The sequence below is a fragment of the Chenopodium album genome, chromosome 13 (assembly GCF_948465745.1).
Source record: "Chenopodium album chromosome 13, dcCheAlbu1.1, whole genome shotgun sequence".
NCBI lineage: Eukaryota > Viridiplantae > Streptophyta > Magnoliopsida > Caryophyllales > Amaranthaceae > Chenopodium > Chenopodium album.
This window is the reverse complement of record NC_137846.1, coordinates 20,698,681-20,770,769: the sequence shown is the minus strand read 5'-3', so window position 1 is coordinate 20,770,769 and position 72,089 is coordinate 20,698,681. Positions and strand designations below refer to the sequence as shown.

The following is a 72,089-nucleotide window of genomic DNA, read 5'->3' as shown; positions in this document are numbered from 1 at the left end:
CAATCATAGTGAAAGCTATTGAAGGTCGCTTCATCTCAAACCGTCCTTCTTAAATCCAAGTAATAGACTCTTTTCAATCTTAAAGTCCCCTGTTGAAGGCTCCGTCATCTCGAATCTTCAAATCTTCTTCCATCCTAGGAATCGAAATCGTTGTGAATCGTTATTTTGGTGCTTGCGGTGAGCCAATACTTAGGCGCTTTAAGTTAAGTGAGACGATCTTTTGTCAGGTCGATCACTTATTGTTGTCGCAATCAAGCTGACTAAATCATGTCAATTTTGCTTAAAGGGGCTAACCGGCGTACCAAGGAACCCAAACTTCTGCACCAGGTCTATATGTCCACATCATGAAGCCACGTGACCTGTCGCCGCACCAACGCAAGGCAAAAGTGCCTGTCGCCGCGATATCGCTCCGAACTTTCAATTTGGTCGTTTCCTTACAACCAAATCTGCTCAAATCTTTTGCAAGTTAAGGCTCTTCACCTATGATTTACTGATCCATATAATTTTTGCTCAAACTCTTCTCATCTTGGAAGAATCTCATATATCTATATTCGCGGTTTTTTCGAAAAAATCCGGGAATATTCTTGCTCCCTGGAATGTACCTGCATCTATATTTCAGACTATAGGACTTTGCTCATCTTTTATTATCTTAGGGTTGACCTAAGGCTTAGTGTTGCTTGACTCATTGATTTGACATGACTTAACTCAAGTCGTTTGACACATGTGTTAGACTCAACTCGATGTGATATGACACAATATGACTCAATGTACATGACTCGAAAATGCAAAAAAGCAAAAATTTTCCATCACTTTTGTGGAGGGTACCGACTTTCTTGCAAAAAAGAATCGAAGTGTTTGATGGTGCATGTTGAATGAGCTTAATCAAGTATATGATTTAATACTATCCCTCAAGGTATAAGGATTAAATCCTCCTAAACTATCTTAGTTGACTCGATTATGAAAATATTTAGGTAACTTAGGCACGGAGGCTAAGCACTTCATACTTTGATACAATGATGATTATAAGTGATGAGTGATGTGTGATATGACAAGGCATGCTTCAACGTTATGTTAAGAATTCATGACAAAAGGTTCCTAATTGGAAGTCTATTTAGTCATGTATCTGTGATGTGTGTGAAAGTGACACTAAAGTTAAGCAGCAAAGGCTAAGTGTGGAAAAGTATTATTTGATAAGAGTCAAATAATGATGACTCTTAGGCTAGGTAGGCTAATGATGTAAGGATCAAGCTCCCAAGTCTAGCTCTAAGTAAATAGGGATGAGCATCGGAAATCCCTTGATATGATCATGGTGTAAGTGTGTGAATGTGAAAATGAATGCATTTTTATTATGGCCGCACCTCAATATGAGGTTGCCTACGTATCCGTTAGGAATCAGGCCGAACGTAGCTCTAGCCGAACCTCGCACAAGTGTGTGTATACCTCAAAAAGGTCTTTTTAAGGGTTGTAACGTGGTTAGGCTAAAGGTTAGAGAAGAAGGGGATAAAGGCTCAAGACCCTAAATAAGCCCCCAAGGTGTGCAACCTTGCTTTTAATTTGAATCTTTGTATTTTTATGCTTGAGGTTTTTTCTCATTTTTGAGCTCTTTTTATTTTTATTTTTATTTTTTTTATTTGCTCTTTTTTTTTTCTTTTGCATTTTTATTTATTTTTATAAGTGTGGGCAATCTCGATCATGCGGTCTATCACTCACTTGGCATTCATGTTTCTCAGGCACGGTACCGAGCACTCGATAAGAAACGCAATCTGAGACGTGTTCTTATCAAAGATATTTTTATATCAAAGACATTGGAACACTTGCCCTTTTGTACACTTTTATTTATTTATTTTTGTATCATTTTTTATTCCTTTGAGATCACTCAAGCTTTTCATATTTGAAAATTGCATAAGTTACACACAATCCCATCCCAAGGTTAGTAGATGTGGGTTGAAGAATGAAAGGTCTATCGTTAGACGAGGCTCAAAGTGGTTTATCAAGAAAAGGATTATATATTTGAAGTGTGAGAGATATGATATGGATACAAGAGGTGCCTCTAATCATTGGTATACCTTGTGCTTAATTCAACCTTGATTCTTTATTTTTTTTATTTTTTTTTTTTTGAATAATGCAATGATCATATGCAAGAAATTAAAATGCTCATTTTATTAAAGGGGAAAAAGAAAAAACCTATGTAAAAAATCTAAGGTAGACAAAGGGTGCCTATGCTAGACTTATTGGGGAAAGGTTTGAAAAAAGAAGAAGAAAGCATGAAATCTTAGTGAGAAGCTTGCCTTGTGTTTTGTCTCATCATTACTCCTTTCTTTATTATTATTATTGTCAATCACATGACTCGAACTCGATTCAACATGCATAGATGGGAAGAGATCATGAAAGAATGAAGGGAGTGATATATGTGGAGAAAGTATGTAGAGAGTAGGAAGATGATGTAGATGAAGAAATATGGAAGAAAGTATGTGGAGAATAGGAAGAAGATGTAGATGAAGAAATATTGAAGAAATAGGAATAGAATGGACCCCCACTCAAATGACGGAAAAACGACTCATGCATGAACCTAAGACATGGTCATAGTGTGACAAACATGTTATGTGTGTGCTAAGACTAATGAGTGTAGGTGACATGTTAAGACTTGTGTCATGACCATGTGGCTAGACTATGTGACTAGACTTAAGCAAAGACTAAATTAAGACTTCACGTATGTGCATTAAACTGGATAGGCTGTGGTATTTTAGTCATAACTTTTAATCTGTGACTCTGATTGGGACTAAACCAACGCCAAATTAAAGATAAAACTCGGGGCTACAGATCCATAGGTTGTACGACTCGTGGTTCTTCCTAGAACTCCGGCTATGACCAAAACAAGTTGACACATGTGCAGTATACGGGAATAAAAATCCGGGTTGACTAAAAGGAATTATGACTCGATTTAAGGGAATTTTATTAGTTCAAATTAATTAATTAATTAATTAAACAAAGTCCTTTATTCATTAGTCAATTTATTAGTTTTGAACACAAGTCAAACAAACGGTTAGCGCACATATAATATATACACGCAAAAAGTACACATAGTTCACATAGTCACAAGATGAGTTTGCAACCTAACCATGGCTCTAGTTCTCTAAAGTTCGAGGATATGGGTTAAGTCATAAGAAGGTCCATGGTTAAGAATCCACATGCATTGCACACAAGCCTGCCAAGAGGGTTGGAGCGAATGGACAAGATTCTGCGAGTGCGATAGGAGATCGGACTCGACGCCATGGTTGGATGGATTCACAAAACTTACACGTCCCCAAATCTGAGCTTTGCACAAAATAGTGGAATACTCCATTGGGCAGGCGAAGCAGGAACCCCCAGAGGGTTATATCCATATGTAGAACACATATGGGTTTCAGAAAAGTGAGAAAACGACTCAATCAATAAGCAAAATCGAGCCAACAACACTAGAAAAGGTCAAAGCAAGAAGACAGAACCCTGGCTCGGTATTGGAAGAACTTGGCGCCAGACTACAGGGACTGTCGCCGCAAAAAAGTCCCTGTCGCCAGGCGACAGAAACTTTTTACGGGCGACAAGCCCTGTTTTCTAGACGCTAGTTCCTACATGCCTTGGCAAGTTTCTGTGTTCTTCGAATTTTCCAGATTTCGTATTATCTTTTCGATTCTAGTCATGAAAGATATTTCCCAAATTTCCTACGTGTAAAATTCCTATGGATTGACTCATGGGGTGCTCCCATGAGGACCTTTTAATGCATATGACAATAATGTTAATCAAATCACGCACATGAAATACTTAGAATTTTTCGAGTCTCATCCGCTCATTCTAAATAATTGCCAAAATTTAATAAATTTCAGGAATATAAATAGAAATCCTCCCCAGTGGAGTCGCCAAAAACTGTGGGGAATATTTCAAGCATCATGATAACCCCAAACTTGAACCCCACTGTGATCATACACTAAAGTACGGTGGCGTTCCAAAGGGAAAGACAAAGAGCAAAAAGAGTCGCCAACAAGTTTTAAGGAACTTGTACCCAAAAGACAATCCAAAGGACCGTCAACTACTCCATAAGGTCTTGAACCAAATAGGGTCCGGGGATGAGGGTACGAATCCAATCTACAAAAGAAAGGACCCGCCCTATAAAATAGGCCTCTACTTTGTTCTGCTCGTATTCATGTGCGCTTTTCAAATAACATACAAACATTATATTAAACCTACCCTGTTTATCTATGTTGGTTGAAATTAATGCACAAATAATACTATTATTGGCGATCACTTGAGTTAAAATCACATTAGCCTAAACCAAATTAATAATTATCTTATTAAGCGTGATTTCAAGTACAAATTCCCTTTAAACCTGCATAAAAGGCGTGATCAAGCAATAACAATAATATATATAATATCAAGCAACATAATAAATAAAGCAATAATAATAATAACGATAATAGCATGATAAGGCATAATAAAGCTTGAATATAATAGCAAGATCCTAGGCATGATACTAACAAGATTAATAACAAATCCCAGCATGTCACTAAACAATAAAGATCAAAGCTTTAAATCTAACATGGTACTAACATGATAACATGATATTAGAAAGCATTAAAAACATCCTAACATGATACTAGGGATTATAAAACAATAATAAACGCGCTTGAAAGAGAGTAATAAGATTACATACTTTGAAGCCTCGTACCTCTTTCTAATAACAAAATACACGAGTTAGTAAACTTCAATGAAAACAAATAAAGAGCAATTAAAGAATTAAATTGAAATTAAATTGAATAAAGTTTAGACTAGATTTGGACCAAACCCTCAGAAATTATCAACCTTGCGCGTCTAGGGCGAAGGCAACTTCGAACTTGGCTAGATGACTCTAAGTCTAGTGAATGCGGAATATTGTGTTTGTAAAAAAAGGTAGTTTTGAAAAAGAAGGAAAGAAAAGAATTAAGTAATTCTTGAGAGAGAATAGAGAGAATTGAGAAAGAGTTGATGATTGTGAATGATTTCTGAAAACAGGAATCCGGACGCTATTTATAAGAAAAATAGTCCGGAAAAACATAGAATTTGATAAGGAATAAAACTCCACGCTGTCGCCAGGACTGGACTCTGTCGCGACGCGACAGTGTCTGTCGCGAGGCGACAGGGTTTGTCGCGCGGCGACAGAGTCTGTCGCGTGGCGACAGACTTGTCGTCTGGCGACAGCCTGTATAAGCGCGTTTTTATCTTTTTACAGAATCCGATCTTTAATCAACTTGATCTACGGAATCCGTACAAAAGATGAAATACATTTTTAGGATAATAAAATAATATTTTATTCCAAATAAAAAACCTTTAAAGATAATTAATTATTAATCCTATCAATATTAGAACTAAGAAGAAATTTCTAGAAACTTCTAGAAAACCATAATTAATCCTAATAGCTTTAGGAATAGTAATTATCATTGGGCCCTCCTCTAGATCATTGGGCCGCATTAAAATAGAACTCCGGGCCCAGTTTAGTATTTTGGCCATAACTTCCTCAATATTCATCGGAATCGGGCTTATAATATATCGTTGGAAAGGTCTTTTCAAGCCCCATCCAATTACACTATTATTGGACCCTTATCATGGACCAAAATAAACTGAATTGGACGTTTTCAAATAAATAGAGCCATTTTCAAAAACAGAGAGAAAAGAAATTAATTAAAACTAAACCGCGACACCTGACTTTCGAATCACTTTCACCTAATTCGATTATGTTTCGACGTACAAGGCATTCATCACTGGGTTTGGTTTTGGGGAGACACAAATGGGTGTCTACAGAAGCCCCCACTTTGACTGAGTTTGAAGAAACTTATGTTTCGAAAACGAAAGTCAAAGTATCGATAGGGACGGAGAATGATTCAAAATGTTCTGCGATTCCAAATCATTCTTATAACGCCGATACCTGCAAACTAATCATTAGTTAAAACAGATAAGAGAGTTTAAGAAACGCGTATCTTGCACCGTCGCGCACACGTCTCTAGAGTAATCGTTTTGCTGTTGTATTTGCTGTTTGTGACAACCTCCACTGTGCTTCATGAACGCCATCCTTGAAGATAACCATATGTCGTCGCCTTCAATATCCTTGATCCTCCACAGTATTTCGGGAACATCATCGAAAATAACTGTATGTCGTCATCTCCTGGGTGTGGCCATATGTCGCCACAGCAGTATGTCGCCGCTATAGACAATCTCTTCTTTACCTTGAGGGACCGCCGAAGGTGGCCTTGCTTCGCCATCTCCAAGATTTTTGACAACTCTCCACATCCTAGGGAACGCTGTCTATTATTGCTGCTACATCTCGAGCTTTTCCTTGAATCATGGTGACAAATTTCACAATCTTAGCGAATGTCGTCGAAGACCGCCTCATCACGAACCACTCTTCTTAAATCTAGGTGACAACCTCCACAATCTTAGCGAATGTTGTCGAAGACCGCCTCATCACGAACCGCTCTTCTCAAATATAGGTGACAACTTCCACAATCTTAGTGAATGTCGTCAAAGATCGCCCATCTCGTGCTATCTTCTCAAATCTTGATGACAACTTCCACAATCTTAGCGAAGGTCGTCGAAGATCGCCCATCTTGTGCTATCTTCTTAAATCAAGCGATAACTTCCTCGATCTTAGCGAAAGCTATCAAAGACCGCTTCATCTTGAATCGTTCTTCTCAATAATAACCTCCCCAATCATAGTGAAAGCTATTGAAGGTCGCTTCATCTCAAACCGTCCTTCTTAAATCCAAGTAATAGACTCTTTTCAATCTTAAAGTCCCCTGTTGAAGGCTCCGTCATCTCGAATCTTCAAATCTTCTTCCATCCTAGGAATCGAAATCGTTGTGAATCGTTATTTTGGTGCTTGCGGTGAGCCAATACTTAGGCGCTTTAAGTTAAGTGAGACGATCTTTTGTCAGGTCGATCACTTATTGTTGTCGCAATCAAGCTGACTAAATCATGTCAATTTTGCTTAAAGGGGCTAACCGGCGTACCAAGGAACCCAAACTTCTGCACCAGGTCTATATGTCCACATCATGAAGCCACGTGACCTGTCGCCGCACCAACGCAAGGCAAAAGTGCCTGTCGCCGCGATATCGCTCCGAACTTTCAATTTGGTCGTTTCCTTACAACCAAATCTGCTCAAATCTTTTGCAAGTTAAGGCTCTTCACCTATGATTTACTGATCCATATAATTTTTGCTCAAACTCTTCTCATCTTGGAAGAATCTCATATATCTATATTCGCGGTTTTTTCGAAAAAATCCGGGAATATTCTTGCTCCCTGGAATGTACCTGCATCTATATTTCAGACTATAGGACTTTGCTCATCTTTTATTATCTTAGGGTTGACCTAAGGCTTAGTGTTGCTTGACTCATTGATTTGACATGACTTAACTCAAGTCGTTTGACACATGTGTTAGACTCAACTCGATGTGATATGACACAATATGACTCAATGTACATGACTCGAAAATGCAAAAAAGCAAAAATTTTCCATCACTTTTGTGGAGGGTACCGACTTTCTTGCAAAAAAGAATCGAAGTGTTTGATGGTGCATGTTGAATGAGCTTAATCAAGTATATGATTTAATACTATCCCTCAAGGTATAAGGATTAAATCCTCCTAAACTATCTTAGTTGACTCGATTATGAAAATATTTAGGTAACTTAGGTACGGAGGCTAAGCACTTCATACTTTGATACAATGATGATTATAAGTGATGAGTGATGTGTGATATGACAAGGCATGCTTCAACGTTATGTTAAGAATTCATGACAAAAGGTTCCTAATTGGAAGTCTATTTAGTCATGTATCTGTGATGTGTGTGAAAGTGACACTAAAGTTAAGCAGCAAAGGCTAAGTGTGGAAAAGTATTATTTGATAAGAGTCAAATAATGATGACTCTTAGGCTAGGTAGGCTAATGATGTAAGGATCAAGCTCCCAAGTCTAGCTCTAAGTAAATAGGGATGAGCATCGGAAATCCCTTGATATGATCATGGTGTAAGTGTGTGAATGTGAAAATGAATGCATTTTTATTATGGCCGCACCTCAATATGAGGTTGCCTACGTATCCGTTAGGAATCAGGCCGAACGTAGCTCTAGCCGAACCTCGCACAAGTGTGTGTATACCTCAAAAAGGTCTTTTTAAGGGTTGTAACGTGGTTAGGCTAAAGGTTAGAGAAGAAGGGGATAAAGGCTCAAGACCCTAAATAAGCCCCCAAGGTGTGCAACCTTGCTTTTAATTTGAATCTTTGTATTTTTATGCTTGAGGTTTTTTCTCATTTTTGAGCTCTTTTTATTTTTATTTTTATTTTTTTTATTTGCTCTTTTTTTTTTCTTTTGCATTTTTATTTATTTTTATAAGTGTGGGCAATCTCGATCATGCGGTCTATCACTCACTTGGCATTCATGTTTCTCAGGCACGGTACCGAGCACTCGATAAGAAACGCAATCTGAGACGTGTTCTTATCAAAGATATTTTTATATCAAAGACATTGGAACACTTGCCCTTTTGTACACTTTTATTTATTTATTTTTGTATCATTTTTTATTCCTTTGAGATCACTCAAGCTTTTCATATTTGAAAATTGCATAAGTTACACACAATCCCATCCCAAGGTTAGTAGATGTGGGTTGAAGAATGAAAGGTCTATCGTTAGACGAGGCTCAAAGTGGTTTATCAAGAAAAGGATTATATATTTGAAGTGTGAGAGATATGATATGGATACAAGAGGTGCCTCTAATCATTGGTATACCTTGTGCTTAATTCAACCTTGATTCTTTATTTTTTTTATTTTTTTTTTTTTGAATAATGCAATGATCATATGCAAGAAATTAAAATGCTCATTTTATTAAAGGGGAAAAAGAAAAAACCTATGTAAAAAATCTAAGGTAGACAAAGGGTGCCTATGCTAGACTTATTGGGGAAAGGTTTGAAAAAAGAAGAAGAAAGCATGAAATCTTAGTGAGAAGCTTGCCTTGTGTTTTGTCTCATCATTACTCCTTTCTTTATTATTATTATTGTCAATCACATGACTCGAACTCGATTCAACATGCATAGATGGGAAGAGATCATGAAAGAATGAAGGGAGTGATATATGTGGAGAAAGTATGTAGAGAGTAGGAAGATGATGTAGATGAAGAAATATGGAAGAAAGTATGTGGAGAATAGGAAGAAGATGTAGATGAAGAAATATTGAAGAAATAGGAATAGAATGGACCCCCACTCAAATGACGGAAAAACGACTCATGCATGAACCTAAGACATGGTCATAGTGTGACAAACATGTTATGTGTGTGCTAAGACTAATGAGTGTAGGTGACATGTTAAGACTTGTGTCATGACCATGTGGCTAGACTATGTGACTAGACTTAAGCAAAGACTAAATTAAGACTTCACGTATGTGCATTAAACTGGATAGGCTGTGGTATTTTAGTCATAACTTTTAATCTGTGACTCTGATTGGGACTAAACCAACGCCAAATTAAAGATAAAACTCGGGGCTACAGATCCATAGGTTGTACGACTCGTGGTTCTTCCTAGAACTCCGGCTATGACCAAAACAAGTTGACACATGTGCAGTATACGGGAATAAAAATCCGGGTTGACTAAAAGGAATTATGACTCGATTTAAGGGAATTTTATTAGTTCAAATTAATTAATTAATTAATTAAACAAAGTCCTTTATTCATTAGTCAATTTATTAGTTTTGAACACAAGTCAAACAAACGGTTAGCGCACATATAATATATACACGCAAAAAGTACACATAGTTCACATAGTCACAAGATGAGTTTGCAACCTAACCATGGCTCTAGTTCTCTAAAGTTCGAGGATATGGGTTAAGTCATAAGAAGGTCCATGGTTAAGAATCCACATGCATTGCACACAAGCCTGCCAAGAGGGTTGGAGCGAATGGACAAGATTCTGCGAGTGCGATAGGAGATCGGACTCGACGCCATGGTTGGATGGATTCACAAAACTTACACGTCCCCAAATCTGAGCTTTGCACAAAATAGTGGAATACTCCATTGGGCAGGCGAAGCAGGAACCCCCAGAGGGTTATATCCATATGTAGAACACATATGGGTTTCAGAAAAGTGAGAAAACGACTCAATCAATAAGCAAAATCGAGCCAACAACACTAGAAAAGGTCAAAGCAAGAAGACAGAACCCTGGCTCGGTATTGGAAGAACTTGGCGCCAGACTACAGGGACTGTCGCCGCAAAAAAGTCCCTGTCGCCAGGCGACAGAAACTTTTTACGGGCGACAAGCCCTGTTTTCTAGACGCTAGTTCCTACATGCCTTGGCAAGTTTCTGTGTTCTTCGAATTTTCCAGATTTCGTATTATCTTTTCGATTCTAGTCATGAAAGATATTTCCCAAATTTCCTACGTGTAAAATTCCTATGGATTGACTCATGGGGTGCTCCCATGAGGACCTTTTAATGCATATGACAATAATGTTAATCAAATCACGCACATGAAATACTTAGAATTTTTCGAGTCTCATCCGCTCATTCTAAATAATTGCCAAAATTTAATAAATTTCAGGAATATAAATAGAAATCCTCCCCAGTGGAGTCGCCAAAAACTGTGGGGAATATTTCAAGCATCATGATAACCCCAAACTTGAACCCCACTGTGATCATACACTAAAGTACGGTGGCGTTCCAAAGGGAAAGACAAAGAGCAAAAAGAGTCGCCAACAAGTTTTAAGGAACTTGTACCCAAAAGACAATCCAAAGGACCGTCAACTACTCCATAAGGTCTTGAACCAAATAGGGTCCGGGGATGAGGGTACGAATCCAATCTACAAAAGAAAGGACCCGCCCTATAAAATAGGCCTCTACTTTGTTCTGCTCGTATTCATGTGCGCTTTTCAAATAACATACAAACATTATATTAAACCTACCCTGTTTATCTATGTTGGTTGAAATTAATGCACAAATAATACTATTATTGGCGATCACTTGAGTTAAAATCACATTAGCCTAAACCAAATTAATAATTATCTTATTAAGCGTGATTTCAAGTACAAATTCCCTTTAAACCTGCATAAAAGGCGTGATCAAGCAATAACAATAATATATATAATATCAAGCAACATAATAAATAAAGCAATAATAATAATAACGATAATAGCATGATAAGGCATAATAAAGCTTGAATATAATAGCAAGATCCTAGGCATGATACTAACAAGATTAATAACAAATCCCAGCATGTCACTAAACAATAAAGATCAAAGCTTTAAATCTAACATGGTACTAACATGATAACATGATATTAGAAAGCATTAAAAACATCCTAACATGATACTAGGGATTATAAAACAATAATAAACGCGCTTGAAAGAGAGTAATAAGATTACATACTTTGAAGCCTCGTACCTCTTTCTAATAACAAAATACACGAGTTAGTAAACTTCAATGAAAACAAATAAAGAGCAATTAAAGAATTAAATTGAAATTAAATTGAATAAAGTTTAGACTAGATTTGGACCAAACCCTCAGAAATTATCAACCTTGCGCGTCTAGGGCGAAGGCAACTTCGAACTTGGCTAGATGACTCTAAGTCTAGTGAATGCGGAATATTGTGTTTGTAAAAAAAGGTAGTTTTGAAAAAGAAGGAAAGAAAAGAATTAAGTAATTCTTGAGAGAGAATAGAGAGAATTGAGAAAGAGTTGATGATTGTGAATGATTTCTGAAAACAGGAATCCGGACGCTATTTATAAGAAAAATAGTCCGGAAAAACATAGAATTTGATAAGGAATAAAACTCCACGCTGTCGCCAGGACTGGACTCTGTCGCGACGCGACAGTGTCTGTCGCGAGGCGACAGGGTTTGTCGCGCGGCGACAGAGTCTGTCGCGTGGCGACAGACTTGTCGTCTGGCGACAGCCTGTATAAGCGCGTTTTTATCTTTTTACAGAATCCGATCTTTAATCAACTTGATCTACGGAATCCGTACAAAAGATGAAATACATTTTTAGGATAATAAAATAATATTTTATTCCAAATAAAAAACCTTTAAAGATAATTAATTATTAATCCTATCAATATTAGAACTAAGAAGAAATTTCTAGAAACTTCTAGAAAACCATAATTAATCCTAATAGCTTTAGGAATAGTAATTATCATTGGGCCCTCCTCTAGATCATTGGGCCGCATTAAAATAGAACTCCGGGCCCAGTTTAGTATTTTGGCCATAACTTCCTCAATATTCATCGGAATCGGGCTTATAATATATCGTTGGAAAGGTCTTTTCAAGCCCCATCCAATTACACTATTATTGGACCCTTATCATGGACCAAAATAAACTGAATTGGACGTTTTCAAATAAATAGAGCCATTTTCAAAAACAGAGAGAAAAGAAATTAATTAAAACTAAACCGCGACACCTGACTTTCGAATCACTTTCACCTAATTCGATTATGTTTCGACGTACAAGGCATTCATCACTGGGTTTGGTTTTGGGGAGACACAAATGGGTGTCTACAGAAGCCCCCACTTTGACTGAGTTTGAAGAAACTTATGTTTCGAAAACGAAAGTCAAAGTATCGATAGGGACGGAGAATGATTCAAAATGTTCTGCGATTCCAAATCATTCTTATAACGCCGATACCTGCAAACTAATCATTAGTTAAAACAGATAAGAGAGTTTAAGAAACGCGTATCTTGCACCGTCGCGCACACGTCTCTAGAGTAATCGTTTTGCTGTTGTATTTGCTGTTTGTGACAACCTCCACTGTGCTTCATGAACGCCATCCTTGAAGATAACCATATGTCGTCGCCTTCAATATCCTTGATCCTCCACAGTATTTCGGGAACATCATCGAAAATAACTGTATGTCGTCATCTCCTGGGTGTGGCCATATGTCGCCACAGCAGTATGTCGCCGCTATAGACAATCTCTTCTTTACCTTGAGGGACCGCCGAAGGTGGCCTTGCTTCGCCATCTCCAAGATTTTTGACAACTCTCCACATCCTAGGGAACGCTGTCTATTATTGCTGCTACATCTCGAGCTTTTCCTTGAATCATGGTGACAAATTTCACAATCTTAGCGAATGTCGTCGAAGACCGCCTCATCACGAACCACTCTTCTTAAATCTAGGTGACAACCTCCACAATCTTAGCGAATGTTGTCGAAGACCGCCTCATCACGAACCGCTCTTCTCAAATATAGGTGACAACTTCCACAATCTTAGTGAATGTCGTCAAAGATCGCCCATCTCGTGCTATCTTCTCAAATCTTGATGACAACTTCCACAATCTTAGCGAAGGTCGTCGAAGATCGCCCATCTTGTGCTATCTTCTTAAATCAAGCGATAACTTCCTCGATCTTAGCGAAAGCTATCAAAGACCGCTTCATCTTGAATCGTTCTTCTCAATAATAACCTCCCCAATCATAGTGAAAGCTATTGAAGGTCGCTTCATCTCAAACCGTCCTTCTTAAATCCAAGTAATAGACTCTTTTCAATCTTAAAGTCCCCTGTTGAAGGCTCCGTCATCTCGAATCTTCAAATCTTCTTCCATCCTAGGAATCGAAATCGTTGTGAATCGTTATTTTGGTGCTTGCGGTGAGCCAATACTTAGGCGCTTTAAGTTAAGTGAGACGATCTTTTGTCAGGTCGATCACTTATTGTTGTCGCAATCAAGCTGACTAAATCATGTCAATTTTGCTTAAAGGGGCTAACCGGCGTACCAAGGAACCCAAACTTCTGCACCAGGTCTATATGTCCACATCATGAAGCCACGTGACCTGTCGCCGCACCAACGCAAGGCAAAAGTGCCTGTCGCCGCGATATCGCTCCGAACTTTCAATTTGGTCGTTTCCTTACAACCAAATCTGCTCAAATCTTTTGCAAGTTAAGGCTCTTCACCTATGATTTACTGATCCATATAATTTTTGCTCAAACTCTTCTCATCTTGGAAGAATCTCATATATCTATATTCGCGGTTTTTTCGAAAAAATCCGGGAATATTCTTGCTCCCTGGAATGTACCTGCATCTATATTTCAGACTATAGGACTTTGCTCATCTTTTATTATCTTAGGGTTGACCTAAGGCTTAGTGTTGCTTGACTCATTGATTTGACATGACTTAACTCAAGTCGTTTGACACATGTGTTAGACTCAACTCGATGTGATATGACACAATATGACTCAATGTACATGACTCGAAAATGCAAAAAAGCAAAAATTTTCCATCACTTTTGTGGAGGGTACCGACTTTCTTGCAAAAAAGAATCGAAGTGTTTGATGGTGCATGTTGAATGAGCTTAATCAAGTATATGATTTAATACTATCCCTCAAGGTATAAGGATTAAATCCTCCTAAACTATCTTAGTTGACTCGATTATGAAAATATTTAGGTAACTTAGGCACGGAGGCTAAGCACTTCATACTTTGATACAATGATGATTATAAGTGATGAGTGATGTGTGATATGACAAGGCATGCTTCAACGTTATGTTAAGAATTCATGACAAAAGGTTCCTAATTGGAAGTCTATTTAGTCATGTATCTGTGATGTGTGTGAAAGTGACACTAAAGTTAAGCAGCAAAGGCTAAGTGTGGAAAAGTATTATTTGATAAGAGTCAAATAATGATGACTCTTAGGCTAGGTAGGCTAATGATGTAAGGATCAAGCTCCCAAGTCTAGCTCTAAGTAAATAGGGATGAGCATCGGAAATCCCTTGATATGATCATGGTGTAAGTGTGTGAATGTGAAAATGAATGCATTTTTATTATGGCCGCACCTCAATATGAGGTTGCCTACGTATCCGTTAGGAATCAGGCCGAACGTAGCTCTAGCCGAACCTCGCACAAGTGTGTGTATACCTCAAAAAGGTCTTTTTAAGGGTTGTAACGTGGTTAGGCTAAAGGTTAGAGAAGAAGGGGATAAAGGCTCAAGACCCTAAATAAGCCCCCAAGGTGTGCAACCTTGCTTTTAATTTGAATCTTTGTATTTTTATGCTTGAGGTTTTTTCTCATTTTTGAGCTCTTTTTATTTTTATTTTTATTTTTTTTATTTGCTCTTTTTTTTTTCTTTTGCATTTTTATTTATTTTTATAAGTGTGGGCAATCTCGATCATGCGGTCTATCACTCACTTGGCATTCATGTTTCTCAGGCACGGTACCGAGCACTCGATAAGAAACGCAATCTGAGACGTGTTCTTATCAAAGATATTTTTATATCAAAGACATTGGAACACTTGCCCTTTTGTACACTTTTATTTATTTATTTTTGTATCATTTTTTATTCCTTTGAGATCACTCAAGCTTTTCATATTTGAAAATTGCATAAGTTACACACAATCCCATCCCAAGGTTAGTAGATGTGGGTTGAAGAATGAAAGGTCTATCGTTAGACGAGGCTCAAAGTGGTTTATCAAGAAAAGGATTATATATTTGAAGTGTGAGAGATATGATATGGATACAAGAGGTGCCTCTAATCATTGGTATACCTTGTGCTTAATTCAACCTTGATTCTTTATTTTTTTTATTTTTTTTTTTTGAATAATGCAATGATCATATGCAAGAAATTAAAATGCTCATTTTATTAAAGGGGAAAAAGAAAAAACCTATGTAAAAAATCTAAGGTAGACAAAGGGTGCCTATGCTAGACTTATTGGGGAAAGGTTTGAAAAAAGAAGAAGAAAGCATGAAATCTTAGTGAGAAGCTTGCCTTGTGTTTTGTCTCATCATTACTCCTTTCTTTATTATTATTATTGTCAATCACATGACTCGAACTCGATTCAACATGCATAGATGGGAAGAGATCATGAAAGAATGAAGGGAGTGATATATGTGGAGAAAGTATGTAGAGAGTAGGAAGATGATGTAGATGAAGAAATATGGAAGAAAGTATGTGGAGAATAGGAAGAAGATGTAGATGAAGAAATATTGAAGAAATAGGAATAAAATGGACCCCCACTCAAATGACGGAAAAACGACTCATGCATGAACCTAAGACATGGTCATAGTGTGACAAACATGTTATGTGTGTGCTAAGACTAATGAGTGTAGGTGACATGTTAAGACTTGTGTCATGACCATGTGGCTAGACTATGTGACTAGACTTAAGCAAAGACTAAATTAAGACTTCACGTATGTGCATTAAACTGGATAGGCTGTGGTATTTTAGTCATAACTTTTAATCTGTGACTCTGATTGGGACTAAACCAACGCCAAATTAAAGATAAAACTCGGGGCTACAGATCCATAGGTTGTACGACTCGTGGTTCTTCCTAGAACTCCGGCTATGACCAAAACAAGTTGACACATGTGCAGTATACGGGAATAAAAATCCGGGTTGACTAAAAGGAATTATGACTCGATTTAAGGGAATTTTATTAGTTCAAATTAATTAATTAATTAATTAAACAAAGTCCTTTATTCATTAGTCAATTTATTAGTTTTGAACACAAGTCAAACAAACGGTTAGCGCACATATAATATATACACGCAAAAAGTACACATAGTTCACATAGTCACAAGATGAGTTTGCAACCTAACCATGGCTCTAGTTCTCTAAAGTTCGAGGATATGGGTTAAGTCATAAGAAGGTCCATGGTTAAGAATCCACATGCATTGCACACAAGCCTGCCAAGAGGGTTGGAGCGAATGGACAAGATTCTGCGAGTGCGATAGGAGATCGGACTCGACGCCATGGTTGGATGGATTCACAAAACTTACACGTCCCCAAATCTGAGCTTTGCACAAAATAGTGGAATACTCCATTGGGCAGGCGAAGCAGGAACCCCCAGAGGGTTATATCCATATGTAGAACACATATGGGTTTCAGAAAAGTGAGAAAACGACTCAATCAATAAGCAAAATCGAGCCAACAACACTAGAAAAGGTCAAAGCAAGAAGACAGAACCCTGGCTCGGTATTGGAAGAACTTGGCGCCAGACTACAGGGACTGTCGCCGCAAAAAAGTCCCTGTCGCCAGGCGACAGAAACTTTTTACGGGCGACAAGCCCTGTTTTCTAGACGCTAGTTCCTACATGCCTTGGCAAGTTTCTGTGTTCTTCGAATTTTCCAGATTTCGTATTATCTTTTCGATTCTAGTCATGAAAGATATTTCCCAAATTTCCTACGTGTAAAATTCCTATGGATTGACTCATGGGGTGCTCCCATGAGGACCTTTTAATGCATATGACAATAATGTTAATCAAATCACGCACATGAAATACTTAGAATTTTTCGAGTCTCATCCGCTCATTCTAAATAATTGCCAAAATTTAATAAATTTCAGGAATATAAATAGAAATCCTCCCCAGTGGAGTCGCCAAAAACTGTGGGGAATATTTCAAGCATCATGATAACCCCAAACTTGAACCCCACTGTGATCATACACTAAAGTACGGTGGCGTTCCAAAGGGAAAGACAAAGAGCAAAAAGAGTCGCCAACAAGTTTTAAGGAACTTGTACCCAAAAGACAATCCAAAGGACCGTCAACTACTCCATAAGGTCTTGAACCAAATAGGGTCCGGGGATGAGGGTACGAATCCAATCTACAAAAGAAAGGACCCGCCCTATAAAATAGGCCTCTACTTTGTTCTGCTCGTATTCATGTGCGCTTTTCAAATAACATACAAACATTATATTAAACCTACCCTGTTTATCTATGTTGGTTGAAATTAATGCACAAATAATACTATTATTGGCGATCACTTGAGTTAAAATCACATTAGCCTAAACCAAATTAATAATTATCTTATTAAGCGTGATTTCAAGTACAAATTCCCTTTAAACCTGCATAAAAGGCGTGATCAAGCAATAACAATAATATATATAATATCAAGCAACATAATAAATAAAGCAATAATAATAATAACGATAATAGCATGATAAGGCATAATAAAGCTTGAATATAATAGCAAGATCCTAGGCATGATACTAACAAGATTAATAACAAATCCCAGCATGTCACTAAACAACAAAGATCAAAGCTTTAAATCTAACATGGTACTAACATGATAACATGATATTAGAAAGCATTAAAAACATCCTAACATGATACTAGGGATTATAAAACAATAATAAACGCGCTTGAAAGAGAGTAATAAGATTACATACTTTGAAGCCTCATACCTCTTTCTAATAACAAAATACACGAGTTAGTAAACTTCAATGAAAACAAATAAAGAGCAATTAAAGAATTAAATTGAAATTAAATTGAATAAAGTTTAGACTAGATTTGGACCAAACCCTCAGAAATTATCAACCTTGCGCATCTAGGGCGAAGGCAACTTCGAACTTGGCTAGATGACTCTAAGTCTAGTGAATGCGGAATATTGTGTTTGTAAAAAAAGGTAGTTTTGAAAAAGAAGGAAAGAAAAGAATTAAGTAATTCTTGAGAGAGAATAGAGAGAATTGAGAAAGAGTTGATGATTGTGAATGATTTCTGAAAACAGGAATCCGGACGCTATTTATAAGAAAAATAGTCCGGAAAAACATAGAATTTGATAAGGAATAAAACTCCACGCTGTCGCCAGGACTGGACTCTGTCGCGACGCGACAGTGTCTGTCGCGAGGCGACAGGGTTTGTCGCGCGGCGACAGAGTCTGTCGCGTGGCGACAGACTTGTCGTCTGGCGACAGCCTGTATAAGCGCGTTTTTATCTTTTTACAGAATCCGATCTTTAATCAACTTGATCTACGGAATCCGTACAAAAGATGAAATACATTTTTAGGATAATAAAATAATATTTTATTCCAAATAAAAAACCTTTAAAGATAATTAATTATTAATCCTATCAATATTAGAACTAAGAAGAAATTTCTAGAAACTTCTAGAAAACCATAATTAATCCTAATAGCTTTAGGAATAGTAATTATCATTGGGCCCTCCTCTAGATCATTGGGCCGCATTAAAATAGAACTCCGGGCCCAGTTTAGTATTTTGGCCATAACTTCCTCAATATTCATCGGAATCGGGCTTATAATATATCGTTGGAAAGGTCTTTTCAAGCCCCATCCAATTACACTATTATTGGACCCTTATCATGGACCAAAATAAACTGAATTGGACGTTTTCAAATAAATAGAGCCATTTTCAAAAACAGAGAGAAAAGAAATTAATTAAAACTAAACCGCGACACCTGACTTTCGAATCACTTTCACCTAATTCGATTATGTTTCGACGTACAAGGCATTCATCACTGGGTTTGGTTTTGGGGAGACACAAATGGGTGTCTACAGCCGCTCAAAATGGGGGATCTAGTGTTGAGAAAAATGGAAGCTGTTGGCCGTGCCAATGAGGACGGCAAGTTGACCCCTAACTGGGAGGGGTCGTACCGAATCAGGGAAGAAGTCCGAGACGGCACATATCGCCTTGAGGCAATTGATGGCCGTCAGATCCCACGGACATGGAACACTGACAATCTGAAGAAATATCATGTTTAAGTTTTTATTTCTCTAAGTACTTAGCCAAAAAGCTGTGTATACAGCTAGGTCTACTGACCGAGCCTTGCAATTAAAGCCATACGACCACAACAATGTACTTTTGACAAAATTAATGAAAAGTCAGGCATTGTTGAACTATTTGCTGTTTTACTTATATTTATTTGCATATTATGATTTGTGATTAAAGGCCGAATGAAATGATTTACTAAGTTGCTTCCGATATAGCAACACGGCTTATCGGTCTTACTGAGTGGCCGAAGTAAAAAGGGAGCAAGATTGCTCCCAATATAGCAATTCGGCCACAAAAAAAAAAAAAAAAAAAAAAAAAAAAAAAAAAAAAACTGATTCAATTCATAGAACAATGCGTCCGCACCAATTCAAGGCGGACGGTTGAGGCAAGGTATTCTGAACTTGTTTAAAAAGCAAGTGTCCTTTACAAATAGGGCAAGGGTATACCTAGGCGTTTAGCCCGGCCGAGTCAGGAATCTCTAAGTTGAGATAATACTTGGGATTTCTAGGGTACGTCCGAGCGATAGATTCAACGGACTACTCGTACAAAGATAGCTGAACGGCCAATTAAATTGATTCGGTGCTTCACCTAGTCCAAGGGCAATCATTACTATGATTTGATTAACTTGCTAGTTGTCATACCCTTTAAGGCATAAAAACTACCAAGTTAATCAAACATCTTAGAGTATGGACTAGGCGAACACCGAATAAAGGGGCATACCCCTAGGAGCGTACGAAAAAGCATAATATTGAGACGTACGAAAAACATTCAAAAAGCACAACATTGCAAAAAATTGCTAAGTATGAAACAGAATTAAAAGAACCGCTCAACGGGCGGATAAAATTTCCATTAAACTGACCGCGCAAAAGGCGGCCGAAATGTTTACAAAACCGCTCAAATAGGCGGCCTCAAAATAAAAAAGAGTACAGAATAAGCTAAGTAAAGTAAAGCTGAAAAAGAAGAAAAAGCTGGGTAGCTGAGCAGACGGTTGCTGGAGGACCTGAGCTCTACTTAGCCGTATCATCCTTGGCAGGATCCTCCGCAACTTTGGCGTCTTCGGCCGGAGCGGCATCACCGTCCGCCCCCTCCTCCTCATCATCTCCCTCCCCCTCGTCCTCTCCGGACTCGGGAGAAGTAACTACCAGCTCTGGAGGAGGCTGGCCGGCCTTCTTCGCCTCTTCCCTGAGGCAGACATAGTTCAGCCGCTTCTTAAAGCGTTCTTCATAGTATGCGGCCTCACCATCATCCACCATCAGCTCGAAGGCATCGAAGAAGTATGCCCTAAGCCTGTCTTCGGCATTCTGCTCAATGCGGACGATTTCCTCCGCGCTGGGCGGCCGAGGAGCTTTTAGCTGCTCAGCATAGTCCGAAACGGACTTCTTCAAGGCCTCAACCTCGGCCCTCAGCGCGTCCGCTTCGTCCAAAGCAGTCTTAAGGTTGGCTTGGGCCAACTTCAGCTCACTCTTCAAGGCCTCAGACGCCTCGAAGCCCAGCCTCCATTTCTCTTTCTCCAGGACGGCCTCATCCCTCTCAACCTGCATGGCCTCCCTGGCCAAGGACTCCTCCTCGAGTGCCTTGCCCAGTTTGACCAGGTCTTCAGTTTGCCGCGCCGCCTTGTCGGCCAGCGCGGTTATTTGGGACTCAAAATGCACCCTTTGGACGGCGGCCGTCCCCGTCACAGCGTCCTCGGCCTTCCTGATCTCGAGCCAAGCCTGCTTCAGCCGCTCGTTCTCTTTATCCTTCCATTCAAGGAAGGTGTTCAGGCGGAGGAAGAGCTGCAGACAAAAGAAGGAAACTTAGTCAAATATAGAAAAATTTGCAAAGTGTTAGAAAGAAAAAGTATAGAGAAAAGGAGACGTACCTCAGCAGTACAATTGAGCATAGGGCCGAGAAAGCCCTCATTGATTCCCCGCAGCTTATCACGCTACGCTTGGGGAACCGCGCGAACCATGGCCTCGCGCATGGCCTTCCTGTCCGCGCCAGTCAGTGACTGGCCGGGCAGCCTCATTTGCAACTCCTCTGAGATGTCTGCGGACGACCGAATAAGAAGAGTTAGCTAAAATTTACAAGTAAATCAAATGGTACAAGAACAAGGAAGAAAGGCTAACAAGGAAGAAAGGCTAACCAGTGGCAAAGAGGCGTCCCCCTCGTTGTCTAAACGACCAGCAGTGTCACTGGCCAACTGATTGGCGTTTAGCCAATCAGATTTTTTAACTAACTCGACAGGCAGAGTCGAGAAGGAGCCGGTCATTTTTTCCGGGGATGACTTACCCCCATCGTCCAGTGGGACGGACGAATCGTGGACCTGATCGGCAATAGGTTCCACGGGCTTGGAGACCCCGCTTTGTGTCAGCCGGGGCTGTTCTCCTTGAGACTGCGTTGTAGCAGTCTGCGACTTTGCCTTGGCCGCGGTTGTAGGCGTTCTGGTTGCAACCGTCTTCCTCCTTTTAGATGCGTTCGCATCAGGAGTGGACGAAGCCGGTTGCTTCCTCCTTGCCCTTGGAGTAGAAGAAGACTGTAAAAACACAAGCAAAGTTAGAAAAATTACCCAAGGCAGAAAGCATGTCAGCGTCCGTGTGAATTGGGGAAGGAGCTCCCTTCCAACATGTATGAACGGACGAAATGCGTCCGTGCAAACTCGGGAAGCAGGTTCCTCCCAATATAGCAGAACGGACAATGAGGAAAGAAAAACTAAAAAAAAATAATAATAATAAACTAAGTGTTTACCTCCTTGAGTTGCTCGTACATCTTGAAACGAGCCTTGTATCGAGCAAGGTCCACCTCGGACATCTCCACCTCTCCCTTCTGAGCCGGGTCAAGCATAGCGTACGCCTCCGCTGCAGAGAGAAAAAAAGCAAAGTGTTAGAATATTTTTCTAAAAAACTCTACGTGTGTACAAAAAGTTTATATATCTAAGTGTCCACCTTGGGGCATGTTCTGGTACAGGCCGTACGCAGACATGAAGGTAGTGTCCCTAAGCCAATTGGCAAGAGGAACCCAATGGCGAGGGACACGTTCGGTTTTGTTACCCCGCTTGACTCGGTTGACCATGAAATATTCAAATTGGTGCTCGTGGCTTGGATGGATGGGCAGCTTGTTAGGTTTATGGTCCCCGCGTCCGAGCTGAATGGGATCCGGACGGCACTTGTTCATGCGGAGGTTGAACTCCGCATCTTAAGTTTTGATGCGGTAGAATCGGTGCTTCCAGTCCCTCCATTTGCTGACACGGTCGACCACAACCATGTAATCCCTGGTCGCGCTCAAGACGAGCCAACCATCCGTATCCTTCTCCAGCCGAGTAAGTGAGTGCATCTCACAGAAGACCGCAAAGTCTGGCGTGAAACCCTTGCAGATGCATGTCACCAAATACCCAAAAATATTTAACCAACTGTTTGGCGTCAGTTGGAAAAGGCCAATGTCATATTCGTCCAGAACTGTCCGGACGAATGGATGAAGAGGGAAGCGAAGGCCTACATCCAAAGCGGCCCTGTAAACGCAAAACGCCCGTTTGCGCGGCTTCTCCTCATCCCAGGTAGCCACAGCAATGGCTTTCCTGGGGACTTGTATTTCGAATCCCTCCCCCAAATGGAGGGACTCCTTGTACTCCTCAAAGTCCACCTTCAAGAACTTCAGGGCCGTCTCTCCAACCGTACAGGCGTACGGGTCCCTGAAGTTGTCAATGTTGGCGACGTTTTCTTCGGCCGCCGCCTCACCTTCGGCCGTCTCACCCACGGCCTCTTTCTCAACCTCTTCTTCTTCCACTTGGTGAGAAGGGGCACTCCCAAACTCTGAAGACAGCACCCTGTCCAAGTCTGCTGCCTCGGCCGAGCTTCGGCCTCTTGAGCTATGTACGCCCATGGAAGAAGGAACGCCCTCCTCAACTAATGGACGCTTGCCTTTGTCTTTGGCAGCGTCCGCCTGATTTCCCGAAGGAGGGGCGTTGCGAATAGGCAGGTCGGATGGTTCCCTAATTGAGATTCCCGTCATGGGTCTGTCCGCCCCGCCCAGTTGAAGTAGAGGTTGAGAGGAAGAGAGGACGGACGAACCAGCAGCGTCCGCCCCAAGATCGGTAGGATGGTCTTTGCAGGCTACCAGTTCGGCCCCATCCATGACTGAACTGGCAAATTGAGGGAACCTAAGTTCCGGAGCAGGAGTGGACGAGGCGCCTTCAGCTTGTAGGCGTTCCTAGAAGGAAGAAGTGAACTCCACGGCCAAGTGATGAGAGCCAGTGGAGGCGGTCGTTGTTTGGGTGGTGGAGGTAGTCTCCACCTCCATGGTACTTGGGTTGTTAGGGTCATAAGGGACCCTAGGGTGAACCAGACTGCCGTCTGGATTCCTGGCCGCATGAAGATCGCGCGTACGCATTGTTCTTGCCATTGCCTGAGGGGATAGAGAAGAATAAGTGGGGGTGAGTATGTACGCACCAGACATAGACTCACTCCAAGGAGGAGACAACTCTTCTCCGTCCACTCTAGACTCCTCAGTCCCAGGCGAATGGCCGGCCTCATGAGGAGAGTCGGACGAAGCCGAGTATGGATCCAGAATTGAAATAAAAGAAAAAATACAAGAAAAGAAAGAAGTGTAGACGACCTACCTTTGTACGTTCTGAAAACTTCGAAAGTGTTCTTGGTGTTGTTGAAGATTGACCGGAAAACTCAAAAAATGCCCGGACAACTCAAACTCACGACGGCGCTCTTGAAGATTAGAAGGAAAATCACTTTCTTTCACTAGACTGCTCTGACTTCTCTCTAGAATTCACAATTGGGTAAAGTGTGAAAATGAGGATTCACTTCCCATATTTATAGAATGAACTCATGGGGGCAAAATGGTAAAACCACCTTTCCCGCCTAAACATTCAAACGGTAATTTTTTGAAGAAATTACTCGAAGAAAGAGACAGAATGACGTTAGGGTTCTGTTAACTTGTGAAAAAATCAGACGGACAATTGACGGCACGTCAAAGTGAGTTGAAGTGAGTTAAGTCACAAATTCAAGAGATTTACACCTTCAACACTTAGTCTCCAGAACTTAAAAATATCTAAGAGGAAAATGCGTCCGCCCAGTTCCCAGACGTTTAGTCCAAAGGGGAAAGTTCAGACGTACGCAGCATGATGAAAGAACCATAGAGTACGCCTGAAATCAAGGAAGCCCAATCCATTTCAAAAATATGTGGACGCTCTGGGTAGTTAGGAGATAAGCTCCTCCCAGAGTATCAGAACATCCAGACCAAAATAGGAGGACGTCTAGTCCCACTGCTGAGGCCGCTCTGGGTGGCTAGGAGATAAGCTCCTCCCAGAGTACGAGAGCGTCCAGACTAAAAGCAAGGATGTTCATTTTAAATGCTGTGGACGCCCTGGGTAGTTAGGAGATAAGCTCCTCCCAGAGTATGAATACGTCCAGTCCAAAGTATGTGGACGTCCATGAACCAGGAGAGAAGCTCCTCCCAGAGTATGAGGACGTCCAGTCCAAAGTATGTGGACGTCCAAATGAACCAGGGGTTAAGCCTCTCTCAGAGTACGAGAACGTCTAGTACAAAGTATGGACGTCCAAATGAGCAAGAAGACAAGCTCACTCCAGACTATGAGGACGTCCAGAACGAAATATGCGGACGTCCAGGTAGCAAAGAGAGCCTTGAGTCCAAAGTATATGGACGTCCAGGGCAGATGGGAGGTAAACCCAACCCAGAGTACCAGGACGTCCAGAATGTAATATCAGAGGAGGCGGCCAGTAAGTGTACGAGCCACCCCCTCTGAGGGGCAAATGTTTAGGGTAAAAATACCCCAGGTACGTGGCCCAATATCATAGTGACACGTGGCCCAATAAGAAGGCAACACGTGGCCCTATGAGAGTGTGACACGTGTCCACCTGACAGGGTGACACATGTCAGCTATCTTTAAATACACAATACAACATCAGAAAGAGAAAAAGGCTCTGATTACATCAGGCCCAAATCCCGAGAAACCCTTGAAAGCCGTAAAATGGCGCCCCCCATGACACGTGGCGACCCCTGATTGCGCAGCCAATCACGTCACGACATTCTAGGGTACAAACCCTAGAGGGGCACATGTTCCCACACCTATAAATACCCCAATCATTTATGATGGGAGGGGGGATTACGACATAACATAAATATAGAGCATTAAAAAGCTCCAACTTCTCTCTACTTTCTCTCTCTAGCTTTTCCGATTTCCGATCACTAACTTGATCGTCGGAGGCGAATATTCCGATCACCGGAATATTCGTTGTTTTGCAGGTGTCCGAGTCTCATTGTCAGTAGAGCGTGACCAGTATCCGAGGAGATCACAAAAAACCCTGAAACAATATGTACAAAAAAAAATGGTATCTAGAAAAACTCATACATCTTACTTCCAACATCAACTAGCATTTCACAGTAAAATCTCATGTACAGCCCTGTTCTCTTCACCTTTAAAAAAAATATTAAGTAAAAATAATTTCACTTCAGTAAAAATAAGTTCAATTCAGTAAAATTAATTTCAGTTCAGTAAAATTCAGTTTTCTTAAAGAAGAATTATAATAGAAAATCAGTAAAAATAATTTCAGTATAGCAAAAATAATTTAAGTTCAGTAAAAATAATTTAAGTTCAGCAAATATAATTTTGTTTCAATAAAAATAATTTCAGTTCATCAAACAGCAAAGATAAGGTGAAGAGAACGGGGGCTACATGTACACATATAATTAATGATAAATATTATATATGACAAATAATTGAATCAATCATAATTGGAATAAACATAGACCAAAGAACCAAAAAAAAAAAAAAAAAAAAAAAAAAAAAAAAAAAAAAAAAAAAAAAAAAAAAACATCAACAAAGTGGGCAAACAACCAAACCATTCTCATTACATTGCAAGCATTTACTCCATAATCCACCTTCTTCTTGGTCATTATGCTCAAAAATCTTCCTACTTCCATTGCAATTGTAACACAAGATAAATCTCAACCCACAACAAACATTACAAGGCCCTTCACTAAAATTAATTGGTATATCTCTAAACAAAGGCCTCAATTTCCCCTGTTCATTCAATGTCAAAACTTGCTCTGCTCCTCCAATATACCTTCCTCTAATAAACAACCTTGGAGGTAAACATTTCACCCCCATTATCTTCCACAATTCGTCTCGAAACTCCGAATGAATCGACACATCTCTCTCATAATAGATCAACCCGAAGCTTTCGAGGAGAAATCGAATGCATTGACAATCCTCAAATGTTTTTCTTATCCCTCTCAAGCTTGTTGTGTAGAAAATTACTGAATCTTCACCTCCTGGAGGACATTTTTCTTCGAATTCTTCCAATGGGTTGGTTTCTTCGTCGAATTCGATTAATGGGTCAGCTTGATTTTCAGGTTGGAAAAATGGGTACTTATGATTTTTGCTAGTATTTTCCAATTGAGCTGATTCTTTGCTTCTGATATGCTCTTTCACTGCTTCTTCGAAAGCGGCAAGAAGTTTAGGATCAAATAAGGTGCCCGAATCCATATCAGGCCGCCTAAAACACGAATCCTCGAATTCTGAATCATTATCTCTCTTCAATTCTTTGCTACAAAAACTCAATATCTCCATTTCAGAATCACTCTGTTTCTTCAATTCTTCACAAATTGAACTCTGTATCTCCATTTCAGAATCACTCTGTTTCTTTAATTCTTCACAATTTGAACTCTGTATCTCCATTTTAGAATCACTCTGTTTCTTCAATTCTTCACAATTTGAACTCTGTATCTCCATTTCAGAATCACTCTGTTTCTTTAATTCTTCGCAAGTAGAACTTAAAATCTCCATTTCAGAATTACTTCTCTGTTTCTTCAAAACTTCACAATTTGAACTTAATATCTCCATTTCAGAATCACTCTGTTTCTTCAATTCTTCACAATTTGAAGTATCATAATCACTCTGTTTCTTCGGTTCTTTGTAACAAGAACTCAATACCCCCAATTCACAAACTGGGTCTTTCGATATCGAAGGACGAACGTTTTCTTTCTCATCAAAATCATTCTTAGTACCAATTTCTTCAACTTTACCTTCTTCTTCTTTAATATCTCTCATGAGAGTCTCAACATCAATAATCTCGGGTTTTTTCGATTTGGGTTGTGATTTTGAGTTTGATTTAGGGGAAAAGTGTGATTTATTATGAGATTTGAAAGGAAAATTGTCTACAAAAGTAGATTTTAAATGGAAATTATCAACAAACCCATCAAAAGCACTAACCTGAAGTATTCGATCTGGGTTTAAGTACCCAATTTGCTTAACTGTTTTGAGTTTCTTCATCAATTTTCCTTTCATCCCCTTCATTTTTTCTGCCTTCGAGATTTAGCTGCTGAAATTTTCTGTAAAAAGTGACGAAAATGGCTTAGAGAGAGAAAGACTGTAAATTTGGCAAGTTTAGGAGAGAGAAAGGGTAACCGTTGGAAGGCAATTGAATAAGTCTTTTTAAAATAATTTGAAATGTATTTTGTTGTTTTATTATGCTCGATGTTTGTGACGTTGTTTTCGTATGTAATTTTATGTTGATGTGCTTTGTGAACTTAGAAAAAAAATAACGGTCATAAATTTCGTTTCCAGTTCAACAACTTTAATTAACCAATTTGATTAGGATAGGATTACTATGTCTTTTTATTTTAGTAGGGTGGGCTACGCGCGCAATGTACGCGGAGGGGCTATCTCTTGCAGAGAATGAAGTTGTATTGGTGCGTATTTACACTTTTGATTTGGGTGGTAAACCTTGTAGTTTTAATATGTATTATTTGGTTTATGTGCCTATGTGGTGGCTTTGTAGAAGTATAAGAAATCCACCATTTTTTATTTATTTATTTATTTATTTTTACAAGAAGAAAAGGGATTTCATTAATAAAATAGCCAAACGACACTTCCATTAGTTCCATATAATTCCTAAAAAATCAAGAATTCCAACATAAGTACACACCTTAAAACTAAATACTCCATCCGTTTCAATATGATAATCCCATATGGAATCAATCACATAAAATAAGAAACGAAGAATATTTAGAATCTAACATAAAAGTAAAAAACAATTCATAAATAATTTTGCCTTATTTAAATTGTTTTGATTTTTTTTAGGAAACCGTCAACCATAATTGCATAATTCAAGGGATTAATTTCTTTACTTAGAGTCATGTCATAAATTCACAATCAATTAACTTAACCAATCAGAATTTAATATGTATAAAATAGGAAATAAAAACTAAGTTAAAAATGGAATACATTCAATATGGGTAAATCTTTTTGAAATGCCCAAAATAGCATATGGGACTAACAAATTGAAACGGATGGAGTACATCATAGATTTGATTAACAATCGCCTTTATAAACACCTCCATCTGAAGCAATACAATCTGTGAGTTTGCACTGATTCGGTTTGAAATCCACTAATGCGTAGTCGTTTGAGTGAAAATACTCATGTGGTCCTCCGGATTCTTGTAAGGATTATGAAACCCTAGATCTTCAATTTTCACCAAACAAACACAAAAAGAAAATAAACTCAAGAGAAAAATCTTTATCACAAGGATGAGATCTACTTATTGAAAGCAATTGAAAAGTTTTTGGGGCTTACCACAGGTAAAAATACCAATGGAAGCCCTTACAAAGATTCACAACTAAGACCAAGAGGAAAAGAGATGGTAGAGATGGAGAGAAAAGGGAGAAGACAGAAGGAAAACCTTCAAAGAAATTGAAAAAACCTAACAATGGAGGCTAGGAAAACCCTCCCAAGGGAAAAACCCTAGAGGGAACCAAAAAAACCCTCCAAAGAGAAAACCTAAAGGGAACAAAAAATCTAAGGTGAGTTAAGCCTGATTTATACTTCAAGCCACCAAAATCTTTTATGACAATTATTTTTTAAAACCCTCAAAAATTTAACAGTGTTATTTCAAAATTATTATTAAATGAGTAATATTTAATTGATTTGCATCCCTGCATATCGTTAGTAATTGTTAGTTTAAAACTTTTAATTTATTTGCATGTTTCAATAATACCTAGCGTGATTTTTTTCAAATGAATTTTTTTGTGAGCTTTGCTCATATATACGGAGTAACAATATGTGAAATGTTCGTTGTCGCTAAAAACTTAATAATGTAAGTTTTCAATGTTCTACGACCATCTAATATGTATATCTATTAATCTATATACCTAATACTAAAGCAATAACCAATTAGTTATATTTTTTCCTCTTAAATTCTCTCCATAATAAAAACCAAGGTTTTTTTTTATTTTTTTATTTTATTTTATTTTTTCCTCCTATCATCGATATTCCTTGATTTTAAGATTTTTAAGTTCTTTATACCTCTTGATAACATCTGCTCAAATATCACTATTTAATATGAATCCCATTTAAACTCCATAATGTTGTTTATGTGCCATCAAGCAATGTAAATTTTGTATGCTAAGTCAATTATAACATTAATGATAAATTTTAACTAAATATTTAACTATAGTTAGGTTTTTTTTTTTTTTTTTTTTTTTTTTTTTTTTTTTTTTTTTTTTTTACATTTATTTTAGAAATATTTTTATTAAAAAAAAATAACCCCTCTCCCCAACAGCCAGCCACGTCCTCCCCCACTCCTACCCACACCGGCGCCCAGCCTCACCTTCTTCGCTGGTGCACCGGCCTCCCCCACCCCTCGGCGCTCCTCTCGTTTCCCCTAAACCTCCATCCTTCCACAAAACCAACTCCCTAAGCCCCGAAATCCCCCTCGAAAATCCCTCAAATTCTCAATCTCTCCTCCCTAAATGAAATCAGATTAATTCCTCAAAATTTCAAAGCTTTAGGGTTTGATTTTGCTCGGTTTTAGGGCTTGATTTCGCTGGGTTTGATTTGAGGGTTACTTTTGCTCAATTTTAGGGTTTCTTTTGTTCGGTTTTAGGGTTTGAAAAGGCATTTTTGCCGGTAAGGAGGGGGTCACCGGCTATGGGAGGAGAATGTTCGGTTAGAGGAGGGTGGTCATCGGTGGTGGTTTGGGCGTTTGGAGTTTTGGGTGGTTTGAGCGGGTGTCTCAGTGGAGGAAAGGTTTGTTTTTTTTTAAAAATAATTTAGTTATTAAACATAAAAGAAATTAACCATGGTTAGTGAATTTATATTAAAATAGTTATTCTCTTTGGCAATCAATAATTCAGGTTTACCAAAGATAATAAGATTTTTCGCAATTCACCTCTAAGAAATTTAAAAACTATAGTGTTACCAAAGAGAATATCCGTAGAAAAAATTTGTTCATAAAATGATGAACAAATTTTAATGTTCAATTATTGTTGGAAATAGATTCTTAGTAGCTAAGAAAGGAAAGATGCATTTTTTGTCAAAGTTATCAAAAAAAGTTTAATAGAATCACAGCTCTCGATCAAGGATTTGATTGGACCAATAAAGGAGCTGAGTTAACTAAATCAATAAAAGATCTTATGAAATAAACCAAGTCTGCAGAATCAATGAAGAAAAGCAATTCCATGAAATAAATCACTTGATTAGCGGAATCTTGTCCAAGCAATGGTCAAAACTGATTATTACCTACCCTTTCTGAGTCCTTTCTAAGTTCGCCAACCGTCCTTCTGACCCATTCTAAGTTCGCCAACCTGTAGGAGTTTATAGGTACTACGCAGCGGAAATAAACATGAATCATATTCATATAGTACCTAATCCAAGGATCTAATGCATAACACATAAAGCACAAATAATCGTACCTTTGAAGCGTGATTCCACGTGCGATCGAGCAAGAACAAAGGGAGATAAAGAACCCAAGCGTGATTCCTCTACTTGGTCCACGGGCACAGATTAAGACCTCCACTAATGCTAGTTAGTCGTGACTGAACACTTCAATCAACCTTCAACGGAGAGGAGAGACATACTAACCAAGAACCACCACGATAACCACCACACGCGCCACCAAGGGGTGGCCGGCCGTACGGACGTGAGGGGAGGAAGAGGGCCGTGAGTTGGAGAGAGGATTAGGGTTTTGGGATTGGTTGCATTGATGTCAAAATTCACAGTGTGTGAATCATGACTACTTCTTGCAAGCCCTAGGCATGGATCTTATTTATAGATCTCATCTCTAAATAAGAGCCCATGTCAAAAGCCCAAAACCTAATTCCAATCTAACTATGCTAGCCCAATCCAATTCATGATTAGTTAATTGCTTATGAGGCCCATTAATGGGCCTCTTACTTGCTTAACCCAATACCCTTGTTGTGTGACCAATATAGGATCCATTCTAAAGGGCTTTGGGCTATTTGACTAGCCCAAAGATCATCTCTCATAGTCTAGCAATAGAGGATGACGCCCCAATAGAATGAACTTATTATCTCCATAATAGTGATCCTTGATATATCTAGTAATTGCACTTATCGAAGACATAATTCCTTCAATCTCCCACTTGTCTGAGACAAGTGCGCAATATTCAAATTCCTTAAGTCAATGTGTGTCGATTTGATAATATGATTGCATCTTATGTCGTGATCACATTAATCTACAAATCTTTCTTGAAATCTGAGTTAGAATTACAAAACAAATGGTTACTATGTAATCCATTTGAGCACGACCATGCATTTTCTGAATTCTCCCTCTTCAAGGGGCCAAGACACATTCCTAATTAAATAGGTAGACTCAATCCAATCTTATGGCAACCAAAGCTCCCACTCAATTCATGAAGTGACCGGGAAACATCCTTTATAATCCCCATTTACGGCAAGACGTTTGAATGTACCACAGTCAAAACAATCATTGAATAGAATCAGTGTTCCACTCATGTCAAAGGAATCCACTAATATATCCGGAAGCTCTATACTTGAACTTCAAAGTAGGTCTATAGTTCGATCATGCATCATTCATGCATATCCATGTGATTGACCGAGCATCACTACGCTCCTATAGCCCATGAAACTGCGCTATCCAATCAATCTTAACATGCTAGTCCATTATTAGAAATCATTTATGTCCAGTTTAATGATTCCGAACTAGGAACTTAAATAATATGTGGATTTTGTTCACCTGTGGGGTTTCATACACCAGGTCTCTATCTGATAGATAACCTGATGAGCCCATCAATCCATAATTATTTTGGACATTTTATTTAATCTTGAAACCACGATCAAATAAGATTGAAACTTTGTTTCAATTGATAAACATAATTCTGCAAGCTAATGTATTTACTTTTGTAATATACTTTCTCAAAACATACACAACTAAAATTACATAACTTGCTTCAATCCAAGAACCTTAGCATGACTTTCATACCTTGGTCATGGAAGGGGTTTTGTAAGTAGAGTTCATGAGACATTCTCATAAACATGAACTTTGCAATTTCTAAATCTTATAATCATTTTCATCTCCATACACTAATAATTTTCCTTCGCCCTTTCGCAAGGAACTTTGGAATTTCTAATTTGTATTCCAACATCACATTGGATTTCGATTGAAATCTATCTTCACTTGTTCTTTAAAACACGTGAATCAAATAGACGAGTATAGTCCATGGCATGCATGATGCATCCTTTGCAAATTGCATAAGTATCATCACTCAAAATCTAAATTTCATCAACCTTTCTCAAGGTATTGAATCGTTAATCAACGTGCCATGTCACATGGGATTGAAACTCTTTTCAATATAATGTTGAACCTTATAAGAATCTTATCAATATAAGTTTCTTAATCAAAACTCAAACATCCTTCGAGACCTATCTATATAGATCTTGAATCCCAAATGTACTCATCTACTTCTTCAAGATTTTCATACAAAATGCATTAACCATTACTTGACTATTCAAGCAATAAATAATCGTTCTTTGTACTAGACCAAGAAGACTTCATAGCTCCCACTAAACATCTTGTACACACAAGACCTTTTCTTCATTTTACAAGAACATCAAACGATTTGATTAACTCGCAAAATTAAGAACATTAACTCCCTGATGCTAACTACAATCCATTATGGATCTTTTAGGCATCCCTAGGATTATTGGATCTCCAAACTTTTGATTGTATCATATACAAATCTTCTTTCATGAACAATTTCAAGAAAGTGTTTTGAAACCCATCTACCAAATCTTATAAGGTAGAAATCACTAAGTATCTTTAATAGCTCTTTGCAACATGTAAAGGTTTCATCGTAATCATAGTCATACTATGAATTAGTTGAATCCTTTAACAAGTCTTTGCTTTAGTTGGAAAACATTTTTCTTTCTTGTCTGCTTTGCTTAGAATTGGTTTCACCCAATTTAGGCAAATTATTCAAGTGTCATACGCTTGCTTACAGACTTAGAATCTATATTAGATTTCATGGTTTTTAAACCACTTGGAGTCATAACTTGTCAAATCATCTTTATTACTTGCATAATCATCATGTTCCAAAATAAATATTTTAGAACTCTTAGTCATTATGAAATCATATTTCTTTGGCTAAGTTTTACATATGCTAGTCATCATTGTGGGTTTGATGCAACAATTGAAACTCATACAACAACTTTGTTTAGTTTTCAATGAGAAACGACAATAGAGGATGTGCACTTGGAATGTACTACCTTCGACACATGGTTATTAATCCCATTACACATAATGAGACCACGCGTTGTCATTTGTAACATGAGGTGAATCATGCTCATATTGTTGCTGTTATTCGATAACTTCTCAAATTTCTTCGAGATTTTCGAAATCACTTTTCTTGAACTCTTTCAAGGCTCTCGAACTTTTCGAGATTCTTATACTCCCACTTGCCTTTTAGGGAGGCATATTTAGCATAGGGTGAACCAACCATGGTTTTGAACCATGTTTGTTTGTTGCTTTTCTCGAACTCTTTCGAGATTTACACTACTCCCACTTGACCTTTTGGAACAATTTCCATAAGGGCACCTACTGGAGCAACAAACATTTTGTGCTAAGTATGGTTGTGTAGTAGTACCCCGTGCTTTATATAGGAATAGAACGTGCATTAAACGTTTTAATACAACTTTTATTCCTTATTTTGTAGAAAGACTTTATAAGAACTTTTCTCATCCATATCACATATGAAGTCTTTGCTACTTTTGATTTGACGTATGTAGTTTTGTTTAGTTTTGAGCTTATCTTAAAAGTATATCCCTTGAATAATGGTTGGAAGATAGGGTATTTTCATCCGTTATCAAAATATATCTCATATAGATTGATAGCTCCCTTCATAAACACTTCACAAGGTTTTCTTTCGGATTTTGTTGTAAAACGTTTTCACAACTCTTGGATGTTTATCAAGGTCTTGGCTTAAATTCTCATTATTACGATCATATCGCAATACTTTGAATGTGTTGCCAATCATGTCTCGACTTAAAATTTCCACAATTACAATCATATTGTAGTATAATCATTATCTTGTCAAGTTGATACTGAACTTCATACTGAACATTTTGAACTTTTCAAAATCTTCACTTCCATGCTTCAACTAAGCATAAGTAGTGATCGTATCACAAATGAAGTTTCGTTGTCCGTCTCTAGCCTTTGAACCTTTGGTTTTCTTACATCGATATGTATTCGACCTCGAGTTCACATCATCATTTCTCTAAATGGTGACTTAGTCATAATTTCAAATTAGAATGTAAATTACATATATCAATAGATTCATAATCTAATGATATTGAAAGTCCATCCCTTTGGATCTTCCGCATGCAATTTTCATTTTCATTCGAATTAATTGACATATTAGAGACAGTTTATATATATAGAAATTGTTTAATTATGTCTATCATATAGAATTTTAAACCTATTTAGCAATTCAAAACACATTATGACTCAAAGAAGCATAGAATAACATTTATTCCACGTTTTGAATCTTCGATGTTTAGTCATTACTAATCATTGAATGGTGTTTTGATAATGGCAAGAATGAATAACATTTATTTAATTCTAGCCAATTATTAGTGGTGAAATACTAGTTTCTACTTGTAAAGTTGCAACTTTTGCTTCCAAACTTGTAGATTTTACTTGTGAAGTAGCAACATTTGCTTCTAAAGTTGTAGATTTATTCCTCCTTTAGCTATGACTTCTTCCTTTAGATCAACCAAATTGTGCAATGAGTGATCTAAACAAGACATCATATGTCCAAGAAGTAGCAATATGCTAAATCAATTTCTATGATATAATTCTTAAATTGGAACATTTCCATTTTTTACCTTCCAACTATATGAGGTAGTATCTAATCAATTGGAATAGATCCATTTAATTAGAAACATTTGTTGTTCATAACAATTTTTAGCATGTAAGTAGTTCTAGGTTTGAGAAGTAGCAACTTGTTTGCATTTCTTGGCCTAAAACATCTTAATGCAATCCTCATATATTCCTAAACCTTTCCATTTGAGCCACTTAGAACATTTCTCTTAGGTTCAAAATGATACTTTGCTCAACTATTTTAAGCACTTTTCATGATTTTGCTAAGTCTATTCTATCATTATTTATATTTGAGTTTAATCAAGCATTAAACTCTATATAAAATAGATGAAGAATACTATCATTTGATCAACTTTTGATCATAGAGATTTCCAATCACTTTCTCATATTCAATCATATTGAAGATAAGAGATTTTATTGGACTTGTACACTTGTCTTTTGAGGGATTGTACCTCTCATCTCATTATATCCCTTGAAACATTTATCAAAATGAAGATGTGTTGTTATTTTACTCAAACATTTTGAATAAAACCAACCTTAGACATGTGACATGAATTTCTAAAACTTGCCTTTTAGAACAATCTTAGCAAAATTGGAATATAGGTTTGTGGATTATCTTTTAAACCTTTTTGAGAACGTTTCTCAACTTTATTTTCAATCGAGGAGATTATATATAATAATAAAATTAGAACGACATGTTACTAATAAGTAAACGCAAAATTCAATTATGTTTATTAAATTTAAAGTACCATAAGTGAATTAAATTGGTAACTTTAAAGCATTTTATTCAATATTTAAATGATCCCTATTGAATAAAATGATTCCAAGATCCTTTATTTGTGCAATAATTAACCGGACTGAGGCCCTGCCATCAACCATTACATTTTCAAGGTGAGTAAACTCTTTACTGATTACAACTCTTTGTAATTCTTGGTTGAATAATTAACCATCACATGTTTAATTATTACTCTTAGCTTCAAGGTTCTAAACTGATCTTTAGGTAACCTTGTTGAATATAACCAATTAAAAGTGTAGATATGCGGTCCTACCCCCACTTCCCCAAGATATATTATGATGCTCTGCTGAGGCCGACCCATCACAAACGATCAAGGTTTTCGTCGGGTTTTTAATTGGGAAAGCTGCATCAATATTTCTGGGATCTAGATTTATTATGTTGTGATTGTATAGTGAACTCTAGCGCATCATCAAGCAACATAAATAAACCTAAACATGCATAATCTACTAATGCAATAAAACATGACATAGTATGGCCCCTTAATCCTAAGAAAACTAATAAAGTAAAATGCTCCCACTTGGATCTTCATGGATCTCATCCATCTTGCTCCATTGGGCCACTTCATTGGCTTTTGGATCAACTGCAACCTGTAATTTTATTCTATTCTATCTACTACTTAAATAAAATAAAATAAAATAAATTACAAAAATACTCAACGGTACGCAGACCGTATTTAGATTACAAAATACATCACGATGCGCAGATCGTATTTTAGAATCTATGGGCCATACTAGTCTATATATAGCAATAAACAATATCATATATTATAAAGTGTCATATAATAAATCACTCATCATGCTTTCCTAAACTACAACATCTGATGATCATAATGAAGGAAACATGGCTATAAATATCTCATATTTTAAATAATTACTGTAATTAGATAATATCATATATTAATCATAACCAATTATAAAATATCATATATTTTAATTTAGGTATGAGATAGAATCAAATCTTATTTTAATCTCAAAAGATAAATCATATTTATCCTCAAAGATTATCCTAACAAAGTTGGGAAATTCTATCCTAATTACTAGCCAATCACATATTTTAAATCAATTATTATCCATAAATAATTATGAGATAATCACATTATTTAAATCAATTATTATCCTTTTGGAATATGCTCAGAATATCCTAACAAATCTTATCCATAATTAACCACTTTAATTTAGGATAATTACCAATTTAACAACTTAAATATGGATAATATCAAATATAACAACTTTTGAATATTTGATTTTATCCTAAAATAAAAGATTTTATCTAAATAAAACCAATTTTATAAAAGATCATATTTTCAAAATATTTTAACTTATCCAAAATAAAACTGATTTTATCCCAAAATAATTCATAATTATCTTGAAATAAATTTTTTTTTTTTTGAAAAACGTGCGCCAGCCACCGTGGTGTGGCCAGCCGAAGCCAGCCACGGTGGCCGTACACCGCAGGGTGTACGCTGCTGCCAGCGGCACACAGCAGTAGCAGCAGCGCCGCGCAACTGCTGCACGGTGCTGTTGTTGCTGCACTTCGCTGACCCGACCTGCTGCCCCATCCAACCCCTCCCTCCGGACCACCTGCAGCGGCAGCCGCCGTGGCTGCGCCACCCAGCCGCGGTTGCCGCTGCTAAAAACCCTTTTATATTTATTTTTTTTTTATTAATTTCAATTTTAATCAACAACTTTTGTTAAATAAAAATCATGTGGTCCATGATAAATTAAAACATAACTTTTATGATAATTCATCCAATTAAAATTAAATTCACAATCTAATTTTAAAACTAGGGTTCTTCATGAATTTTAATCCCCAATTCAATTTAACTCTTAAATTAAATAATTTGATCATGAAAAATTCATAATTTATCATGAAATCAAATAGATTAAAATCATGAAGCATGAGACTATCAAAATTATTCAAAACCAAAACACAAAATCAAAATTTTAGGGTTTAGGGTTTCGAAATTTTTGAATCTAGGGTTAGGGTTTTCGAATAAGTTCGAATAAACTAGGGCAAAATTCGGATCTCTTCATGGCTATTTGAGCATAATTAAATCTCATTTAATCGATTCCAAAAGTTTAATCATATTAAATATAATAATCGAACCATAATTAAATATTCTCCCTCCTAATTGAATTAAAATTGTGGATTATCAAAGAATTATTGGCAATATGCGTAAATGCAATAGGCTAACTGATACCACTGTAGGAGTTTATAGGTACTACGCAGCGGAAATAAACATGAATCATATTCATATAGTACCTAATCCAAGGATCTAATGCATAACACATAAAGCACAAATAATCGTACCTTTGAAGCGTGATTCCACGTGCGATCGAGCAAGAACAAAGGGAGATAAAGAACCCCAAGCGTGATTCCTCTACTTGGTCCACGGGCACAGATTAAGACCTCCACTAATGCTAGTTAGTCGTGACTGAACACTTCAATCAACCTTCAACGGAGAGGAGAGACATACTAACCAAGAACCACCACGATAACCACCACACGCGCCACCAAGGGGTGGCCGGCCGTACGGACGTGAGGGGAGGAAGAGGGCCGTGAGTTGGAGAGAGGATTAGGGTTTTGGGATTGGTTGCATTGATGTCAAAATTCACAGTGTGTGAATCATGACTACTTCTTGCAAGCCCTAGGCATGGATCTTATTTATAGATCTCATCTCTAAATAAGAGCCCATGTCAAAAGCCCAAAACCTAATTCCAATCTAACTATGCTAGCCCAATCCAATTCATGATTAGTTAATTGCTCATGAGGCCCATTAATGGGCCTCTTACTTGCTTAACCCAATACCCTTGTTGTGTGACCAATATAGGATCCATTCTAAAGGGCTTTGGGCTATTTGACTAGCCCAAAGATCATCTCTCATAGTCTAGCAATAGAGGATGACGCCCCAATAGAATGAACTTATTATCTCCATAATAGTGATCCTTGATATATCTAGTAATTGCACTTATCGAAGACATAATTCCTTCACAACCGTCCTTTTAACCCTTATTAAATTCGTCAACTGCCCTTCTGAGTTCAGACCCTTTAATGACGCGCTGTGAATGCTTGGTTGGTAAGCACAATTATGTCCCTTGATTTGAGGAGTGAATCAAGGAGATATCAATCAACTACGTTAACATTTCCAAATCAATGAAGATTCCAATCAACGTTGTCAACATTACTAAAACAATAGAGATTCTTCAACAATTACCAATATTAGATTTACAAGTCTATATAAATAAGCATACTCTTTGTAATAGAATTCATTCGAACATGGTCTGATACAATTTATAACTCCTTAATACTAAAATCTCAAATATTATTCATCATTATTAGTCCATACTTAGATTTGTGTCTCTTACTTCGGACTTTGTTCTTTCATTATTTTATAATTATTATCGTCATTATTGTTTGATTGTTTTGCCGCTTTTAAATTCAATTATTAACTTATGTATTGCCTTTATAGTTTGTTTTAGGTCTTTTAGTCTGTTTTTAGGGTTACTTCTATATAAGTTATCATATTGTACTAATCTGTTATGCATCACATGAGTTTCTAAATATTTTAGGTGATTTCACTATTATTTGGATGCTTTTTACAGGACTTAGGAGGCGTATTGGTTGATAATTGGATAGTTTATATTAAAAACGAGGTGTTTTGCTAGAAAAGTTTATATTAAAAAATGGTCAGTGGCAATTATTGAGTTGTTTGCTTTATTAATTGATCTTCGAGGTTGATGTCATAATTGCATGGCTAAACACTAGTGATTGGGTTGAGCCAAAGTTGTTGTAGATCAAGCAAAGACTTGCGGCCAAGCATCCCATATCCAGCCATGGCACACCACCAACCACCGGGCAGCCATAGCGCTGCTCGTATACCCTCTTTGGCACGCAATGGCGTTGGAAAGCCAATGTACGTTGATCAAGCATTGTCATTACATCGTTGAGCATCATCACAACAACTTTGTGCGAGCTAATGGCCGCGTTCGTGTGTACAACCTCCAACGTCGCAAGCACTCATTGATTGTGCTTCAACTGACTATCTTTAACCAACCAATCATGTTACCACCTGTGTATTTGTTAATTTTTTTTTTCCAGTAGCCATTTTATTGATTTTAGCTAATAGCTACTAGTAGAAATTATAAAAATTAATTTTTAATTTTTTTAAAAAAACAAGTAACCAGATCCGGATACAGATATTTGGCTAGACCCTTATCCAAATCTGTTTTTTAGCATACCATCCATTACCGTGATAAGCAGATCAAGTCTAAATTTTAAAAACCCATATCCGAATAACAGATATGGATCCACGGATCCGAGTTAGCTACTGATCCCTATGTTTGACCCTCTTACCTACCAAACCCTTAAGCTTGACCCTCTTACCTACCAAACCCCGGAGGAGAAAAAAAAAATGAGATTCTAATCAAAGGTGGATGTCTACCCCCATCCATGGTAAATATTTTCTTTCTTTCGTGACAGTACAAATCAAATTAACAGAATTAGCAACAAATATTATCATAGGAAGCAAAAAAAATGTTCTACACAGGCCTAATCATTTTAGGTACCATGAAAATCCTGTTACCCACAAGAAAATTTGACACTTTTGCTCGACAAGAATTCTTCAAAGGCATCTATGAATCAAGACTACTACTAGAACAACCAAATAAACTTATTCTTGCCGATAAGCAACAATTAAATCTTTTAACGCCCATCACTTGAAGCGCGTTTAGTCCTCAGGCCCTCAGCAGGACCCTGCCCCATGATCAATTAACTCAACTCACTCTTGAATTATTGTTGAGCACACTGAACCCTTTGAGCACCACCATGCATGTCTTCATCCTCATCGTAAGCCTCTTGCTGGGCTCGGGCCTCTTTCCTGCGCATTTCCTCTTCAATATTGACATCATTTAGAGTGGTCTCCTCACATTCATCCAATTCCATATCAGTTAGCTTGGGTGAGGACCTTGGAGGAAGCACAGCTTCCAAAGCCTTGCACTGGTCCATTGCCAAGGACTCGGGGAATTCAACTGTGAAATGGATATACAACTTGCCTTTCATGAAGGGTCTCTGATACATAGGCATCCCTTCATCATTGATTGCCTTGAAGGAGTCTACATGAAACCCCATAGACAAATGTCAGCACAGATGATTAGTGGATTGAGCAAGTTAAGCTCAATAACTAAAAGGATGACAGACAACAAGCAAGGAATCTGAGAGCTTTAAGGCAAGAAAAAATATATCATGGTTCAAACAATTAATTATTACCTGGCTTGACAACTTCTCCAGGCTGAGATTTGATTAGCAATTGTCTATTATCCAAATGGGTTAATACAAACTGAAACCCACAGAGAGCCTCGGTCAAGGAAAGGGTATGCTCATAGAAAAGGTCATCACCCTTTCGCTTGAATTTTGGGTGCTCCTTCTGCTGTAGGATGAAGACAATGTCGCCAGTGACAGTTTCAGGCTGCAACAAAAAATGACGTTCAATTAGAAAAAACAAGGATTAAAAAGTTAATCAAGTAAATCAAGTTAAACAGAACATAAAAATGAATATCCCAAGCAACAAGTTAATACCGCTTCGTCAGCTTCTCCGGGAAATGTGATCTTTTGGCCATTCTGCATCCCCTTCTCAACATGAACTTCCAAAACTTTCTTTTCCTGGACAACCTTCTCACCCTTGCATTGGGGGCAACGATCCTTGTCACTGATGGTCTCACCAGTACCCTTGCAGTCATTACAAGCATGTTGCATCTGCTGGATCATGGAAGGACCAAGATGCCTGATTGAGATTTTCACTCCAGATCCTTGGCATCCAGCACATTTCATAGAAGCACCAGATTTCGATCCCTTTCTGCAAATTAAGAACCAAAGATACTTTACATTTGCCAATGGATAGAAGATTCTTCCCCTTGAATATGAAACTGATAGTTTTCAAATTAAAGTTACTCACCCCTTGCACTTGGAGCAGATAACGTTGCGGGAAAGGGAAAGCTTCTTTGATGAACCATTGTACACATCGTCCAAAGAAACCTTCAAAGGATGGATAACATCCTCTCCCCTTCTTTGCCTTCGTCCTCTGCTACTCCCACCACCGCCTACCTCACATCCAATACATGACAAACACTCATTAATACAAATACCCAGAAGTGTAGTATACCTTCAAAGCAGACACAATTTCAGAAATTTCATACTTACTGCCAAACGGACTACCCCCAAAGAAAGAAGAGAATATATCAAATGGGTCATGGCCTCCACCACCACCACCCATCCCTTCCTTCAGGGCATCCTCTCCATACTGATCATATATTTCTCGCTTTTCAGGATCACTTAGAACTTCATACGCATGTGCCAATTCCTTAAACTGTTCATAATCAAAAGTTAACAATAAGCTTAATAAATAAAAAAAAAAGGAATCAAATAACATAACATAAAACACACACAAAGCAAAGAATCTAAAACATCAAGCACAGTTTGAAATCAAGACTGTCACAATTGACAAATTGAAGACCACAGAGGTTGCTATTTTTTGCCCCCAATCTGTAACCCAGACAGATTAAAATCTAAATTTTACTAAGGATTGTCATACTCCCATCTCCCGTTCCTCTCAAGCTTCTAAAGTGCACACTTTTATTGTTTTGAGAGAGAAATTGGGTTCTAGGGTCTTCTGCATTGGGGTGAATGCAATTGAGTGACTTGTGGTGGCTGTAGTGTAGTGTGAAGTGCAAAAGAAACTAATTAGAGCGATCACAGCAATGGCTGATTCTCGGTTCAAGAAGTGGGCTTTTGGCTGCTTTAGTACCTATTCATTCACTCCCTGCACCCGGCTTAGTGCCCTGTGCTCTTCTCCACAATTTTGACTTTGACATGGGAAAACCGTTCGTGTAATCTCGATGATTAGTAGTAGAAATAATGTGTGTAATGATATTCGTTATATCTCTATGCTGACTGTAGATTTACATTGTCCATACACCACTCTAATACAGCTAAAAGCCTAAAACAACCTTAAAATTTCCCAAATTCTGTGTACCACGGTATTAGATTTACATTGTCCATACATCAACTTAAACCATCTAAAACAACCCTAAAATCTGCCAAAATCATGTCATAAACTCAAGAACATAATCAACTTAATCCGCAGAATCATTCTTTCACTCAATTTAGTCCAATACAAGCTTAACCACACAATAACGATTTCAATTAACATAATTTTCCAATTTAAGAACGCATCAAATACCAAATTCAGCAGGCAGATCAGATCTACAACATAAATCTACAAACCCAATTCAACCAATCAAATAATCACCTAAAAAGATCAGAAACTAAAAATCAAAATTCACAAAAAACCCAGAAAAATCAACACATATTAATCGGATATCTTCCAAACCCAGAACAATCAACAAACATAAATCGAAAATTTCCCAAACCCAGAACAAATAACAAACAAAAATAAAAAATTCAATAAAAAAAATCCAACAAATCAACAAAAAAATAAAAACAAAACCAAAACAAATTACCTTTTCAGGATCACCACCCTTATCAGGATGATTCTTAATGGCAGCTTTCTTATAAGCCTTCTTAAGATCTTCAGGAGAAGCAGTCTTAGGAACTCCTAAAACTTCGTAATAGCGAGTATTATCGCTCTTCTTAGGTGCTCTCCCAAACATCTTCTCTTCTCTTACTTACTCTTAGAATCTCCTCTCTTCCTCTGCAAAAATTGTATAAAAAACCCCAGATATTAGTTGGTTGAGATCCTAAACAAGAGGTAAATTTGAGAGGAGAGAGAAAGAGACAAACCAATCGATCTTGGTTCGATTTGGGGTAGAAGAGAGAGAGAGAGAAAGCAGAGCACGACGACGGCGACAAAAGGGTTTGATTCTATTCTTTAGGTTCTTTTATTTGGGCTTCAATTGACGGTTTAGATTTTTTTGGGGGATATTTTTTGGAAGGGTCTAGAATTTTTGCAATCGTTCGTTTGGTAAGTAAAAGTTGACGACTACTGTGGTGAGTAGTTTGTTTGTGGACTATGGTAAGGTGGTCACAAAGTGTGAGGTGAGGTCACGATTGACCCGCAGCAGCGGCCTACAAAACCAATCTCTAAGGCTCAACTTTAATATATAATACAAAATGAGTTGTTTTTCACGTCTAATGGTGATACTCAACTTAGCAATTCATGTAATATATTTTCTAATGATAGGATCCTCTTAAGTATACTAATGTCATTTTTCAATATGGTACACTATATTCAGTTAAATAAATAATTTTAAGTTTTTACAAAAACAATAAAAGTTAAATAAATAAATAACCCAATAAAACAATGGAAAACCTTCATGCTGAAATACGTGGAATGCGCATGCACGCAAAGGTGTTAGTCTAAATTATCCAACGACAAGGTTACTACTATCACAGTCAAAGACGGGGGCAAGTGCTCTTGTCGCTGATGTGGCCACGACCCCGCGTTAGCCCCATGGCAAGGTCATGCCTAGTCCCGAGTACGACCTTCCACCCATTGTGTTAAGCTTGCCTAGTTATCCTTCGTCCCTGTCCCGCAAGGCGGGGCACTCTAAGAAGGCCTTAGTAACCTCTCAACCACACCCTCGATGGGACCGTGGGCATGAGAATAGCCCATGGGACCATTATTGTACTTATGTCAATTGGGTGTTCACTGGTATTACTTGACCGAATAAATATAAGACTCTTTAGGGGGCAGGTGCTCACTCACAGGCTGGTGGCCAACCTTGGGTGGCCTTATGGCCAAGGGTCATGGGCGTAGCCTTGGACATAGGATTGCCTATGGGGGCTAGGGAACGGTGGGATTTAGCTAAGGGGTTGGCTCGAGCTATGGCTTGAACACGATGGCTAAGAGTGACTAGACTGTAGGAGTCTAGGCATAACTTAGTGTGGTTGATATCTATGGTGAACCCTATTTATAGGGATCACAGATGGGGTAGTTACTCAATGGTTAATTGGATGGCCTAGTGGAGAACGTGGGCTGACGGTTACCTCCTTTAGTGGGGATCATGGGAGATAATTACCAAGGAGTGGTAACCGCTCATCAGTTGAGAAGCGTGGTGATGACGTGGCACCTTGAATTTAGGAGGGTTTGGTAGTGGGGAAGTGGGCGGTTATAGTAACCACCCACGTAGCCCACTACTCCTATATTGAGGGACAAATGTGCATGCAAGACACATGTACAAAGAGACAGTTACTTTGTAGTGGGTAATTAGTAACACCTCCAAATCTCCCTCTACGGAAATACTAGTATAATACGTATAATTATACCGTAGAGATAGACTTAGGAGTGTTACCGCCGCGTGATTACGCAAGGCTACTCAAATACTTAACTCAATAACATAACTTGCAGCGGAAAACTCAACTTTCTTTTATTAATAATTATAAAAATAGTAACATTGTTATGAGTATTCAAAATAAAGACGAGACCAACATTCCTAAACTAGGTGAAGCAAATCCCGGGACTTCCATATGCTCATTCATGACTCCACCTGAAAATAGTCAACACTGCTTACTATTACGGTTGTAGACACCCAAATGTGTCTCCCCAAAACCAAACCCAGTGATGAATACCTTTCACATCGAATCATAATCGAGTGAAGCGAAAGTGTGGAAGGTCTAGCGTTGCGGTTAGTTTTTATTTCTTTTCTTTCTCTCTGTTTTCGAAAACCTATTTTATGAAAATAGCCAATCTAGATTAGTTTGTTCCATGGCAAGGGTCCAATGATAGTGTAGTTGGATTGGGCTCGAAAAGAGCTTTCCAACGATATATTATAAGCCCAATTCCGATGAATAATGAGGAAATTATGGCCAAAATACTAAACTGGGCCCGGTTTGACTTTTATATGCGGCCCAACGATCTAGGGGAGGGCCCATTATGATTTATGGTTCCTAATGCAATTAGGATTGATTATAGTCTTCTAGAATTTCTTAGAAGGTTCTTTTGAATCCTAATGTGATTAACATTGATAAATGAGTTTTATGAGTTTTATGAGTTTTATGATTTTTATTTAGAATAAAAAAGTGTTTTAAATAAAATTACAGTTTTATCCCTCGTACGCTAAATTTTATCAGAAATAGGAAAACGTGTGGAAAAATTGTCTGCAACGCCGCACCACAGGCTGTCGCCTGGCGACAGGCTTTGTCGCGCGGTGACAGGGGCTATTCCGGAGACAACGTCGTGTTTTATTCCTTTTCGAACTCTGATTCTTTTTTATCATATTTCGGCTGATTTTCGTTATAAATAGTGTCCTTAAACCTCCGTTTTTAATCATCAATTCTCATCTACAACCAACTCTCATCAAAAAATTCTTGATACTCTCTCTATTCTTTTTCTAAACCAACTTTTCACAAACAAAATTCCGCATTCACAAGATCTAGACACACCTAGCCAAGTTTGACGTTGCCTTCGCCCTAGACGTGAAAGGTTATAATTTCTGAGGGTTTGGTCCCAAATCTCTATTTCAATTATTTAATTTAATTGTTTGATTTTATTATTTTCCTTGAAGTTACTAATGTGTGTATTTTGTTATTAGAAAGAGATACGAGGCATCAAAGTATGTAGTCTTATTGCTTTATTCTTGTAGAAAGCATGCTTATTATTTATTAATTCCTAGCATCATGTTAGGATGTTATTATTGCTTTATAGTATCATGTTAGGGTGCTTCCTATGCTTTCTAATATCATATCAATATCATGTTAGTATCATGTTAGGGCTAAAGCTTTGATCTTTATTATTTAGTGACATGCTAGGGTTTGTTATTAATCTTGTTAGTATCATGCCTAGGATCTTGCTATTAATATTATGCCTTAACATGATTATGATAATTATGATTATTATGATTGTTATAATGCTTATTATTATGATGATCATTGTTACTATGTTGCTTGATGTTTTTTATTGTGGTTGCTTGATCACGCCCTCTCTTGCATGTTTAAAGGGAATTTGTACTTGTAATCACGCTTAATAAGATAATTAATAATCTTGTTTAGGGTTAATATGATTATAATTCAAGTGATCGCCAATAATAGTTTTGCTTGTGCATTAAATTCAACCAACATAGATAAACAGGTTTAGAGTAAACCTATTGATTGTATGTTAGTCAGAAAGCGCACATGAATACGAGAAGAATGAAGTAGGGGCCTATTATTAGGGCAGGTTCAATCTCTTTTAGATTGGATTTGTACCTTCATCCCCGAACACCAGTCTTGGTTCCAGACCTATTGGAGTTGATGATCTCATGGTTCGTTAAGGGGTGTAACCTTCACCCCGTGAACGGTTTACAAGTTCCTAAAACTTGTTGGCGACTCTTTTGCTCTAGCTTCCCTACAACGGTAAACAGGGCGAACCAAAGCAAATAGGAAATACGGATTAGCAAAATATGCTAAGTACGATAAGTGTAAGATAATGTAAACTCAATTTATTTGCAAACATGCTTTTAAAACCAATTCCAATAATTCCAAAACTCATGATTCAAAACCAATTCCAATATTCTCAAAACAATTCCAATAACTTAATAATTCAATAATAATAATTAATAAAATTGATTCCTCTTTTTAAAACCAATTCCTCACCCAAGTGTGCACACCCCCCCCCCCCAAGCTAGTCTCCTTATATTACAAGGCTATTCTTGAGAAAAGATTAGGTCATTCAAAGTCCATAGTCTTATCAACCAAATCCGCATAGTGGGATTAATATAATCATGCTTGTAAAGCTTTAATAAATAATTCAATAATTCTCATGAAATTCCTCTTTGAATAAAATCAAACTATATAATAGAATAACTCAAAACTCCTTTATATTCAATTTAACATGCTTTCAAAATCAACTTTTTAATAAATACTTGAGAATTAGATCTCATATAAATAACTTTAAAAAAAATCAATAACTCTTCCTTTGAAAAACCTTTTATTTAATTCATCAAACTTTTCAAATTAATTCCTTTAATTCAAACCATTCAAAACATGATATGAAAATCAATCCTTCAAAAATAAATTTATTAAAACAATATTAAAATCAATACCTCCAAACATACTTTATTTCATAAATCATAATTCAAATCAATTTAATTCAATCACCAATAAAATCATATAAAACATGTTATTCAAATCAATCACTTTCAAAAGTATCTAGCCACCTAAACGTACCTTGATTCCGAATATCAATCAACACTTTGCACTTTCAAAGTTCAATCACGAATACACCTTGCAAATAACATAACCATAAGGTTATCACAACATAACTCAAATTTAATGTGCATGGACTATAAAACTCTTGTAAAATAATACTTTAATATAAAACTATAGCTTGAAATAGGTATTTGTATTTTAGAAAACTAACCATGAAGAAGATAAAAGAATAGGATTAAAGAAAATTGAATTTTCGTTGGAAAGAATAGGCAGAATTTGCAGAGGCCATAACTCCTTCAATATAACTCCGAATTGGATGATTCTTGAGCCTAACCTCAAGGATTTTTCGATAGGAACAATTTTCTCGTGAAACATCAATGCCCCCAAAACTAACCAGAAGTGCCCGAAAAGTGGCTTCAAAGGTATACGGGCTGATTTGTGTAAAAAGAGGATAAGAAAAGTATGAAAAGGTTTAGGGAATAGAAGAAGAAGAGAAAAGAAGAGAATTGGGTTTTAGTGTGAAGAATATGAGAGGTATGAGGGGGTATTTATAGGCTCATGAATGAAAGAATTATAGTAGGAGAATGTAGAAAGAATTATGGTAAAAAGAATTAAGGAAATTACTTGGAGAAAGGAGTTAAGGAAATTATGGAAAGTTTAATATTAAGGTGACTAAGAATAATTAATTTAAGGAAGATGTGATGTCATGAAATATAATATGGCAAAAGAGATTACTTGGAGAATAATCAAGGAAGATATAAGGTAGGAAAATAAGATGATCAAATCTTTGTAAGATGGAAAATAGAAATTAAGAAAATAAAGAATTTGAGGAAGATAATTAAAATACAAAACTAACAAAATAATTAACCCAAAATTAGCATATGGTGGCCGAAAATATTGAGCATATCTATGCTCATATTTTCGAACCTCCACTTATAGTTTTAGGGAAATATTTGCTAGATTTTAAGGATGAAAAATGATTGCGTAAATAATATATTTTGTATAAAATAATTAATTAGGAAAATACCAATTATTCACTATTTAATTTCACTAAGAAAATCATATTTTCTTTACCAAGAAAATCCGAAAATTCCTAGTTAATTATTTAGGAAATTTGGCTCTTTTAATTAAATAATAAAATATAATTTTGTTTAATTAAAATATCCGAAATATATGTATAAATAATCCGGTTTTTAAATAAAATAAATGGATAATAAATCTTATCCGAAATCCAAAATAATAATCGAGTTTTAAAATACTTTTGGCGCCAAAATTCAAATATCATTTTGGCTCCAAAATTCAAATAGTAAAATAAATTACTAAAATACCCTTTTTAGGAAATAATAATTGATAAATTATTAGAAAAATACGTATCAAAATACGGGGTAATACATAGTTACCATGTAGTGGGCGGTTATCAAAGTAGTGGGGAATTATTCCTATTTGGCAAGGATGTGGCCAGCCCTTGAGTAGTATAAATAAAGGATTTGCCCCATTCGCTGGGATTCACCCATTCGGGCACTTTGTCTTACATTGTACTCTCGTTCTCAGAGTAATAAAAAGTAGTCATTAAAAGGAATGGTGTCCTTGGAACAAGTGTATTATTCCGATACAGGGTTCGGAATTATTCAAAACCTAATTATTCAGTAAGGTCAAGTGATCGGAATGCCTAGCTGGAGGCCGCTTCTGATCAATAATATTGATGTATAATTAATATTACAACTTAATCTTGACTGAACCCTTCTGGTCACACCCAATCAAGTAACCGAATCAAAACGACGAATTAATCCGAAAGGATTAAATGAGTCAGTAGAGTTTAACGAACAAAAATATCGGATTACGAGCTTGAGCGTCGAAACCGAGCGTTGTACGTCAAGTCAACTCTAAGAATCGACGAGACAAACAAAAAGTCAAACAAACACATCACAAGTCAAAACCTCGAGCCATAGCCTCGTAATGGCCTAGCAAAGCGCTAGCCTTGCGAGGGCTAAGCTCATAGGGTACTGGCCCTTCGCATGACCTCGCAGGCAGCTAAGCATGCTAGGCATATTGGCCATGCGAGGCATGTTGTGAGGGGCTGGCAGTGCTGCCAGTGCAAGACCGCTAGCGAGCTCTCATAGTAGCATTAGCAAGCAGGAGTGCAGTAGTTAGCATGCTCGCGCGCAATGGCCTGCCCTACCAGCTAGTAGCGAGCAAGCATATGAAGGAATTATGTTTTCGATAAGTGCAATTACTAGATATATCAAGGATCACTATTATGGAGATAATTAGTTCATTCTATAGGGTCGTCATTGTCTGGTGCTAGATATGACAAATGATCTTTGGGCTAGTTAAATAGTGCAAAGCCCAATAGAATGGATCCTATGAGATCACACAACAAGGGTATTGGGTCAAACAAGTAAGAGGCCCATTAATGGGCCTCATGAGATCATGACATACCATATGGAGTGTTGGGCTAGAGTAGTTTGATTAGGACAAGGAGTTTGGGCTTGACATGGACTCTTATTTAGAGATATGATCTATAAATAAGATCCATGACTTAAATTGAAAAACAATTCACAAGTCAGTTAATTGTAACTCAAGAAACCAAGTCCTAAACCCTATTCTCTCTCTATCTCACACGGCCTTCCTCTCTCTCTTCCCCATATCCGTATGGCCAGCCACCACGTCTTGGTGGCTCGTGGTGTTCGTGGTGGTGGATCGTGGTTAGTTCGTGTTTCTCTTCTCCGTTGAAGGTTGATTGAAGAATTCAATCACAACTAACTAACATTAGTGGAGGTTTGATCTGTGCCTGTGGACTAAGTAGAGGAATCACACTTGGGGTTCTATATCTCCCGTTTTTCTTGCTCGATTGCACGTGGAACGCTTCAAAGGTATTATTATTTGTTCTTTATGTGTTATGCATTGATCTTGGTGTTTAGATGCTTATGAATATGATTCATGCAATTCCTCTTATAGTATCTAAAGTCCTACAGTGGTATTAGTTAGCCTTTGCATGTACGCATATTGAATATTGATTCTTTGAATGTCCACAATTTTAATTCAATTAGGAGGGAGAATAATTTAATTATGGGTCAATTATTATTTTAAATGTGATTTAACATATGAAATCATTCAAAGTTTAAATATAATTGCTCAAAATTAGCCATTGAAAGGTCCGATTTTTTGCCCTAAAAATTTGAAAAGTTCGAACCCCCTAACCCTAAAATTTGAATAAACTCGAAACCCTAAATCCTAAATTTTGATTTTTGTGTTTTGGTTTTGTTTTGATTCGATTGCTATGTGATTCATGAATTTAATCTATTTGATTTCATGTTAAATTATGAATTTTTCATGATCAAACTATTTAATTAAGAGTTAAATTGAATTGGGGATTAATTTCATGAAGAACCCTAATTTTAAGATTGAATATGATTTCATTTTGAAATTAATTGGACCACATTAAGTTAATTCATTTTTTAACAAAATAGTTATTTTAATTTGAATTAAAATTAATTAAAAAAAGGAGTGTTTTTGTACGACAGCCACGGCTGGTGGTCCAAGAGGGAGGGCGGGGCGGGGCAGGAGGCTATTGGCAACAGTAGCGCTGGTGGTCCAAGAGGGCGGGGCGTGGCAGCAACAGTAGCGCTGCGCAAGGGTTGCGTGCACTGCTACTGCTGCCTTGCGTCGCTGCATACACCAGCACGGTGTACGGGCACCGTGGCTGGCTTCGGCTGGGCACACCACGGTGGCTGGCCCGTATTTCAAAAAAAATATTTTATTTAATTTTAATAAAAATCAGTTTTTTAAAATAAAAGATAAAGTTTTGAATTTTGAAAAGATAATTGTCAAAATTAAAGTTGTTAATTTTGATAAGTTTGGATAATTTTTGAGCAAAAGATTCTATATTATGGATAATAATTGATTAAATAATGAGATTATCCCATAATTATTTTAGGATAATAATTGATTTAAAATATTGTGATTGGCTAGACAATTAGGATAGAATCTCCTAAACAAGTTAGGATAATCATGGGAAATAAATATGATTTATCTTCAATAATTAAAATATGATTTGATTCTATCTCATACCTAAAATAGAATATATGATATTTTATGATTGGTCATTAATAATATTAAATATTATTTAATTACAGTAATTTAATTAAATATGAGATATTAAGATGCCATGTTTCCATAATTATGAACATACGATGTTGAATGATGAGTGATTTATTATATGGCATGTTATAATATATGATGTTATTTATTGCTATATATAGACTACTATGGCCCATAGATTTTAAATACGATCTGCGCATCGTGTCGTATTTTTGTAATCTAAATACGGTCTGCATGCCGTTGAGTATTTTTGTAATTTATTTTATTTTATTTTATTTAAGTAATAGTAGATAGAATAGAATAGTATTACAGGTTGTAGTTGATCCAAGAAGCCAATGGAGTGAAGGCCCAAAGGAGCTAGATGGATGAGATCCATGAAGGTTCAAGTGGGAGTTTTGCTTTATTATTTTCTTAGGATTAAGGGGCCATACTATGTTATGTTTTATTTATGCATTAGTAGATTATGCATGTTAGATTTTATTGATGATTGTGATGATGCGCTAGAGTTCACTAAATTAATCACAAACATAATGAATCTAGGTCCTGCTGGTAATATTGAGGTTGCTTTTCCAATTAAAAACCCAATAAAACTTTGATATTTATGATAGGTCATGCCAAAGCTGGGTGTCATTTTATATCTTGGAAGAGTTGAGGTAAAACAAGTTTTACAATTTTAATTGGTTATACTCAACAAGGTTACCTAAAGAGTTTAGAACCTTGAAGCAAAGGGTAATAATTAAACATGTGATGGTTAATTATTCAACCAAGAGTTACAAGAGCTGTAATCAGTAAAGAGTTTACTCACCTTGAAAATGTAATGGTTGATGGTAGGGCCAAAGTTCGGTCAATTATTGCACAAATAAAGGGTCTTGGAATCAAATAATTCAAATAGGGATCAATTAAATTGAATGAAGTGTTTTAAAGTTACCAATTTAATTCGCTTATGGTACTTTAATTTTATTAAACATAATTATTGAACTTTGCCTCGTTTTGATTTTTTTTTTTTTTTTTTTTTTTTTTTTTTTTTTTGTAGATGAATAGATTTAACAACAACACTAATTTGCCAACTAAACTTAAAACAAGGCTAAATCTCAGAAACTTCAGGGAATGGGAAGAAGAGTTAAGAAGTGTTATTAAGAGCCACAAGCTTGAGGCTCGACTCTATATTCCCATTGAAAGAAGATTCATAGTGGGTTTCACTCCTAATAGGCATGCGAAAGATGTTTCGGATGCAGAGAAAATCGGGAATCTCATATTGGCATCTATTCCAACTTGTTGGAAAAGAAGGTTCAAGGATTATGAGTTGACCCATCTATAGACGTGCCATCTGTCGAGGTGGCATTGGGGCATTAGGAAGTGGAGGCATCAACCATCAGAATGTTAGAGAGGTCGTCAATTCGATTCCTTAAATATACTACTCTTGGACTGACAGTGTAAGGTTTGAGACTTACAATATTCATTGTAAGATAATGGCTAAGAAACTCATTTCTGGTCAGCCAGTTAAGAACCATGTGAAGGAACTAATTGAATTACTTAATCAGATGGACATCTTAGGGAGACCGTTTGATGATGACTCTATGCATGACATTATTCTGTTTTCAGTCCATGATGGATTTGATCCTGTCAAGCTTATTCATGATGATGAAGGCTCGATAGTGACGATTGTCAATCTGTTGATCAAATTTACAGAGGAGTACTTGAAGAAGGAGGGAAGCCAATGCTTCTATTGCGGTAGGTGGTCTTGCTACTTACTAGGTTGTCCCCACAACACACCAGTGAATACGGAAGGTAAGGATTTACCTAATTTTTTTGTTGTTGAAATAAATCTTACCTCTTCTTGCACTTGGGTATTCGATACCGGTTGTGGTGCTCACATTGTTAATAACATGAAGGGCCTAAGAGAGAGTAGGAAGTTGCTGCACTTGCTATTGGAAACTATCACTTGAGGCTTCCATCTGGTCTTATTTTGGTGATTAATAATTGTTATTACGTCCCAACAATTACCAAGAACATTATTTCAGTTCCTGTTTTAGATACTGAAGGTTTTTCTTTTGAAATAAGAGACAAGAGTTGTTTTATTTCCAAAGAAAATATGTTATATGCTAACGCAAAATTGATTAATGGTTTGCATGTCTTAGATTATACAACCCATGTTTACAACATCGATAAAAAAAGTGCAAACAGATGAATCAAACTAAACCTATCTATGGCATTGTAGTTAGGTCATATAAATTGTAAGGAGGGTGATCCCATCATAGGGGGGTCCTTCCTTAGATGCCCACGGCCATTTAAAAGCCTAGGACTTAACACTTGTTAGGGTGTATTAGGATTTGAATTCCTGACTGTTTGGGGGACCTTGAATTAGAATTGATTCTATCATCACGCTTTTTTGTAAGAAACAAGTAGGAGTCGCCAATGAGTTTTGGGAAAACCCATAAACCTCATTCATGCCTTTCTCCCATGTGGAGTTCATGGGATATTTAGCACAAATCATAAGTTTACCCATGCCCAAATTGGTCTACATAAACCAGAAATGAGTTTGGGAGCGAGGGTATTAAAATAACGTTCCCTTTAAAGGAGAATCGCTATTCTAGCCCTAGTGCGGCCTCTACTAGCTCTTCCTTCTTTACAATTTCATCACCAAACAATATATTCAACGCGATACCTAACACTAAGTTAGTTGATTTTATTTACAAGCATTAATTACGTAGGAATTACATTGCAAAGTCGTTATTCTTTATTTAATTCAAATTCGTGAAAGGAGCAAAAAAATGAACAAGATTCGCCTTGGCTTAGGTGATCAATCAATCAATTAATTATTCAATTCTAATCCTATTTAACACAAGATACTACGTGGAATCGATTAATTAAATTTCCTTTTAAAGTGGTCAAACAACACTATTTTGTTGATTAAAGTTCTTTTAGACAAGAAAAATAATTGTGATTTATCTAAGGGCTCGGGAATTTACCACTTCTCTTTGCTAGATCTCCGTTTAGAACACTGATGGACTCCTTCTTGTTCGGGAACCTCCACCGTAGTAACAAAGATTAAGAGGGGTGAGTGTTTAGGACAAGAGGGTTTGGAAGCACAAGTTCACAAGAGTTTCTGCCAAGATTTTAGGTTAATTTCTGTCTCTTTAAGCCTCGTATTAAGCCCCTATTTATAGGGAATGGGTGCAATTAGGGTTTTAAGCATTCTGTCACAACAGGTGTCGCGCGCATCTGGATGAGTTGCGCGCGGCATCCCAGCGCAAGTGATTTAGTTGCGCTGTTATGGGCAGTGCAACTGAATGTCTTGCGCGCGGTTTTATGGTAAGATTCGATTCTATATTTTATAAAATTCCGAATGTTCCGCGAGAACATCTCTAGAAGTTGCGCTGGGTGTTGCGCGCAACTGAATTAGTTGCGCACGCCAGACCAGGGTGACTCATTGAGATGCGCGCGGATTTTTCTGCGACAACTTCAATTTTAACCTAGGCGCCTCTAAATCCATCATTATTGGGTCTTAAGCACGGGCCTAAGCCTAATTATGATCGGGTTTAGTTAATTGGACCTTGTTTTGTATTTGTTTTGGGTTAGGCTAGTCTTTTTGTGTCTTTGCGGTTTAGCTAGTCATCCATAAGTATTCTTCATTTCGATCCAACACGAAGATGGTTTTATTTATCTTCATTGCACTTCCTGTCGGAACGAGAGGCCAAAAGTAGATATCTACAGTTAGCCCCCACTTTGATCGAGTCTAGGATAGACGAGGATCAAAGTAGCCAAGGAAATAAATCCGAGACTTATTCTGCGAAGTTCTCAAAGAATAGAGAATCTTTCAGAAATGTTTAAGGATGTCAAAACGATCCTTGATTTGCTAAGTGTTTGAAACAAGTAGCTATTAAGGCTAGAAAAAGTATTTTCTATGTCTTAACGCGCTAAAGAATCTAGATTGATCCTTTGCAATTGTAGAATGCTTTTACAAGTAAAGGCGTTCTGGGTGATGTCATGTCATGAGAAGAGATCGGTTTAAAAAGGATTAAAAAGGGGATAATGTCCTCCCAATCATGTCATCGTTGGTCTAAAGTCCCTCGATATGTCATTGAAACTTTAGCCTGAATTTAACAATTTGAAAAGATAATAAAAGAATGTTTCGGCTTTCGCAACCTTTAGGCTTTTGCAGCTTTTTGGCTTTCGCAGCCTTTAGACTTTCACAGCCTAAACATTTCGGCTTTCGTAGTCGGAATAGAGTTCTTGACAATTCGCTTATCAAAACGCAATACTCGATGTCCACAAGATAGAAATACATGTCTCAAGACTGGAGGCATATATCCAAATCCAGTGAGAGAGAAGAAAATCGGCAACTCTCTTAGCAGTTTTGTCCACAAGATGAGTACACGTGTCTCAGGACTAGGGGCATGTGACTACATAGGTGCGACATCGTCTCGTCGCTCTTTATACAGGGGGTGGACGACACCCTAATTGTCCGGTAAGCTAGTAAGCGCACTTAACTACCGTATTTGCTTCCAATCAAGAAGTACCTCTTCCTGAATGGTTCGGCGTGCCTGTCGACTCGTGAGCTAACACCTAAAGAAAAGTAATTCTATACCTTTTAGTTCCGAGAGGTAGATCTCGCAAAGCTGAGGAAGAAGTGAAATTTTACGCAACACCTACGCTATACCATTTTACGCTGTATGATAACGCCTTGCACTTTTACGCTACATGATGACGCCTTCCTTTTTGCTGTGGACGTGAAAAAAGAAGAAAAGCCGGACATTTATAACGTTAGTACAGTAAAATGACAAACCTGTCTGTGGGAGCTTTTACGTAAAGCACCACCACGGAACGTCTTAAGACACTTTTACGAAAAATGTTCAAAACGTATGCTTAGGGAATGCACAAAACATGGTGTGCATGAAAAATGATGCAAAACTATCAAAGAAGAAAACAAACTACCAAATTCAAAGCAATTTTAAAAAAAGATTTTGATAATTTGCGCGCCATTACGTTTAATAACGAGCAAAAGCCATTGGAAAATAATCAAACGGATCACAATCTTGATAACGGTCATTTTAGTGACTAGTATCCGCGCGCAACTCAGTGGGTCGCGCTGGCCAGGCGCGCGCATCGTTCTGAGTTGTGCTGGTCAGTTACGCGCAACTATTTCAGTTGCGCGCGACATTTAAGTCAGCAAAAAGAAATCGATGAGCGCGATTTTCATTTTACTATCTTCTTTTTCTTCCTTCGCCATTTTCGTCCCTTTCTCTTTCTAAAAAGCTCGATTTTTTTGCGATTTTCGAAGCCAAAGGAAGCAGATCTCACCCTTAATTCACATTTGCCACAATCCAATGTAAGTTTTTTGTTTAAATTTGTTTGTTTTTAGCGGAATTTGGGTGTTTTTCGAATCATTAAACCCCAATTTTTGAATTTGAAGGTTTTTGATTCAGACCATTATTCTCAAAATTGTTTGTTCCATGCTATTGTGCTATGTTTAAGGAGTGTTTTGCAACAAATCTCATGAAAAATGGCTAAGTATTGAACCTTGTACTAGCATTTCTTTGTTTGAGTACGTTTTTTGCACTTTCCTTCGAATTTGGTTTGTTTCTTGTTATTTTGCTTGCTCATTTTGGCTATACTTATTGATTATGAAGTAATTATAGTATTAGAACTAGTTATATATTCATAAACAATGTTTTGAAAATTTTGAATCCGAAAATTGGCGCGAAGTGTATACTTAGCTTATTTTTGCCATGTTTGAACTTCAAGATTGTTTGGTAGACGATAATTGCATCATTGTTACTATTATTCGCCTAGGCATAGTTGATTCTTTGAGATTTTGAAATATAATCCCTTGAATGCTTAGTTGAAACTGGTATAGGATGGCTTTTATGGGTGTTAGAAGCCCCCATTTACCGAGTTTAACTGCAGGTATCGTAGCCCCCTAGCATGGGTGGCATTCGATTTTTTGTGTTTTGCCCTTTCGATAGGCGTTATGTTGCCGAAATGGGTCCAAAACATGTATATTAGCTTAGTTTAGAATAAACTAATAAAGAAACTTTGTCCATTCATAGCATGGACTCGCCTCCATTTGTTGATGCTGAGGAGATTCTAGGAGATCCCGTGCCTGACGAGGCGGTTCGGGAGCGACGCGTCGAAGCTGATCGTCGTCGCCAGGAGGATGTGTTTTGGGAGGCTCCTCCCAACTGGGACCCTAGGGTCCTCAAGTGGGACCCAAACCATCACGTCTCGATCAGGGGTTGGCGCGGCATCGTGAGTTTTTCGCGCCTTCGTTTTTTTTTCTCAAAACAAGTTTTTCACTCTCTTTTGTGCCTTTCCTTTTTTAGAGTGAGCCTAGCATGCGCCTTTCCTCTGGAAAAGGAGGTTGTGGAGCTTTCGGGGATCAGCTCCCAGCTGGCTGCTCTTCGGGATTTATCGAGTCAGCCTGCGTCGTTGGCTTTCCTTCGTGGATTTTTGGAGCTTTGGTGGGATTCCACCAACACTTTTCCTTCCATGGGGAGAGATGACGGTTACCCCTTATGATTTCTTTATGATTACGGGTTTTCCTTTCGGAGGTGAGCCCGTGGTTATGGAGGTCGTTAAGGGGTTAGACGAGAGACTGCGTGACCTCGTGGGGGATCGTCTTGCTGCGGCCCTTCACATGTATGTGTAGTCTTGTCCGTACTCTGTTCTTGCCAATCAGTTGTCGGCTGGCGAGGTTGATCGGCAGTGTACACCTGAGCAGCTGGCTCGGATATACATTGCTCACGTTCTTTCCGTCACTATCTCGAGTGATCGTGGAGAGCGTTTCGCCATTGGGTTACTTATCTGCCTCAGTGATTTGGGGCAGGTAGGTAACTTAAGTTGGGCGGAGGTGTCGTATGCCCGTATGCTTACAACTATGGGCAAGGCGACCCGGGTGATGGATTTCGCGGCAGCTACTGAGGTGCCTCGGATCTCCTTTTCATGGCATGGTCGTATCCTTGAGGTGCGTACTTATCCTTTTTTCTTTTCTTTTAATCGCCATTTTTGTTTTCTTTTTTCTTATTATTTTTTTTGTTTCTTATAGGCTTGGGGATATTCGTACCTGCCTTTCTTAGCCCCCAGGATGCTCGGGGCTGCTCGTTTTCCTATCGGCCATCGAATGGTCACGATTAAGAAGAGACGAGCCACTTCAGCCAGCGACTTTCGCCAGAGGATCCTTTCAGCGACTTGTGCGTCGGTGAGTATTTCAACCACTTGTGCATCTTTTGATTTTTTTTGATGATTTTTCATGTGGCCGTGTTTATAGATCGATCTCCGTCCTTGGAGTTTGATCGTCGGAGTCCCTGAGGCTGTCCGGTCTGACATGATTCGTTGCCGTTTCTAGGCCCTTTATCAGGAAGTCCTCCAGAGGACAGACACTTGGTTTTTAGGCGAGCGTGTTCTCTGACAGTCTTCATTCGAGGAGCCTCGGTTATCCAGCGGAGCAATTGATGCTGCCAGATGCATCTTACCAGGCTTTCATCGCATCCAGGCTGACTCCTTTCCCAGCTTTTGTTCCGGTTAGTATTTTTCATATGTTTTTATATTTTTCTTTTATTTTCGGAACCTTGACTCTCTTATTGTGTTTTCAGCGAGTCGAGCTGGGTGGTTGAGTGCCTCCCATGGCAGAGGTCACGTATACCAATGCTTTTGGATCGGTAATTCGCGAGATTCTCCTAGCAGCGGAGGAGGACATACCGTATATTCCTGAGACGGTTGAGTTGGTATGTTTATTTCGTATATGTATTTTATTTTATTTTATTTTTTTTAAGTAAGGCAAAAATTTTCCCGAGGGAGGGAAAGGGTTCCCGACTTACCCCCCTTGAAAAAATAACAAAAAAAAAAAGAAATAAGGAAAAGAGGACACGAAAAGGAAAGTGAAAAAGAAGGGAAAAAAAGAAAGAAGGAGAAAGGAAAATAAGAAGAAAATAAGAAAATAAAAGAAAAATAAAATAAAATAAAATAAAGCATAAAAAAGGACACAAGAGTTAACAAAATTTAAGCGTATGATTATTCATAAGATTTCGTCAATATTCCGTTATTATGGAGTTCAAAATACGGAAATAACTCAAAATGACATATCGCGACAGACCAGACGCGCGCAACTGTATGTCTTGCGCGTGGCTGTCGCGCGCATGTCAATCGGTCGCGCGTGGCAGGCGCGCGTAACTCCTGAGTTGCGTGGGCCACCTGCGGGTGAACTTTCCTTAGAGCGAAAATTGCCGAAAATTTGCCCCTCTTGGGTCTATTTAAGTGTGGTTTTGTGTAGGCTTTTGATCATCTCGCATTCATTCGCTTAGTAGTGTTATAAAGAATTAAAAAGTACTAATCACTCTAAATTCTTCCCCTCTCCCCTTTTTTTTTACATTGATCAATGGCAAAAACCTTTGAACAACGGTTGAAGCAATGGGTCACTTCCCTTTCAACTGAGGATAAACTATCCTTCAAAATATACCACCTTGACCCTCTATTGAATTATATGCAACTAGTTATAAACTTTGATTTTCTCCATGGTGTTGTCAATCATTGGGACTCGAACCACCATCTCTTTCTTTTTAAAGGGGATGAAATTGTCCCATTACCTAGCGAGTTTGAGGCTCTACAAGGCTTCCCTACAAATACTCTCCCTGTGACATATGCCCCTAACTTGTCAAATCCCAAACCTGTTTTTCAACGATTTTTTGGTTTGAGTGACAATGATATGGTTAACATTGGAAAAGAAGAAGGCGTGGATTTAGTTCAATTCATTGAACATTTCGTCGCCCCTCGTGATAACTTGACTAAACAACGCTTAAAAATTCGTGCTTTATGCTATTGTCTTGTTGTCAATTGTTTACTTAGGACAGGTAAAGAATACGGAGATTATTCCATGGTGTCCATAATAAAGAAAATAGAGGGATGTCATTCACTCGCTCCTTTAGCTTTGGCGGAAACCGTTCTATGCTTGAATCGCCTTAGAGGAGACCCTAACGAGAATGGTTTCATGGGAAGTCCACTCCTATTACACGTACGTTTTTTTTTATTTTTTATTTTTTTATCGTAAAGTAGCACAAGTTAGGAAGTTGCGCTGGCCTTACCAGCGCAATCTTCACCGATGCGCGTGGATGGCGCACGCAACTGATTTTGATGCGCGCGCCACCTGCTCGTGTAATGTCGCAAATTAATTCTCTTCTTTTTTTTTTCTTCAGATTTGGCTCATGGAGCGCTTGCGAATTATTAAACAGCCAGAAAATTTTGGGGCTCATGGAGTGAGAACATTCCCCGGACGTCGAATTCTCTACAAACACAAGAAGGAAGAAGAATGGACGTTGTTTTTTCTATCATGGGGTTCCCAACATACGCTTTGTGATTCCTTGGTGGAACATAAGTAATATGGTTGGAAATAGTTTTAATTGTCCCTATATTAGGCTTTTAGGCTTATCTAGTACTACTTACATTTTTCCTTGTAGGGTGATGAGACAATACAGAATGAAACAAGTTATCCCCCCTCAGGATTGTGATGCCTCTAAAGATGTGATTTTTAAACCTGAAAGGATCCGTCGTTGGATGGAATATTGGTCAAGTCTCCCTAGGTGGGTAGTACAAAGTCCTAATGCGAGCATTGTGTTATCCTCCTTCTACAAGGCTTGGATGAATGCAGCGGACAAAGGTGAGCTAAAAAAGGCTCGATCACAAATCAAGCCGCCTGGGCTCACAATCCACCCAAACCTTTGATGCATTCGGCCACCACTACTTCTCCTAGTGGCCAAAACAAAGGAGTGAGAAGAAAATTAGACTTCTCATCTCCTAAGGCTCGTTCGAAGGAACCAAAAAGAAAGGCTCCCCCTAAACATGCGCAACAAGGGGTGAAGATTAAAGAACCTTCACCAAATACTCGCAAGAAGGCCCCAACAATTGTTAAAGGAAAAGGAAAACAGGTTTCAAAGGCCCCAATCCCTAAATTGAAGAACAATGTTTGGGTTAAAAAGAAGAGTGAAGGGGAAAGCTCTAAGGTCGCTGAAATTATTGCGATAGAAACTATTCCTCCGTCTACTAAGACAATTGAGGATATAGTAAAACCTTAGAGTGTTCCACAATATGTCATTAGTTTAATTCGAATAAAGTGTAATCACTACTATGTTTTTTTTTTTTTTTTTAAAAATTTATTATCTAGTTCAACAATGCCTCTTGTTTTTTTTGAATTTCGAATGGAATAAAATGAGCTTTATTATATATATATTTTTTTATATGACTGAATCATAAAGATTGCCTATGTATTCGTATACGAAATCAGGTCTTTGCGTAGTTATTTGCAATGTTTGTATTATGTTTTTTTTTATATATTTTTTCTTCAACCTCTTATGTAGAACTTGAATGAAAAAATTAATCAAACTTTGTTTAATAATTTAAATCAAAGCTTAATTTTTATTTTTCGAGTATATGTTATTTTCGAGAAACGCCCTCTTTTTTATCGCAAGTAAAAATTGCAATTTTATTCTCGCGCAAAAATTCTGGGCTCGTAGTTCGTCATCAGGTGGCGCGTGCAACGTCTAAGGTTGTGCGAGCCTGTCGCGTGCAACTAATTAAGTTGCGCGTGACATCCGCGCGCATCTGTTTAGTTGCGCGCGGCACCTGTGCTACGAGTGTTAATTTTTTTCGCATTATTACCCCCCCCCCCCAAGTGTGAAGAGTTTTTCGTGGTGTTCGAAAAAATCTGAACACTTGAATGACATATGTTTTGTTTTTAGATTACCCCCCAAGTGTTATGAACTTTACCGTGTTATTCGGTAAAGTGCGTAACACTTAGAATCTTTTAATTGAATGCTAAAAAATGATTTATTTAATGAATGAACGAGTTTATCCGGATTTCATATGTAATATTTTTTAAGTCGATCAATGTTTATTAGTTGGCGAATTTCATCACCTCCAATATCCATTAATCTGACAGCTCCTCCTGATAGAATTTCAATTACGCGGTAGGCCCTATCCAATTAGGTTTGAATTTCCCTCTTGGATCGGTTGATGGGCCTAGTACAAATTCACCTTCATTGATATTTCTGAGTCGTACCCTTTTGTTAAAATGTCGTGCAATGCGTCGTTGGTAGACTTGTACATGTTGCAAAGCTCTTAATCGTCGTTCATCGAGGAACAACAGCTCTTCATACCTCGCTCTTACCTATTCAGCTTCTAGTAGCTTACTTTCAAGTACGATGCGTAGGGATGGTATTTCCAGTTTGATTGATTAACTGCGTCCATTCCAAAAACTAAGGAGTATGGAGTTACTCCTATTGATGTTCGTATGGACGTTCTATAACCCCATAGAGTGAAGTGTAGTTTATTCGGCCAGTCTTTATAATTTTCTGCCATTTTCTTAATGACGACTGTTATGTTTTTATTTGCCGATTCTACAGCTCCATTCATTTGAGGTGTATATGGGGATGAATGATGGTGTTTTACTTTATAACGAGTTAAGAGGGTCTCAACTTCAGCTTTGAATTGAGATCCCTGATCACTAATTAGTTCGTGTGGAACTCCATGTCTACAAAATATGTTTCTTTCGAGAAACTTTGTGACATGTTTAGAAGTGATGTTCGCGTAAGAAGCGACCTCGATCCACTTAGTAAAGTAATCGATGGCTACCAATACGTACTTGTGCCCTCCTGCTCCTGTTGGAGATATTTTTCCAATTATGTCAATTCCCCAAGTCGAAAAAGGCCAAGGGGAAGTGAGATTATATAGTTCGGATGGTGGAAGGTGTTGTAAGTTAGCGAACATTTGACACTCTAGACATTTTTTTAACATATTGTATGCAATCATGTTCCATGGTGGACCAATAGTACCCTTGTCGTGAAATTATTTTAGCAAGGATTTTACCATTCATGTGAGGACCACAAACGCCTTTGTGAGTATTTTCCATAAGGCGTGTAGATTCAGGTTGGTCTATACATAATAAGCTTTGACCGTTAGGCCCCTTTTTGCATAATTGACCATTTAATAGACCATATTGGGCCGCAAGTGTTCTTAGGGCTCGTTGGTCTTTCGATGAAATATTTTCAAGATATGTGCCATGGGTAATATATTGGAGGATATGATCATACCAAGGATTGTCTCCTTCAATGTCATTTATTTCCTCTATTGCGTTGCAATATGCTGTTCTTCTCTTCTATCAACGCATAATGGAATCATATTTAAATGATCTGGAATGTTGATCATTGAGGCTAATTTTGCTAGCGTATCGGCAAATTGATTATCATCCCTTGGGAGGTATTTAAAATCAATATGTTCAAAATGCTCGATGAGTTGCTCTAGGTGTGCTTGGTATAATATAATTGCGGAGTTCTTTATTTTCCTTTTTTTTAGTATATGATTTATAATCAAACTAGAATCTCCATATACCTCTAATTTTTGCACACCTATGCTAGCTGCTGCTTCTAATCCAATAATACACGCTTCACATTCCGCGGCATTATTAGTAACCTCAAAGTCTAGTTTGACAGAGATTGGAGTATGTGCTCCCTCTGGACTTATGAGTAACACTCCCACGCCACATCCTTTTTGATTGGATGCACCGTCGAAGTACATTACCCATTTGTCATCTTGCGTCATGAGAATCTCTTCATCCAGAAGATGTGTAGTTTCTGCATGACTTGTTTGAATAGGATGTTGGGCCAGAAAATCGGAAATTACTTTTCCTTTTATTGATTTTTCAGGAATATTTTTTAATTCAAATTCGGCCAACATCACCAACCACTTGGATATTCTTACTTGTATGGGTGGTTGTTCAAACAAATACTTTACCGGATTTTGTTGAGAAATCACATGAGTAGTGTGTGGTAACATATAATGTCGTAGTTTTTTAGTTGCCCACACTAATGCTAAAATTGTTTTTTCCAAAGTGCTATATTTTGTTTCATATTGAATGAATTTTTTACTTATGTTGTATATTGCACGCTCGACTTTCTCTACCTCTTGTGCTAGCATGGCACCTGTGGCCGTGTCTGTATCAGTGATGTATAGCCTAAGAGGTAGTTTGGGTACTAGTGGTGCTAAAATTGGTGGACTTTTGGGATAAAATTTGATTTTCTCAAAGACCCTTTAGCATTGATCGTCCCATTCATGTTTTTCATCTTTTTTCAATTTTTTGAATATTGGCTCACAAGTCATAGTTAATTTGTTGATAAACCGACTAATGTATTGTAGTTTGCCAAGACACCCCCTAATTTCTTTTTCTGTTTGAGGGGGAGGCATATCAACGATTGCCTTTTTTTTAGAGGGATCGATCTCAATACCATGTGTGCTTACTACGTATCCGAGTAACTTATCAGAAGTTACTCCGAAGGCGCATTTTTGTGGATTCAATCGCATTTTATATTCTTTTTATGCGAGTGAAAAATTTGCGTAAAGCTTTTATGTGTCCCATTCTATCTTTGGACTTTACAATCATATCATCCACATACACTTCTATTTCTTTATGCATCATATCATGCAAGAGAGTCGTAGCCGTTCTTTGGTACGTAACTCCTGCATTTTTTAGACCAAATGGCATGACTGTGTAGCAATATGTACCCCAAGGGGTGGTAACACATGTGTTTTCTTCATCTTCTTTTGCCATTAGGATTTGGTTGTAACCTGCGTATCCATCCATAAAGGATAACATCGCATGTTCAGCCGTGTTATCTACCAATATATCAATATGAGGTAGAGGAAAATCGTCTTTAGGGCTAGCCTTATTAAGGTCCCTAAAGTCGACACACATGCGAACTCATCCATCCTTTTTAGGGACTAGGACGATGTTCGCTTCCCATTATGGGTAATTACATACGCGAATGAAACCTGCGTCTAATTGCTTTTGTACTTCTTTTATTTTCAAAGCGACATCAGGTTTCATTCGTTGAAGTTTTTGTTTTACTGGTTTAGAGGTAGGGTTCAAGGGAATGGTATGTTCCGCAATTTCCCTATCTATTCCAGGCATGTCCTTGTATGACCAAGTGAACACATCTTCGAATTCTTTCAGCGTCGATATAAGAATCGATCGCTCTTTCGGATTTAAAGTTAAGCCAATCTTGACTTCTCTTTTGTTTTCATTAGTCCTTATATTGACTATTTCAGTTTCTTCAATTATAGGGTTCTTTTGTTCTCGTTCATTCATTAGTTCAACCAATTTATTAATATTATCATCTTCATTAGATTAATTGTTATAACATTCAAAAGATTCGAGAGAAGGCATATACTCGGAAATAGAGCTCATATTATTGAATTCAAAAGAGAGTACATTGAGAGAAGAATCCTTTTTGGGATCTTCGTCCTTAGAACTAGAAAATAAAGACTCAGTAATAGCCACAACGCTCAAATTTTCAGCTTCCTTAAAGTCTAAGCTAAACTCATCATTCGATTCTTCGAACATCTTCCCTTCTCCTGTGATGATATCCAGCTTATCACCTTTATGATTAGTCCACTTGAAAGATTTCCTCCATCCATGCTCGAAGGTTTCATTAGAAGAGGTAATCAACGCGGTTGGGTCAAAAGCTTTATCTTGGATGGCATTTTGATTAGTCATGGTAGCAACATGGTTTTGCTCTAGTCCAAATAGCAAGTTGAATGCTTGCCTATCATAGCACCCTAGGGTTGGGTGTTTTTATTCAACGATTTCGAGATCGTTATTCAAGAAGTAGCAATCATGAAATATCTCAAATCCAGGCTTCTTGATTCCTCCCAGAACTAATGGTTCTGGAAAGTCATAGCAAGGGTAATCTTCTCCCTCCCTAATGAATTGTCCATTAAGGGTTTGTTAGTAAGATGGGAGCAAAGTGATTATCCCCTTTTTATTATTGCCTCTACGTGCTTTGTTTTTAGAATCGTGAGACTCTAGTTCTTCCTTAGTTGGTTTGTATCCCAATCCAAAAGAGAGACTTTTCTTTGGGATAGGAAGTATTCCTATTCCCAAAGGCATCCCAGGAAAGTAACTACTCTTAAACAAGATGTTGTTTACTATCCGGGTGGAATATGGATCAAGCTTGAATGATCCTTCAAGGCTCTCTTCCATTTCGACTGTGTAGATTGGCTCAGCGGCAAATTCCCACATGTCCTCTTCATTATTATCATGGTTTATTTCTAGAAGTGATTGGTCATTTATAGCTATTTTGAGAGGGGAAGCATGTATAGTCATAGGAAGCCCTTGATAGTTCAACCTAATCATTTGATGAAGTGAGGATGGTATTGCACCAAGCTCATGTATCCAAGGACGTCCAAGTAGAAGGTTGAATGTGGGTCTAATATCCATGACATGGAATTCAACCATCTTTTGAATTGGGCCTGTAGTGATTGGTAGCTTAACAGTTCCACACACCGATCTCCTCGAGTTGTCATAGGCCCTAATGCTTTGTGTTGTTGAATGAAAATCTTTTTCTAGATTAAGGCCTAGATATTTTGTTGTTCGTAGTGGGCACACATTTACAGCTGACCCATTGTCTACTAAAGTGAGAGGGATATTGTACCCTTTGCACCCCACAGTTAAGTATAATGCATTGTTGTGGGTAATGTCTTTTGAAGGCAAATCATCACTAGTGAAAATGATTGATTTGTCGGATTTCTCTCTAGTAAGCAAGCTAACGAGATCCTGGGGGTTTGTGTCTGTACTTACAGATAAAGCCGTTAGAGCGTTCATTAGAGAATTCCTATGTTCTTTAGAAGTACTTAGGAGTTCCCAAATGCTAACATTTGCCTTGGATTGGCGAAGTTGTTTGACCAATTGATCTTCCACCTCAAGTGGAGGTGGTATTGGGTTTTGTACTTGACCTTGAGTTTGATTCTGTGTAGTCGAAGATTTATTTGGTGGTGCTTGGTAAACTCGCCCAGAACGAGTTAGATGATCTATTTCGTTTAGGTTAGTTATAGGACTCGTGAACCAACTTTCTTCTAGAGGCTTTGAATGTGTCTCCATTTCAAGATGTTCCATGAGTTGTGCTTGATGCCATTATTCATCCAAGGAGAGATTTGATTAGTCTTGTGACTTCCCCAAGAAATGATCCCAATCAAGCGCTCCATTTATCTCACTTTGGAGACAAGATGGACGTAGGACGGCGGCATATTTAGGGACATATAAGTCTTGAAAGTCGTCGTCCCATAACCCACACACTTCATTAGTTGCCCCTATGAGTGTTTTGGTTAGAGGTTTCCCTATAGGTGTGATATAGTCCAAAGGATTGAACGTATCATTTCCCATATGGTCCTCATCAATGTGAAATACCCCTAGTGGGGATACATTGTTGTTAGGTTTAGGCGTGAGAATTCTCCCATCGTCTACTAGATCTTGTACTTTGTGTTTTTAGACATAGCAACGTTCGGTATCATGCCCAAAGCCCCTATGATAAGCACAATAAGCACTACCATCCCATTGAGCGTACCTTTTTTCTGGTGGAGTGAGTGGTGTTAGCCTTGTTGGTGTAAGTAGACCTTTTTTCGCTTAATTTTTCTAATAATTCTTTATAGCTCACAGGAAATGGTGTAAATTTTCTTTCTTTTGTCCATTTTCTTCGTGGATCATTACTGTTATTATATTGCGTGGAAGTTGTAAATACATCAATAGAGGATGAAGTATTATCATTCACCTTTTTGTAGTTATTCCTGGGTTGATGATGATAAGATTTGTTTGGTTTTTCTTTAGCAAGACTTCAATCCTAGTAGCCACATAATAGACCTTTTGAAAAGTGTCCAAACTAAGGTAACGTAGATGCTTGTTGTACTTTTCATGACAATTGTCAATGAACTTTTGTACTAACTCGAGTTCAGGTGGCCTTTAGGCAAGGTGATTCGCCTTTTCTCGCCATCTACCATAGAAAGCAAGGAAACCTTCATCGTCGCCTTGCTTAAGCATTTCAAGTTCACGTAGAGTCGATTTGAACTCCATGTTACTCTCATATTGGGTAATGAAAGGCGAAACTACATCTTCCCATGTTGTTTTGAATTTCAAATCTAGCCCATAGTACCACTCTCTCGCGGTTGGGTCTAGAGATAAAGGGAAAGTTAAAGCATAAAGCTTAGGATCAACTCCCTTTAATGCCATGGTGCCTATAAAACACATTAAGTGGTTTTGTGGATTATTGGTCACCTTAAATATTGGCAAGTCCGTAGCTACGAACTTTTTCGGTAAAGCAAGTCCTGGGGGAGGAGCAAAATTTTCTGCGTCGAAGTACTTGTTCCCCATGGTGGAACGAAGAACAAGCTTCTCTAACGACTTTTCTTTGACGGATAATTGTTCCATCTTTTGTTGCAAGGCTAGAGTCACGGTATTTTTCTTTTCAGCCTTTTCAAGTTTCTTAATTCTTCTCTCTTTGGCCTCATGAGCCTTTTCTTCTCTCAAGCGAGCAATCTCTTCTTGTAGTTGCTCAATGGTTGACATTGTTGTTAGACTAGGACTAGTTGTCGAGGGAAGGTGGTTTGAAAGGAGTGGATTGTTTGACGGTAAACGTAGAATTCGAGCGCCCGGGAGTCTTCGTTCCCAAGCTTGAAAACCGGCCCTAAAAGAAGTACGAAAGGATAAGTAAATCGATACGCTTGTTTTAGAAAAAGAAGGAGAAAGAACGCAAAATATATTCGAATGGATAACATCACCTTTAAACAATTCTTCAATGAAAATATTGTTTGAACGAGCCAATTTGTTTTCGCAAAATCAAAAGGGCTCATAACAGTAGGCGCGCGCAAGTGACTAAGATGCGCGCGGCTGGCGCGTGCATTCGAATCACTTGCGCTAACTGGGGTCACGCAACTCATTGAGTTGCGCGCGTCACCTGCTCGTAAAGTTTTTTTTTTTTTTTTTAATTCGAGAGCTTTTTTTTTATTTTTTATATTTGCCATCATTTTTTTTGATTTTTTATGTTACCCTTCGAATATGACTCAAAATTACGAAGAGACAACTTCGTTATTGGGAACCTAAACCAAACTAAAAAAGAAAGCTATCCTAACACGTCGCATATAGTCACGTAATCACATAAGCATACCATAAGCCAAGATACACATAATGCCATTCTAAGGTCAAAGGCTTGGGTGTCTAAGGGTACCATATCTTAAGAAACGATGCACAAATCAATCACTCAACGTGTTGAATCATGATATCCCTCTCTCAACATTTTGTTGACGACATGGGCGGGATGATTGTTATTGATTTCGAGATAGAAGCCTGGTGTTGGCAGCCCCTAGTCAATGAGCCAATCCCCAAAGGTTAAAGTGTGCTATGATTATGCATGATGCAATGTTGCTTGTTTGGTTTTTACTTTTGTGCAAAAGAAAGATATTATGCGTTCAAGTCTCGCTCTCTAACTAGAGATTATCCAAGTTAATTCCCGTTACAACCCATAGGCAACCTGGTGTTGGAAACCTTGGACCATAACTAAGAACTAATCATGTAACCTCTAAGTCCCCAGCGAAGTCGCCACTGTAAGGAGGGTGATCCCACCGTAGGGGGGTCCTTCCTTAGATGCCCATGGCCATTTAAAAGCCTTGGACTTTACACTTGTTAGGGTGTATTAGGATTTAAATTCCTAACTGCTTGGGGGACCTTGAATTAGAATTGATTCTATCATCACGCTTTTTTGTAAGAAACAAGTAGGAGTCGCCAATAAGTTTTAGGAAAACCCATAAACCTCGTTCATGCCTTTCTCCCATGTGGAGTTCATGGGATATTTAGCACAAATCATAAGTTTACCCATGCCCAAATTGGTCTACATAAACCAGAAATGAGGTCGGAGCGAGGGTACTAAAATAACGTTCCCCTTAAAGGAGAATCGCTATTCTAGCCCTAGTGCGGCCTCTACTAGCTCTTCCTTTTTTACAATTTCATCACCAAACAATATATGCAACGCGATACCTAAAACTAAGTTAGTTGATTTTATTTACAAGCATTAATCATGTAGGAATTACATTGCAAAGTCGTTATTCTTTATTTAATTCAAATTCGTGGAAGGAGAAAAAAAAATGAACAAGATTTGCCTTGGCTTAGGTGATCAATCAATCAATTAATTATTCAATTCTAATCTTATTTAACATAAGATACTACGTGGAATCGATTAATTAAATGTCCTTTTAAAGTGGTCAAACAACACTATTTTATTGATTAAAGTTCTTTTAGACAAGAAAAATAATGGTGATTTATCTAAGTGCTCGGGAATTTACCACTTCTCTTTGCTAGATCTCCGTTTAGAACACTGATGGACTCCTTCTTGTTCGGGAACCTCCACCGTAGTAACAAAGATTAAGAGGGGTGAGTGTTTAGGACAAGAGGGTTTGGAAGCATAAGTTCACAAGAGTTTCTGCCAGGATTTTAGGTTAATTTGTAACACCCCCGATTTACTAACTAATAATAAACAATAAATAAAGGAAAAACAAACAACCTTTAAACAAAATTGCGGAAGCATACACCTAAATCGGAGGTATTACCGCCACACTCGACAACCTGTCAAGTGTTAAGGCTTACAAAATCCCAA

At 37.8% G+C, this 72,089-nt stretch overlaps 3 protein-coding genes across 3 annotated transcripts; 1 reads left to right on the top strand and 2 right to left on the bottom strand.

The window, feature by feature from the left end:
* Positions 1–25,995: 25,995 nt before the first annotated feature.
* LOC145576483 (uncharacterized) lies at positions 25,996–27,787 on the bottom strand. Its single transcript, XM_081634240.1, has one exon. The coding sequence runs from the start codon at positions 27,755–27,757 to the stop codon at positions 26,276–26,278; it is 1,482 nt and encodes a 493-aa protein (XP_081490366.1). The 5' UTR covers positions 27,758–27,787; the 3' UTR covers positions 25,996–26,275.
* Positions 27,788–40,880: 13,093 nt separating this feature from the next.
* LOC145574689 (dnaJ protein homolog) lies at positions 40,881–44,327 on the bottom strand. Its single transcript, XM_081632530.1, has 7 exons — positions 44,188–44,327; positions 43,908–44,098; positions 42,589–42,754; positions 42,344–42,488; positions 41,968–42,244; positions 41,659–41,857; positions 40,881–41,504 (listed from the first exon to the last, which is right to left on the bottom strand). Exons 2-7 carry the CDS (start codon positions 44,055–44,057, stop codon positions 41,182–41,184), a joined length of 1,260 nt encoding a protein of 419 aa, XP_081488656.1. The 5' UTR covers positions 44,058–44,098; positions 44,188–44,327; the 3' UTR covers positions 40,881–41,181.
* A 9,774-nt stretch (positions 44,328–54,101) lies between these two features.
* On the top strand, positions 54,102–54,820 carry LOC145575367 (uncharacterized). The gene is made up of 2 exons (XM_081633247.1): positions 54,102–54,363; positions 54,771–54,820. The coding sequence occupies exons 1-2, from the start codon at positions 54,102–54,104 to the stop codon at positions 54,818–54,820; spliced, it is 312 nt and encodes a 103-aa protein (XP_081489373.1).
* Positions 54,821–72,089: the final 17,269 nt, after the last annotated feature.

Excerpts from the sequence above, each read along its gene's own strand:
- LOC145576483 (XM_081634240.1), bottom strand. The coding sequence starts at position 27,757 with ATGAAGGGGATGAAAGGAAAATTGATGAAGAAACTCAAAACAGTTAAG.
- LOC145574689 (XM_081632530.1), bottom strand. The coding sequence starts at position 44,057 with ATGTTTGGGAGAGCACCTAAGAAGAGCGATAATACTCGCTATTACGAA. Across the intron at positions 42,755-43,907 it reads AGGGTGGTGATCCTGAAAAG|TTTAAGGAATTGGCACATGC; the intron begins GTAATTTGTTTT and ends GATTATGAACAG. Across the intron at positions 41,505-41,658 it reads TGGAGAAGTTGTCAAGCCAG|ACTCCTTCAAGGCAATCAAT; the intron begins GTAATAATTAAT and ends GGTTTCATGTAG.
- LOC145575367 (XM_081633247.1), top strand. The coding sequence starts at position 54,102 with ATGGCTAAGAAACTCATTTCTGGTCAGCCAGTTAAGAACCATGTGAAG. Across the intron at positions 54,364-54,770 it reads AAGCCAATGCTTCTATTGCG|ATTATACAACCCATGTTTAC; the intron begins GTAGGTGGTCTT and ends TGCATGTCTTAG.